Source organism: Neofelis nebulosa, chromosome 7 (genome assembly GCF_028018385.1).
Source record: "Neofelis nebulosa isolate mNeoNeb1 chromosome 7, mNeoNeb1.pri, whole genome shotgun sequence".
In the NCBI taxonomy this organism is placed as follows: Eukaryota; Metazoa; Chordata; class Mammalia; order Carnivora; family Felidae; genus Neofelis; species Neofelis nebulosa.
In genome coordinates, this window is record NC_080788.1 from 147,570,329 (window position 1) to 147,637,675 (window position 67,347).

Sequence of the window (67,347 nt, forward strand, 5' to 3'; positions counted from 1 at the left end):
TGCTCTACTGACTGAGCCAGCCAGGTACCCCTATACATATATTTTTTAAGTAACATCTTTCCTGTTTCTGTTTTTCCAGTGACTTAGGGGAACACTGCTTATTGTTTTTTATCAAAGCGACCCTGTTGAACTCAGAATAGTACTAGTAGTTAATCTGTTGGTTATTTTGGCATTTCAGTGTGAGTTATCATGTTATCTGAAAATACATGACATTGTAATTTGGTCTCCCTCCATCTAGTTCCTAAATTGCTGATTTCTTTTTCTTGTCTTATCACGTTGGACATCCAGAATAACACTGAACAGAAATTGTAAGAATAAACACGCTTATGTTATGTGTAATGTGTTTCTGTTACATTTGCCAGGTTTGGCTGTGACAACACTTGCACATTAGGGAAATTCCCTCTGGTTCTTATTTTCTAAGTTTCTTGTTGTTGTTGTTGTTGTTGTTGTTTTTAATAATGAGTATGCATTAAACTTTGTCAAATACTTTAATCTGCATCAATGTAAGAATGATCTGACTGTCCTTCTTTAACCTGGTGAATTGCTGTGTTAAATCTTCTAATTTGAACTACGCCTACATTCCTGATAATAAAGTTTGTGTGACCTTAACACACCGTTGGATTTTAGTTAGCTAATACTTTAAGGTTTTTTTTTGAGATTTTAAAAATGTTTACTTTGAGAGAGAGAGAGCACGCACGACTAGGGGAGGGACAAAGAGACGGAGACAGAGGATCCAAAGTGGGCTCTGCACTGACAGCAGAGAGTTCAATGCAAGGGTCCAACTCACAAATGGCAAGATCACGACTTGGGCCAAAGACAGACCCTTAACCGACTGAGCCACCCAGGTGCCCCAATACTTTAAGATTCTTTTTTTAATTTTTTTTTTAACGTTTATTTATTTTTGAGACAGAGAGAGACAGAGCATGAACAGGGGAGGGGCAGAGAGAGAGGGAGACACAGAATCTGAAACAGGCTCCAGGCTCTGAGCTGTCAGCACAGAGCCCGACGCGGGGCTCGAACTCACGGACCGTGAGATCATGACCTGAGCCAAAGTCGGGCGCTTAACCGACCAAGCCACCCAGGCGCCCCAAGATTTTTAAAACTGGTGTAGAATTCAGTGATCGAGTGCTTCCTAGACTATCTCTATACTAGCTTCATAACATGGGTTGGACCGCTTTTCTCTCTTTCTCTTTTTCTGGAACACTTATATGTCATATGGGTTACCTGTCCCCAAGGATTTGGTGGATTTCATCTGTGGTACCCGCAGGGTGGGGGCTTTGGGAGGCGTGTGCGTGCTGGTGGGGAGGTTTGGCTATTATTGTGATTGTTAAATGATTATTAGACTCTTGTGGCTTTCTATTTCTTCTGGTCCCAATTTCAGTATTTTAAATTTTCTATAACTCCGGGTTTTCAGATTTATTGGTGTGTACTCTTTACAAAATGTTTCTTACAGGGGTGCCTGGGGGACTGACTCCTGATTTTGGCATAGGTCATGACCTCACGGTTCATGGGATCGTGCCCACGTCGGGCTCTGTGCAGACAGCTCAGAGCCTGGAGCCTGCTTCACGTTCTGTGTCTCCCTCTCTCTCTGCCCTCATCCACTCACACCCTGTCTCTGTCTCTCAAAAAATAAATAAATGTTAAAAAAAATAAAAAACAATAACTCTCATACAGCTATAGTCAATTCTCCCTTTTGTCCTACATTTTGTTTTTTCTTTTGTTATTTGCCATCAGTCTTGAAGCCAGCTTTGACTTCCTCACTATTTCCTTTCTGTTTTTGTCTTTGTTCCATCGTAGTCTGTATCTTTATTATTTCCTTTCTTCTTTATTTCTAACAAAGCTATACAGTTGTTTCTAATACTATTTAAACGTGTCCCACAAATTTTACATTGAAGCTCCTTTATTCTTAAATTCTACGCATTTGGGGATTTACTTTATGAATTTCTCTCCAACCCAATCACTACCGAGCACTTTAAAAAAAAGTTTCTGAATGTGGCTTTTTAAAAATTTTTTTTTAAGGTTTATTAATTGTTCAGAGACAGAGACAGAGTGTGAGCAGGGGAGGGGCAGAGAGAGAGGGAGACGCAGAGACTAAAGCAGGCTCCAGGGTCTGAGCTGTCAGCACAGAGCCCGACGCGGGGCTCGAACCCACGGACCGCGAGATCGTGACCTGAGCCGAAGTCGGACACTTAACTGACGGAGCCACCCGGGCGCCCCTTGAATGTGGCATTTTTAAAGCCATGGTTTGGTTACTGGTGTCTTGTTTTGAAAATTATATTGTTCTTGGTTTCTTGCATAGGTAGTAAATACGCCCGGTGTTAGATCCGCGGGATAGAGTCGGCCCCCGCTGCCCTGCTCCAGACTTGTCCCCTCCCAGAGCCGACCAGCCCCACAACCTCTAATGCGTTCTTCTGAAGACACCCTCGGTACGACCAACACGGCAACACTTTCTCTGCCTTGTCTCCCTGCCCTTGTCTGTCACACAGTCCCCAGCCTTGGTTGGTGGCCATACCGCCCAGGCTTCCCTGCAGCCAGGAGCTGCTGCTGGGCCCGGGAGAGGACAGAGAAAACATTTGCTTTTCTGTAACGCGTGGGACAGGTGTGACTGAAACTGTCTTTCCCTTCTCCTTTCCCTCCTTGAGCACGGCCAGACTTGGGGAGAAGAGGCAGCCGTCTTGTAACAACGAGGCAACAAGGCCGAGGGGAAACGCCGGGCTCCAGGAGACCACTTCCTCTGGGCCTCTTGGGGGGAAATAAACTGCTATTTGTTGACATCACGCTAAGTTCGGTTTTCTTTTGCTTGAAGCCAAACCATTTATAAATTTCCAACACACACACACACCTCACAGATGATGGCATATCGTACCTTCAGCACACTGGTTTCCTCCACGTGTCCGTCAGTCTGGGAGACGGCCCTTTATCAGTCCCTAGAAGGCAGCCTTGTTCGCAGCGGCGACATCAGCCGCTGTACGTGCACCACGGTTCGCTGAGCCGGCCCGCTGGCCTTCGGAGACGTGTCCGGCCTTCTGCGATTGCAGACAAGCCTCCACTGAATGGATCGCACACGTGCTTCATTCCACACCTGTGAAGTCACATCCGTGAGATGCATTCCCGGGCATGGAGACTGTTATCTTTAGGACGCCCAGTCTCCTGACCCGGACCGTGCCACATCCCCGTGTGTGTCCCTCAGTGCGGTATGAGTCCTCTTACTTTGGGTCTTAGGAGTTTCTTGTTAACCTTATTCCTGGGCACTGTCACCAGGTAGCACTCTGGCCACCGGGATCTTCCTTCTCAGGACCCTTCCTGCAAACAAGCTGGTTTTGTCGAGACCAGGCCAATAATTACGTTGCTTTTGTCGCAGCCACAGCACCGAAATAGAGTTGGTAATAGAATCTAAGTCGAGGGGCGCCTGGGTGGCTCAGTCGGCTGGGCGTCCGACTTCGGCCTGGGTCATGATATCGCTGGTCCCGAGTTCTAGCCCCACGTCGGGCTCTGGGCTGACAGCTCGGGGCCCGGAGCCTGCTTTGGATTCTGTGTCTCCCTCTCTCTCTGCCTCTCCCGTGCTCATGCTCTGTCTCTCTCTCTCTCAAAAATAAATAAACACTAAAAAAAAAAAAAAAAAAAAAAAAGAATCTAAATCGATCCTCCTGGATTTTCCAGATATTTAATCGTATCGTCTGCAAAAACTAATATTGTATTTCCTTCTTGGCAGTTTTTAAAAAGATTTTATTTTTTATTTTTTTAAAGATCATTTTATTTATTTATTTATTTTAAAGTTTATTTATTTTTGACAGAAACAGAGTGTGAGCATGAGTGGGGGAGGGGCACAGAGAGAGAAGGAGACACAGAATCCGAAGCAGCTCCAGGCTCCGAGCTGTCGGCACAGAGCCCGTCGACGAGGGGCTCAGACCCACGAATTTCGAGATCACGACCTGAGCTGAAGTTGGACGCTTAACGCGCTGAGCCACCCGGGCACCCCTTCCCTGTTTTTTTGTCTTGAGTTCCTTCCGGGGTACAGAGGGTTGGAACCAAATCACAGGCCGGCAGCCTCACGGGCTGAGGAAGCGACATCAGAGTGCAGTGCTGCTGGAGGGGCAGCAGGCAGAGGACAGGAGGCAGCTTCGCGCCATAAGGGCATGTGGTGGGAGCCTGATGCCAGTTCCCTTGCGGGGAGGGGGGGGGGCCTTTTCCCCACACCCAGCGACGCCCCCCCCCCCCAGTAGCTGGATGTCCTGCACCCAGCTCAGTTCAGACCACCTGGAGAGGCCCCAAGGGTCGTCCCCTGGCCCTCACTTCCGATGCCCGTTCCATGTGCGGGTTGTCACCTGTGCTTCTGACCGACTGGCTGTAAATCAGAGGTTCTCGTGCCCCTTCCTTGGGCTCGGTTAACTTGCCAAGTGGCTCAGAGAACTCAGGAAACCAGTTTATTACAACAGGCATTGAAGCACATGGAGCAACAGCCAGACGAAGAGACGCGCAGGGACCCAGCAGCGTCCCGTGCGCGCGGCACCCGGGTCACGTGGCTGGCAGGGTTCACCCACCTGGAAGCTCTCGGAACCCCATCCTCTTAGGTTTCCTGGAGCTTTCCTTCCGTAGGCTGGCCTGATTAAATCGCCGGGTGACAGATTCAGCCGCTGTCCCCTCCCCAGAGGTCAGGGCGGGAGGAAGCCGACAGCCCCCAGGCAACCAGCCCCCACCCAAAGTGGTTTCCAGAGCCACCTCATTAACATCACAGAAGGCACCTCCCTGGTCCCCCTCACGGGGATTCTAGGGCTTCGGGAGCAGGTGCCAGGAATGCGGACAAAGCCAAATGCAGATTTCTCATTTTGTAAATCCCAACACACAGCGCCTGTGCGTGCGTGGGGGTTCTCCTCAGCCGCCTGCCTGGGGTCCAGGCTGTACCGTGCAGGGAAGCGGGGACACAGGGCTGTGGGCTGAGAGGCGGGGAGGGGGGGCGGCGCAGGGCTGTGGGCCGAGCCGGGGACACAGGGCTGGGCGACACTGTGTTCTTGCCCAGCTGGAGGGAAGCGTCCCCGCTGGGCACCTGGGGAGATCAGGTGAGACCCCAGCAAGGCCAGGGTTTAGGAATAAGAAACACACTCCACAATAAAGGCCACAACATATGACCAAGAACAAACGCGGAACAGCCCCACCCTTCAAAGCATCCAGCCAAGCCTGACGTGACCAGACAGTCCTCCGGGACTTTAACTGCCGTCCAGAGCAAAACAACATCTTTTAAAAGATGGTCCCATCATCGAGACACCTTTCGACATAACAACCACCGTGTCTGGAACATAGTAAACAACGACCAGATGGAGAAGAAGTGTGAGAAGGCGACCCATGATGGGGGTCCTCGTGGGAGCAGCATCGGGAGACCGGGGACCCCTTCCTCCCTTACTGTGGATTCCTGGCTCCCTCTGAGTCGTGCCCGGCCCCACCAGTCCCCTCGGCCTCAGCCAGCGGGTGCCCGTGGGCTCAGGTGTCCGTCAACCACCCTAGAAGGTGAGGGCACCCCCAGCTTCTGAGCTAAAACGTGGAATTCTAAATCCCTTGTAACCGCACGCATCTCGAAAGAAGCCATCGGGTCCACACGCTCACTGGCTTGGGACTTGCAGAAACCTCGGCCCTAGTCACCTGACCGTTAGGTGACAGATCTTGCAAATCTTTTGATGTGTAAGCCGCCGTCTTTTCCCCAGTTAGGTTTGTGCTTGTCCCCCGGGGCCTGCCGGGATCGGTTCGGATTGCAGACTAGGGAGCGGAGAGGGCGGCCTGCAGAGCAGCCCCCCCCCCCAGGTGGGGTGGACGCGGCCAGCACGGTGGGACCAGGCCCTTCGAGGGACCCGGGGCGCTGTTCCCGCTCAGCACGATTATCCTGCCGTCCTGGTGATCTGAATCTTCTTCCCTCCCAGTTCTGGGGTCCTGCTCTGTCCCGTCAGGGCTCCAGCCTTCACAGAGGGGCCTGGGGAGGGACGTCAATCCCGCGTGTGGGAACCGGCAGCCCCCAGCCCCGATGATGTTCGTCTCCCTTGGGAGTGCATCGACGCAGTGGCCACGAGAGACCAGAGACCCTTGCGGTGCCTCTGGACTCCTGTTCTCTGACCGGTCCTTGAGCTCAGAATCCAAAACCCCCGATCACATCACATTACGTCTTAGACTGCAGTGCAGGCCCGGGCCGCTCGCACCGCCGAAACACACGTTTCTGGGTACTTCGCTCCCGGTGAGCACGGGCGGCCACCCAAGGCCGAAGTCCCTTCCGCTGCCCGTGCTGTCGGGGCCAGGAGTCAGTCTCGGGGACAGAGCTCTCCTGGCATGGAGTGTGCAGACCGTGGAAGCTCGGAGGGACCTCGGCTGAGTCTCAGAAGTGGCTTTCAAGACCCACGGCCGGCTTGGCCCCGTGCTGGAGTTCACATGACCGCAGACACCGGAGGCCCCCCCTCAGCCGAGGCCTCGCTGTTCCTACAGAGACCAGCCTCGCGGCTCGCTTGACAGGAGAACGCGTCTGAGGGGACTGCCACTGTTGCTCCCATTATGGGGAGCTGCCCCCGGAGTGTAGGCCCTGGCTGGAGCCTGGGGAAGGACGGCCGTGCTCCAGCCCCGGGCCGGTCAGCCGCCAGGCCCGTGTGGGAGGCCGCCAGGAACGGGCCGGACCCCGGCGGGCCCCCAGTCCCCTCAGACGCCCTCGGGGACACGGACTGCAGAGGCAGGGGCGGCCTGGCCACAACTCGGGGAGAACCGCTCCCGGAGCCAGAAGCGTCGCCCGCAGAACGCGAACACGTGAACGGCTGTTTTAACCCACGGGTTCCAGGGGGGCCTATTACACACGCGGGGTGATTGGGGCCCAAGGAGGCTGCGGTTCCCGCTGCACTTGGGAATTTGGGGAACCTGAAGACGCGGCCCCACGTTCAGCTCCGGGACCCCGCCGAGCCAGGACCAAAGGCCGCTAGATGGAGGCCCCGTGACCTGGACTGTCGGGGTGAGACTCGGGCCTGTTCCCGCGGCCACAGAAGAGCGTCCCCGCTCGGGCTCGCGCGGGAAACGGTGGCAGCCGCGGGAGGGCCGCCCCACCTTGCTTCCCTTTCCAGCGAAGGTCGAGTTCCTGGGTGCCCACGGGGGCCAGGTACCAACCACACCCACCGTTCACCGGAGAGGGACCAGACGAGCACTGGACTGTCTGCCGACTTCACTCGAGGGCCTCGTTTGGTCCCGGCTGGGGCCGGGGGGGGCGGGGGGGGGAAGAACCATCATGAAGCGAATGGCCCCCGGAGCCACAGAGAGAGGCCACAGACCTGACCACTTCGGATCAGCCAAGAGCCACAGGCACCAGCCAGGAAACAGCGTGCAACACACAGCAAAGCGACAGGTCTGACCACGCGCGTGTAACACTTCCGTTCAGAGGAGGAAGCCGCAGTTGACCCTGAACTTGCGGAAATGTCTGCAACACACACGGTGGGAGAGTGGGCAGGTCTGAGCATGTGCACGTGAGAAACGCCTCACAGCAAAGCTTCCCGGACAGACGGAGCCGGTCAGTTCGCGGGCCGCAGTGAGCAAACAAGGTCACAAGCTTTGTCCTTCGTCGGAGCCCCGCCCACTCACGCGGCCGGGACCTCTCCTCCCCGCGGCCAGCTTGCCCCGGGGCACGGCCTCCGCCCGGCCCACGTCTCCAACGTGCCCACTCTTGCCCTGGTGCCCCCAGGGCGACACAGCCGCCCTCAGAAGCGGTTCAGCGGCAGCAGAGCTGGGGGACCGCGAGGGCACAGCCTGAGCCCGCGCCATCCTGCTCCGGGGGGGACTGGCCACACAGGGTGCACTCAGGCGAGAAGGGCTGGGGTTCTGTTTACAGCCCCAGCACACAGCAGTGATGAGTTTTCTTAATGTTGATTCATTTCTGAGAGAGAGCGAGCACTTGAGCTTAGGAAGGGCAGAGAGGCGGGGGGGAGAGGGAGAGAGAGAATTCCAAGCAGGCTCCACGCTGTCAGCACAGAGTCTGATGTGGGACTCGAACCCATGAACCGTGAGATTATGACCTGAGCCGAAACCAAGAGTCAGACGATTAAGCGACCCAGCCCCCCAGGCACCACCCCCCCACAAATATTTTAATTGCCTTTCTTTAGTTAGGAAAGAAAACTATTCCACATATATGCTTTTGATTAGCACTTAAATATATAAATTTAGTCTTATAATATGTTAATCTGTCATGTTTCATTTTTTTTAGTGTTTATTTGTTTTTGAGAGACAGAGAGACAGAGCACGAGTGGGGAGGGGCAGAGAGAGGGGGACCCAGAATCCGAAGCAGCTCCAGGCTCTGAGCTGTCAGCACAGGACACGATGTGGGGCTCGAACTCGCAAACCACGCGATTATGCCCGGAGCCGAAGTTGGACGCTCAACCAGCTGAGCCGCCCAGGTGCCCCGAAGTGCTGAAATTTTTGAATAAAATAGTAACAAAATGCATGGCTAGGAGGGATAACAGTGTGAACGGCCACCTGGAGCCCGTGGGGACAGGGCCATCGGCCCCACGTCCACCTGGGGCTGGAGCTGAGTTCCTGCCCAAAGCCCCCCCGTGAGGTTCTTCCCCTCAGGAAGGGGTCAAAGAGAGGTCACAGGTGCCAAGCGGGAAGAGGGGGGGTCCTTCCAAGCTGGCACAGCATCCCTGAGAACGCTGTGTGCTCCCGGCAGCTTGTGCACGCGTTGTCCGCGGCCGGCTCACGCAGCATTCAGAGACCAAACCCATGCTGAGGACAGAAGCGCCATCGGGGGGGTCGTCTTCCCGTGAGGCAGGCGGGAGGCCGGGGACGCCTGTCAGTGCTGCCCTGCCCGTGGGCCCTCGGCCACTTCCGTGACCTCTCTCTCCGCCTTGGTTTCTTACTGCGCGAAGGGAGCGGTCACTGTAGCCCCAGCGCAACCGTCGCGCGGGCGGGCCACGAGGACCCGAGTCACCCTGGGAAGGCTCGGACCAAGGCCCTGTTACCCCTTCTCGAGTGGCAGTCTCCGAGTCGGCCCTGCCTAGAGGAGGCCCTGAGGCCCTGAGGGGGCAGCCAGGGGGCAGGAGGGGTCCCCCAGCCCTCCTCTCCACCGGCGACCTCGGGTCCTCCCAGCTGCCGCCCACCTCTGTCAATGACCGCGACCTGACCCAGCCCGTGCCCCTACTTGGATGACCACCCTGGGCGTTCCAGGGGACTTGTGTCCCCCGGGCACGCCGGGTCTTAGTTCTGAGTCTAGATGACCGTGGGGGGCTGGGGGCCTCAGGAGAGGTCAGCACAGGGCCGCTGTGAGGGCAGAGGGCCAGCTCACTCTGACACCGGGGCCCCCGAGACCACGCTCGGGTGTGGGCCTCACTGCAGGCGCTGGCCGAACTCACCAGAGCCGATACACTCAGGAATGGGGCTCGTCCTGCAAACGGACTGGGCAGGAGGTGCAGGGCGGTCACACACACCACCCCCACCCCCGCTCCCTGGGTCCACATGCCAGGCCTCTGCCGTCCTGTCCCCCGCAGTCAGAACAGCACGACTTTCCCGACCGGGATGTGGGGGCACCTGCACACAGGACTGCCAGCCGGGGGCGCCCACCCAGCGCTGGCGTCCAGGGTGCCTGCTGGCGTTCCGTGGTCGACTGAGCCTCTGGAGGTCAAACTGGTACCGCCTGACCCAAGGCCCCCACCCTGATCCCGCTGTGGGACGAGCTGGTGTGGCCCAGACCCCCAGGTAAACAGAGACCATCTTATCAGGCAGGACATCCTAGAGACCAGGGACCGAGGACGAGGCCAGACCCCCCTTGGGCCACGCAGAGTCCTACACCACGCGCCTGTCAGGGGAAGGAAGGCGGGTCCACGCGGGCAGGGGTGGGGGCGGCACGGCCTGGCCAGGAGCCTGGAGGGGGCCGGGCTCAGGGTGGTCAGATTCATTCAAGCCCAGCCAATGCTCCCACCCAACCCCCGGCCCAGGCTGGCGTGCACGTGTGCAACCCGCCGAGGCTCTGACTGATGCTTCCGGAACTTCCGCGCCTGCAAGGGGGAAGGGCGAGGGGTGGGCAAGGACGTGGGAAACTGGGCTCCTTGCATGTTGCTAGAGGGATGTAAAATGGTGCAGTTTGGCTGTTTCTTAAAATATTAAACTCAAATTTACCATATGGCCCAGAAATTCCGCTCCCAGGAATCCACCCAAGAGAAAGGAAAACGTGTCCACACGGAACCTCGAGCGTGAGTGTTCACGGCAGCCTGATTCCCACGGCTGGAAACGACCCAAACACCTACCCACGGTGCCTGGACACACGAGACGTGACGTGTCCGGGCCACGGAATACAGCTTGGCGACAAGAAAGAGCAAGGTCCCGACACGCGGGAGACGAGACCAGACACAAAAGACCACAGGTGGTTCAGAGGAGGCGGGTCTGCCGTCGAGCGAGGTCATGGCCTCCGGGACTCGGCCGGGCCCTGCCCCGGCCGCCCTGCTCTTTCTGGGGAGATGGAGGCGTTCTAAAATGAGACTGGGGTGACCCCTGCAAACCTCTCAATCTATGAAAGATGATTGAACCGCACACTTCAAGCAAGTGGATTTTACAGCATAGAAAACATACCTCAACAAAGCTGTTAAACAGGAAGAACCAGAAAGAATTTCTGCTCTGTTCCGCCCACTCACCCCAGGTCGCCTGCTAGCTGGCCGCACAGGGGCCCAGTGGGCCCAACGCCTCAGCCGACGGGACGCCCCTCCCAGATGTGTGTGGGACCATCCCAGCCAGCCCCCCTCGGGGGACCTTCAGGTGCCCGCTGCCTTCGCGAGCAGTAACACACACTCGACGGTTGGGGCCACCGTGGGCAGCGCTCGGTTACACGCCGTCGCTGGCCGCACACCGCCGTGACCTCTGCTCGCGGCGCTTTCTCGCCGACAGCCGCAGGTGACGGGTCTGGTAACCGTGCTGCGGGCAGGCCTGTCACATCCCAGTTGCCCCTGGCACGAGTTCGTTCCTAGGGCGGCACCCAGGCGCCAGGCAGGCGGGAGAACCAATCCGGTTCACAGGAGTCGCTCGCTCCATCTTCGGTGTTTGGTGGCTTTCGGCCGCCCCCCTCCCCCCAAGCCCTGCATCTGAGCAAACCCCGCGTGCTCCATCCCTAGGCGCCAGCAACCACTTCCCACCGCGCGCTCCAGCCTGCGCACCCCCCTCCACCCCGGTCCCTGCCCCAACCCCGATAATCAGCAAAGCGGCCAACACCACTTTCGCTCAAGCCATCGGGACCCGCACTGCCTCCTCCCGTCCCCGCACCCCTCGGAGGGTGCGTGCATCCTCAGCCCCCACCGCTGAGCCAGCGCTGGGGGGTCCTCTCTTGGAAGGACTCCTGGTGCGTCCACTGTGAGCCCTCTGCTGTGCTCCGTGCGTTTCAGACAGGAAGGATTTCATACGGAAGATGTGCACACGACCAGGGGGGACCGCAGCGGCCACTGAGAGAGCCCAGCCAGGGCCTGCCTGCACGGTGGCCTCTAGTCCCTGTGCCACAGGGGACCGCAATAGGGGCCGGGGGCCCGCGTTCCCCCCCCCCCCCCCGAGACACCATCCCATCTATCCTCTGGCCATCCAGGCAGAAGAGCCCGCTCAGCACAGGAGAGAGGCAGCCCTCCAGATGTCTCCACAAGGAATCCCAATGTCTTCCACTTCCCTCTGCGAGCGCGTCCGGTACGAGAGCGCCCAGGGGCTCCTGTGTGAAAAACACACCGAAACACTTGGTTGGGAGGGGGCGGTGTGAGGGCGCCTGGGGGCTCCGTCGGTTAAGCCTCCGACTCCTGATTTCGGCTCAGCTCACGGTCTCACGGTTCGCGAGTTGTGTTTGGAGCCGGCTTGCGATTCTCTCCCTCTCTCTCAAAATAAATAAAGTAAAATGTAAACAAAATTTAAAAAGACAGCGAATAAATAAATAAACTGCACAACGGATGGATTTTTGGTACACATAGAGCTGAGCGGCCATCTCCACAACCAGCGTCAGTCACCTTCTTCACCCCGAAAAGAAATCCCGCGTCCGTCCGCAGTCACACCCCATTTCCCCCTCCCCCGGCCCCCGGAGGCCACCGCTCTGCGTCCTGTCTCTGGGGACCTGCCTCGTGTGGACGCGTCATGTGAAGAGAACCGTAGGACATGCTGCTTTCTGTCTGTACTTTCCTTCACTGGGCACCTCTCTGGGGCTCCCCCGTGTCCCGAGACCACATCATCAGCTGACGGATGTTTGGATGGTTTTCAGGGTCGGGCAATTACGCACAGTGCTGCCATAAGCGTTTATCGACAAGCTTTTGGTTTGCACTTATGTTTTTATCTCTCCTGCGTAGACGCCCAGGGTTGGAACCGCCAGGTCACATGGTATCTCCGTGTTCAGCCTTAGAGGCGCCGGACTGTTTTCCCAAGTGGCTGCTCCATTTCACGCTCCTTCCAGCGACAAACTAGAGTTCCACCTGTCTACTTCCTCATCGACACTTACTGTCTGTCTGTCTGTCCCAGGCGTCCTGACGCGTGTGAGCCCGGTCCCGTCGTGGTTGAGATTTGCATTTCCTGAGGGTGAGGGATGTGACGAGGAGCCTGTCACGTGCTTGCCGCCAGCTGTGCGTCTTCAGTGGGGAAACGTCTGCTCAGATGCCCGTTTTTCAGTCGTGCTTTGTCTTTTCATTATTGAATCGCAAGAGTTCTTTATATATTCTAGTCTAAGCCCCTCAGCAAACATACGGTTTGCAACTGTTTTATCCCATTCTCTGGTTTGTCTTTTCACCGTGTTGAGGGGGTCCTTTGAAACCCAAAAGTGTTTCATTTTGATGAAGCCCTATTTATCCGTCCTCTCCTCTACGGCTTGTGCTCTGCTGTCGTGTCTGAAGCCGCTGGGGCTGCCCCGGCGGCACCGGGACTTGAGGCAATGTCGGCTGCCTCCTTGTCACGCGGCTCTTGTGTGTACGTCTCTGGTCCACCGGGGGCTCATTCTTGTACACGGCGTGAGGTAGGGGTCCAGCCTCCCTCTTGCACGTGGACGTCCAGTCGGAAATGCGTGGAGAGACCACCCTCCCCCCTGTGTTGTCCCAGCACCTGTCTTGGAAATCAGCTGACCGTGAACTCTTGGCTCTACTGCACTGACCTGCCCGTCTGTCCTTGTGCCAAAACCAGACGGTCTTGATTATGGCCACTGGGTGATCAGTTCTGAGATGCGGAAGTAGGAGTCCTCCTACTTTGTTCTTTTTCGTCAGGGTTGTGTGGGCCATTTGGGGTCCTGTGCAACTCGATGTGAATTTTAGCATCCACGTGTCAATTTCTGAGGGGACGATTCCACCCGGGATTTCGGGAGAGATTGTGTTGAATCTGCAGACCCACTCGGGGAGCGCGGACATTTTCAGAACATTGAGTCTTCCGACCCAAGAACACAGAGCGTCCACCGCTTAGGTCATCTTCATAATCTTTCAAGGAACACCTGTTGTTCTTAAATTGTCAGTTTTCCCTCTTCAACCCCCCTCAAGCCTCATATTTTCTTCTGACTGTTCTTTGGCCCCCGGTTTTGTGCACTCACAGCCGCAGGCAATGCTTTATTGCTGCTTTGTCCTTGTCGTGTGCACTTTTTCTCCACCACGAAGGCATGAGTGTCCAAGGGTTAAACGTGTTTCAGCTGGTCTTTCTCCCCCTTCTCTGTCGGTCCTTCTCACTCCTTCCCTGACCCCAGCCCCACCTTTGTCACGTCGCCCACATGGACACTTGCGTGCCCTCTCTCTGTGTTCTCTCGGAGCCCACGAGTCCGCATTGCATGCATGTGATAATGTGGACGCGTGTGCATGGGTGACACAGTCGTGACTTCTTTTAAAAGAGCACAGATCATCTCAGCATTACTAGCCATTAGAGAAATGCAGATCAAAACCACTCACACTCAATACGATGGCTACTGCTGAAAAAACAAAAACTTAATCAGTGTTGGCGAGGATGTGGATAAGTCGGAACCCTTGTGCACCTTTGGCAGGAAGGTAAAATGGCGCGGTCGTCATGAAAATCGGTATGGAGTTTCCTCAAAAAACTCAAAAGTAGAATTACCCATTTCCAGCAATCCCACTCTGGGCATTTACCCAAAGGAATATCTGTGTATCTTGAAGAGATGTCCGTACCCCCGCGTTCACTGCACCATTGTTCACAACAGCCAAGAGCTGGGAGCAACCCAAGTGTCGATGCATAGATCGGGGGATAGACAAAATGACGGAATAGTACTGAGCCGTAAAAAGCAAGGGAGGTCTGACGCCTGCTGCCGTGGACGGACCTTGAGGACATCATCCCAGATGGAATAAACCAGTCGCGGAAAGATAAATGCTGTGTGATTCCACTCGTCTGAGGTACCTGTGGGAGTCACATTCATAGAAACAAAATGTAGACGGAGGGCTGGGGGTGGGATGGGGAGAATTTAATGGGGACAGAGTTTCAGATTTGAAGAGGAAACAGTTCTGTGTCACAACAACGTGAATATACTTGATACTATTGACCCATATCCTTAGAAATAGTTAAGATGGAGGGAGCCTGGGAGGTTCAGTCGGTTAGGTGTCCGACTTCGGCTCAGGTCATGATCTCACGGACCGTGAGTTCAAGCCCCGCATCAGGCTCTGTGCTGACAGCTCGGGGCCTGGAGCCTGCTTTGGATTCTGTGTCTCCCTCTCTCTCTCTGCCCCTCCCCCACTCACGCTCTGTCCTTCTCTCTCTCAAAAATAAACATTAAACATTTTCTAAAGACAAAATGAAACAAAATAAAATATGTTCCCACTTCCTCCTCCTCTCCCATCCCCCTTGAGTGTGGGTGCCCGCCGTGGGGTCGGCCATCAGAGCCCTGCAGCCTCTGTCCCCGTTCTGGGCTCCGTGGCTGTGGGAGATGCGCCAGCAGCTGGACCGGCCCGAGCCACCCGAGTCAGAGTGACCGCAATGTCACGGGAGACCCCGAGCCACATCCGCCCGGCCAGCCTCTCCCGGACCCCCAGCCCTGAGAAGTGGCCCGAGATGATAGGTGTTCATGATTCAAGGCCCTGCATGTGGGGTCACTTGTCACACAGCAGCAGGAACCAATACTGGCTCTAGTGACAAGTCTGAGGTCCCCGCGTGTCAGGTGCAATCATCTGGACGCGCACGGAGACAGCCGTGGGGTGGCCGGGCGCCCCGGGCCTCAGCGGGTGGTGGGTCCCTCTCACCACGTGCCCCCACGGCAGCCTCGGCGGGGCTTCTGCCCAGGGTGACACTGACCCCGCCACGCCCATGTCACCTCCCGGGGCCGCGCCTCGGAAGGAGATGCCAGAGAGCATCGGGAACGCCCAGCACACTGTCCCCTGTCCCCCGGCCCCCGGCCCCCCGCCCTTGTCCGTTTATCACTCCGGCGTGGCACCCTGGATCCTGGAAAAGCTTCCCCTTCCCCCAGAGCCGGAGAGCTTCCGCAGGGCTGCTGGGGAGCGAGCCTGTCCGTGGGCAGCGCGGGCCGTGGGCCCTTCTTCCCTCGGCAGGCGGGGTCTGTATTTAGCTCAGAGAGCTGTGCTCCCCGCCTCTGACTGCCCCTCTCCACCTACTCCCCGCTCGCCTTCAGGAGCTCCTGTTACCTACCCTGTGCTCTGTCTCCACCCCAAGGATTTTCCCTCTTCCCTTGTGATCCTCCAGGCACTAAATTTGGGCTCCATTGCTGTTCCTGTTGGTGTTCGTCCTGTCCACCGTCGAGTGGCTGGGAGATCGCGTTTTCACTGCAGAAAATCGTCTGGTGCCCCCGTGGACCTCCTCCGATGCTCTCTCTTTGAGAATCAGCCGTGTGGCTGTGTTCTCCTGAAGCCGTCTCGTGGAGAGGCGCTGGGGGTCCTGACCGCCTGCCGGCCGCCAAACCCGGGGCTGTCGTCAGCTCTCCTGGGCTCTGGGGCGCTGGTGTCGAAAGGCCTGTGGGTGTGGAAGGCACAGCGGCCCCCACGTAGTGCCAGTGGGAGGGCACAGCACGGGCCCCGGCCCTGGAGGGGATGTGGAAGGTGCAGGAAGCCTGAGGACGCGAGCCAGGCCTGTCCCACCTGAGGGGACACACCCCGCCCCTGTTTAGAACCTGTTTTCTGGCCCGGCCCGGACGCCAGAACCCCACACTGGCCTCGTTGCCGGCCTCAGACCCATCTGAATGTCCTCTGTGGATGGGGAAGGGGCAAGCCAGCTTGGGTCTTGGCACAGCTGGAGTCAGGCCACCTTGAGGCCACCGCCACCTACCTGTGGCCTGGCCCGCGGGGGTTAATGGCCCCAGGTGCAGGAGGGACACTTGTGGAATCAGCCCCACCACTCCCCAGGGCCGGTTTCTTCGGAGACTCGGCTGCCAGAGCTGTCGCCAGGCAGAGCCAGCCGGTGCGGTCCCCGGGGCCACACGCCAAAGACGCAGCAGGCGGCCCCGGGGCGGGGGGCAGGAGGCCCTGGTCCTGGCCTCCCGGCTGCTCATCGCCCGCGGTAGGCCGTCTGCCAGGGCACCGGGTCGGCCGGGGGGTTGGGACGTGCTGCTCGGTCCGGGCACTGCTCCCTGCTCTGACCAGGTGGCGGTGGGAAGGGGGAGAGGGCCATCTGACCCCAGCCCAGAGGAAGCGAGCATCTCCAGGAGAGCTGTGCGTGGACGCCAGCTCTGTCCATGCTGTGGAACCTGCGTCACGGCCAGTGTGGACGGTCGCCCTTCACCTAGTGGGCACGGCGGGGCTCTCTGGGTCCCCTGCCCTCAAAGAGAGGGCTGCCTGGGGCTGCCCCCGCCTCCACACCTCTCCCAGCCCCTAGTGCACATCCGAAGCCTAGTCCCCTCCAGATGGCCACTAAATCCCGTCACCGTCTTCTCTGAACCGCACAGCGTTTGGATGCTACACACAGATGAGGGGGGACGCAGACCCTGCTGGGCCCATGCAGCCTCCCTGGACCTGGGCTAGGAGCAAGTCCAAAGGTCCTGGCTGGGCTGCCGGCTCAGGGCTTCCTGACCCCAAAGCCCACTGTCCACCAGGTGTGGGAAGGCCCAGGCCTCTCTCTGTGACAGGCACCCCACAGATGGTGGAGAACTTCCCCAGCCCAGCGCTCGGGCCAGAGCCTCACCCTTTCCCGTCGGGCCCCCAGCGTCTCCTGTCCGGTCCCCCAGACCCACCAACCAGGAGGGAGGGGTGGGGGCAGCAGGAGAGACCCGCCACCAGGAGGAAGCTCGCACGGTCGTGCAGAGCACAGCTCACGGGAAGGTGGCTGCGCAGGGGACCCAGTGGCCAGGAGGGCCCCAAACTGGTCCCGGACTTTGTCTCCCATCTGGGCCACAGCAGGATCCGTGCAGTCGTGCAGGCTTCGGCGGGGGGGTTGCTGGCAGTGTCCACGGCCACTGCTTCTTGCCAGTGGAGCCCCCCTGAGCGGGGTCGGGCACCAACCTCGGGGTAACTGTGTCTGCCGCTGGGGCATCTGTGAGCCTGTGTTCCTCTCCGTGAACTTGCTGACAAAGCAGCTGCCCTCTGGGGGCTAATTACCTGCCCCCCCCTCCCCACCGCCCCCAGGAGAGAACAAGGTTCCAGCCGGGACAGGACAGAGTGGCCTGACCTTGCTATAGGGTCGTGGCCTCAGCATGGTGTGGCTAAGCACAGACCAGGGCAGACCGATGAGGGGCATCTGGGGTATGGAGGTGGCCCCGGGAGCAGAGAAGTGGGCGGTGGGCCAGCCACAGTGCGCCGGGCTACGTTCCTGGCCGCTCTTCACGGCCACACGAGAGCACAGAGTAGGGGCACTGCAGGCGAGGAGCCGCGGTCCAGGCGCCGTGCAGGCATGAGCCGTGGGAGCCCGCAGGGTGTCCTTGCAAGCCGGGCCCGGAAAGGCGTGTGGACAGCCCTGCCCCCTGCCCCCACCAGGCACCAGGCCACCCAGGCCACGCCCGGATGGGGAAGCAAGGCAAGGACCCGAGTGGCTTCGGGACAGCCCGCTGGGCCTCTTGCCAGTGCCTTCCACTGAGGTTCTCCCCGCCTCGGGTGTCTTCGCGTCTTCGGACTGCATCCTGGGACGGCTTCTCCCGACCTGTCTTCTAGCTCACTCATTCTTTCCACCGCAGGCTCTCAGGGCGGCCGCCGCGTTCTTAGATCCGGATGGCACTTGGAAGCTGTAGAAGTTGTGCTTGGTTCTGTTTCAAATCTCCTGGGTGGTTTACTTTTTCTTTTTCCTTTTTTTTTTTTTTTTTTTTTTTTTAATGTTGAGAGAGTATTTACCTACATGCCCAGAAATCTGGCCCAAAACTTGGACTTCCAGCACGGAGCCTTGGCCCTCCCGGCCGAGTGTGGGCGCAGGAACGGGAACGCCCTGGTCTAGAGCAGCACAGCCCAGGGACCGGGGGTGGGACGCCCACGGGCCGGTGGCTGCCAAAGGCAGCCAAAGACAAAGAGGTGACAGGAACCAGGCACTTACCCCAGTCCCGCACACCAAGAGGAGTGCAAAACGCTCTGGGCCCCACTGTGGGACCGAAGCGTGGCCGGGCTGGGGTACACGTGTGTGCGAGAAGTGGACGTCCGGTGCCGCACACGGGCAGAGCTGTAGGCTAGGTGCCTGCCCCGGTGCCGGGGCAGGAGAGCAGGGCTGGCAAATCTGCCTCTGAGGAACGTGGGCCTTGCCTTCCTGTGAGGGGACAGGGGACGAGGGGGGACGGGGGACGGGGATAGGATAGGGGACGAGAAGGGGGGAAAGCGGATGGGGAGGGGGGGGCCACCGGAAGTCCGAGTACCTACCGGGGGAGAGTCTGAGCCTTTTGCGCTGGTGTGTGCTCCCTGCCGCCAGCTCTTCCGAGGCCGACTTGGGAGGCGTCCCGCAGCCGCTGGCTGCGGGCACCGTGTGGGGGGTGTGAGGGGGGGCGGGTGGGGGCCAGGCTGGCATCAGGGGATAGGAGCTGAGTGCAGGAGTGTGACACGTTCCGGCCCGGCCGCTCACAGTCCTGGACCGGCCTGTCAGGCCCCCCAGAGGGCACGGCAGGGACGCGGCCGGCTGCCGCGCTGTCTCCTTGCGCCGCGTGGCTCGTGCGGAGGCGAGACTGACAGGGCACCACGGGCCGGGGGCTTGGGGGCGGACCCACGGTGTAGCGGGTGCATCAGGGCTGTGGATGCACGGCTCACGGCGGCCGTGGCTGCGCCGGCCGTAGATGCGGAGGTGCATCCCAGCTCCCACCAGGAGGCCCCACGTGCGTGGAGACCGCTGAGGCCACAGGGTAGCAGAGGGCAGTCCGTTCGCGGCCTGGCTGGCAGGGCCCGGGGCCGCACTTTGTTGCTTCCCAGCTCCTCCCAAGTGTAGATGTTTTCGAGGTCCCGCCTGTCCATCCACATCGCTGCCCGGTATTCTCTGAGCCCAGGGAGCAGGTGCGGTTTGTAGCCCATGTGAGCGCTGGGACGCACCTGACACCCGCAGGCTGTTTCTGACGGCTCTTGCTTGCAGGGCCAGGCCCCCTCCCACCCCATGTGCTGGGGTGTGGGCCGTGTGGTCTGCTGACCGACCCTGAAGACTGACGCACGAGGCACTTAGAGATCTAGGACAAAGACCGTTCGCATTTGTTTCCACTGGGCACCTGGGGGCCTGAGCTGCGTGTCTGCACAAGTCCGGCCTAAACCATGACTTCTCAGGAGCAGACCGCCCGCCCGATCTGCCTGGGCCGACCCCTTGGCGAAGAGCGGGATGGAGCGTGACCTTTGCCCCACAGCCATCTGGAGGACAGACGCCTCCAGGGTGCAGGTGACCATGAGCAGGGTGTCCTGCAGACCTGGCCTCTCACGGGGAAGGAGCTGACGGGGACGACGCAGGAGGGCCTCCAGGAGACAGTCTCTTACATGGCGCCTGGAGGGCCCGTGACAATAGAAACGGCTGGAGAACGTGCGTCCCGAACCACATGTCGCCAGCAAGCAGTGACTGTGGCCGCTCCCGGCCGGCTCCCCCAGACTGCATGCTTTCTCTTTTTTTCCTCCTAAATTCTGTTCTCGCCTTTGCTCCTCGACTTAGTGACCGCCCGCCCCTCAGGGGAGAGCGAACAGCAAGCCAGCCCCAAGGCCACTAAGCTGAGCTCCCGCCTGTCCCCCCAGCAAGAGGCAAGAGTGACTTTCAGCCATGGGTGTTCATTCTCTCAAGTTCTGATTCGTAATTTCTTAACACCTTGACAGCTTTTAATGAAGAAGCAACTTGAAACTTTTATAACGCTTTTTCAGCAAAGCACCCCGTCTCCCCACTTCCCGGAAAGTTTCCGCCGGGCCCACATGAGCCACACGGGATACCAACGTGCTCCCGGCCCCAGGCGCCCGTGGGGACCCCGCGGCCCCCAGGCCATCATCCCACCAGCAGCCACCGTGGCCGTATGGGCCTGCACCCCAGCCTCCCCGCGCCAGGCTCTCCCCTGCGGAGGCCCCACCCCACCCGACTCCCGGTAACAAAGAACAGCACCGAAAAGAACAAGGGAGGCCAAAACGTTTAAGTTATTAAATCAAATATACAGAGTGATTCATTTAATATGTACATATTTACAAAAATGCACTTTCACGAGGAGGGGGGCCGGGGCCGGCAGGTGGGCAGCAGCCTGGAGTCCACGGCAGACGCGGACCGTTGCGAGGGGAGAGTCTGTGTGAAGGCACTTGTCGTGAGCTTCGACGCTGCCCCCGTCCCAGGGACAACAGAGCAGTCGGGAAGGGCACTTCCGAAAACACAGTTGAGAGATCTCTACAGCGAGCGCTCCAGGCAGGAGTAGGCGAGGTCGGCGGGCAGGAGGGGCCGGCCAGGGAGCCAACCGGGGTCTGCCCCCGGGGCCCCGGCCCTGCCGAACGCAGGCCTCTGCTGACCTCAAGCCCCACTGACCGCCACAGGCGCCACCGACAGCCACGGGCCACGCCGCACATCACGGGTCCCACCGACAGCCTCAGGCCACACCGACAACCACGGGCTGCGCTGTCAGCCACAGGGGGTCCCACCGACAGCCACGGGTCCCACGGACAGCCTCAGGCCATATCAACAACTACGAGCCACGCCAAGAGCCACGGGTGGTCCCACCGACGGCCACGGGCCGTTGTGTCACCGCGGGTCCCACCAATGCCATGAGGCACGCCAACGGCCGTGGGTTGTCCCACCAACGCCATGGGCCACATCAACAGCCACAGGTCCCACTGGCTCTTTGGCCTGGAGCCACCGAGAACGCCAAATGAGGAATAATAAGGAAGATTCTGTAAACAGTGCACCACCTCTGCTAACGAACAGACAATTTGGTGAGGACACAGACACCCTTTGCTCTCTCCTGCCACACAGCGAGTGCGACACACAGAAACGTTACAAAAATAGCAACTATCCGAGAATACTCCATTGTTCTCTGCCTGACGGTCATCGAATAATTTATACAAGGTGAAAGAAACGTAGAAAATAAACATTTGTTTTTGGTTTTTGGTGTTTTTTTACACAAAATAAAGAAACTATGCACACGGCCTGGGCCTCCTTCCATCTGGCGGGTGGTGTGGCGCCCGGTGAAGGGTCCCGGTCGCGCCCCAAGGGCTGGCCTCCGCCCTACTCCGGGCCGGCGTGGCGCGAGTCACTGGCGCTCCTGACCGCGCGGTTGTCCACTTTGGGGCCCGAGGCCCAGCGGGCCGGCCTCCCGGGCGAGCAGCTGGGGTCTTTGGTGAATTTGTGGGAGAGGAACTTCTCGGCCTCCAGGCAGTCACCCTCGGCACGGCCGGGCTCCTCGTCGTCGTCGTCCTCCCCCCCGCCTGCCCTGCAGCCCGCCGGCCCGGGCAGCAGCTCGCCCACCCGGCGCGGCGGCGGCGTGAAGTTCTTGCACGGGTACAGCGCGTCTTTGTGGCCGCCGACGCCCGGCCGCTCGATGGGGTTGCGGATGGGGTTGAGAGGGGCCCACTGGTTGTTGGCGCTCTCCTCCCGCGGCAGCCGGCTCCTCTCCCGCTCTTTCCTGCGCTTCCGGGTCCACCACACGCAAACGACCACACACGCCAGACACAGCACGCTGAACACGCCGCACAGCACCGGCACTAGCAGACCTGGGAGGGGCGCGGCCGTGAGAGGGCCGGCTGGCTGCAGGGAGGCGGGGGGGCCCTCCTCCTCCAGCTCCGGCCTTGTGGGGACCCGGGGGCAGGGCTGGGAGGGCGGGTGGCAGGTGCAGCGGAGGGACCACCGGGAGGGGAGGGCAGGGGAGGGCAGGGGAGGGCAGGGGAGGGCCGCGGGAACTTGCGGCCCCTCACCCCCTGCCCGGCCCCGCCCCCGAGCCGCCCCGGGCTCCGCCCCACCCCGCCCCCCTCCGCCCGGCCCCACCCCTGAGCCACCCCCTCCCCCCGGCCCCCTGCTCACCCACGGAAGAGCCGCCCACGACCACCGTCTCCACTTTGACCTCGGTGATCGCCAACAGCAGCGAGCTGTTGCCCCGCTGGGTGATGGCGGCTACGATGGCGTGCGCCGTGCTCTGGATCAGGCCGCTGTCGGGCAGGTCCCTCGCGGGGCTGAAGGACTGCGGCAAAACACAGCGCGACAGACCCCACTCACCGCCAGGGCCGCGCGCCTGGGCTGTGCAGAGCCAGGGAGCGCCGAGGCTCCCGGACGGTCGCCAGGGTGCATGCAGTGGCCGCGGGCCGGGGACCGGGAGCCCCCAGGGCTTCCTGTGGGGAGACTCACTGGAGGAGAATCCCGCGGTCGGGCGACCGCAGCTGCCGGGCTCAGGGGAAGGTGGGCTGGGCCCCGACCCCCTCGCACCTGGAACAAGGATGGCCATCCCTCCCAGGAAGGCGTCCGGCCCCACTTGGCTCTGCCCCAGGTCTCAAGGGCTCCGCAAACACGTCACTGCCCGCTGCACCACCCCAAGGGCGCCGAGTAGCCAGCACCCCGGGAAACTACTGCGCCTTCTCTCCGTGTCTCCCCCTCCACTTCAGCCTCACGAGCCTCCCGGCTACCAGCCTACACCTGATCCCCACCCCGGGCCCAGAGCAAGGCCCCGAGGACACCTGCCTGGGTTCCGGACTGCACATCCCAGGGTGGCCTGAGCCAGGGGGCACCCTTTCTGCACAGACCCTGGGGGACACGACACAGGCAGAGCAGGGGACCGAGTGAAGCCTGAGCATCACCACCTTAGACCCTGCCCGGCTGGGCACCCAACCCACCTCTTGGACTCGGCCCCACGGCTGGGAGTCGGGGCTCCAGGGGAGGGCTCTTGGCCCACAGCTGCAGGGACCTCCTTGCTCCCTCACTCTCGCCCGGGAGAAACCCCGCTGCCCTACCCTACCGCTGCCCACCCCGGACGCTGGCCGCTGGCCTTCCCTCTCAGGACCGCCTCCGGGCCTCATCTGCTGTCACTCGGAGCCGCCCACAGCTCCAGAGACCCCTGCCCGGGGCCCGGGCCTCCGCGGCCTCAGACACCAGACCCGAGAAGTCCGTGAACCAAGTCCGACATCCCAGCCGCCCATCCACCCGCGCTGCCTCCAAAATCCCTGGGGCTGACAGCCGGTGCCTGGCAGGCTCCCGGGACCTGCTTCTGCAGCTGAGCCCGGCCTCCTAGGACCTCCACCTAGCTCTCCCTCGAGGCCCCAAGGGGGCAGCACCCCTCGCCCGCAGACCCTTCCTCCAGTTCCACAGATGGAACAGCTGACCCCACCCCGCACCCTTGCTCCCGTTCCCTGAGAAGCTGACCCCACTGACCCCCAACCTGGAGCTGCTTCTTGGCTCTTCCTGCCCCTTCAGGCCCCTCCCGCTGCCAGCCTGGCTGTGCACGCTACCCGTCAGCCCCCACGAGGGCGCATGAGGGGCCCGGCTCCCACAACACACAGCTGCGCCGGGACGGACTCCTGAGTGTGCGTGTCAGCCCCCGTCCCCTGCACCTGAGGGCAAGCCTGGCCTGGGCCCTCGGACCCAGCACCTCAAGACAACAGACAGGGCGGGACCCTGGGAAGGGGAAAGCAGGCAGGGGCGGCCACCCCATCTGCCCGGTGCTCACCACAGCCACCTCGACTGCGCTGGCCCCAGAAGACGGCCGGTCACAGAGCAGCACCAGCAGGCGGTCACGGGCCACCGCCCTTGTGGCGGGCAGGGCGCGGATCCCGGAGCAGATGGCGCCCACGGTGGTGCCCTGGGCAGAAAGACAAGCGGCACATGAGGGGGATCCCGGAGGCTGGGGACCGAGGCTGCCCCATGGGCACGTGGCAGGCAGGTCCCAGCTCACAGCCCCACAAGGAGGAGGGCGGGGATGCGGAGGGTCCCGGAGGGAGCTGGCTTCCCAGTCCCCTCCTGCACCCACCACCGGCAGTCGGGGCGGGGGTGGGGGGGGCCTGGAGGCGCCCAGTCCTCGCTCACCCACCTGCCAGCAGCAGCTCCAGATACAGCCCAGGGCGGGGAGGGGGCCTCACCCGTCCTGAGCCCCCTTCCCAGTCTCCTGGCTCAACCCCCGCCCCCCCCCCCCCCCCCCCCGTCGTCCGACCCCATGGGGCCAGGATCCCTGAGCGAGCGGTCGCTCAGGCCCTCTGAGCGGCCGCTCTGAGAAAGGACGGAGATGTCGGGGCTGTGCAGATGCCCGGGGCGCCCGCCTTCCGGGACCGGACCGCTCACCTGGGGCACTTGGTCGCGATTGAAGTGCAAAGTGAGGCGTGCACAGTTGTTGTCCAAGTGGCTGGAGCGCGGCAAGCACAGGGTAGTGGGCAGCAGGGGCTCGTTGGTGCCACACTCGCCCCACGCCGCGCAGGGTGGCTGCAGGCACTGGCCGGGGGCCTTCTCCTGGCACCGCTGCCCTGGCGGGCACTGGGCGCTGAGGGTGTCGGGCCGGCCGGCCAGCAGGCAAGGCTTCCGCCCGCACCACACCTGGGTCAGGCAGGCACACAGAAGGACAGACACAGGGGCACGCAGATGAGGACCCGCAAACAGACACGGGCACCGTGCAGGAAAGAAAGACGCGGTTGGGACCAGCAAGGCCCGGGGCTGTGCCCTGCCCCGCCACGGCCTCCCAGGATGAACGTAGAACCAGAAAGGACCCCCACCGGAACAGGGGGCCCAAAGAAGAACGAGGCTAGGCAAGGCCCATGCTGGGGGCTTCTGGAGCCTAAAAAGAGTCTCAGTTTCCCCAGTTGCACATCAAGAGGGAAGACCTTCCTCCCAGGAGGCCCAGCAGAGGTGGGGAGTACGGCTCTCCAGCCCCAGCACCAGCACCCTAGTCTCACGGGCAGAACGTCAGTGTTACAGAAAGGTGACAGTGTCCCCTGGGCCAGGGGTACTGGGACAGCAGGCCGGTCGGGGAAGCTCTGGGGGCACCCCCATACCTTGCTGCAGTCCCGGCGACCGTCCACGCAGCGGCAGCTGTTACAATCTTCCACCCAGGAGCCCCCGTGTGGGAAGGGTACACCCTGTGACCAGCAGGACCTCCCAAAGACAATCACTGAAGAGAGAAAAACTGGAGTCGTCGGCAGGCTGGCCCTGGGAGGCCAAGTCCATCCATGTCCCGACCTGGCATGACCCCCCCACCTACCCTCCTGGCACCGTGGGCCGGCCCGGCCTGGCGGGCAGCTGCATCGGTAGCCGTTGATCTCATCCACGCATGTGGCCCCGTAGGCACAAGGCGAGGACTGGCACTCGTCAATATCTGCAGGGAAAAGTGGCCAGGCTCAGGAGGCAGTGAGGGGGCCAGTGACCACACGCAGGGCCCAGGAGGACCCCCAGGCCAGGAGAGGAGCTTCCCCCCCCCCCCCCCCCCCACTGGCCAGCTCGGGCCTTGGTTCGCCCCGTGGGGCCTTTGTACTGGGCCTGGCCCCGGCACCATCACATCAGCCCGGCTCTGACGAGCACCGTCGTCCTCCATTCGCCTCTGGACTGAGGCGGACAGAAGCCTCTGGGGAACCAGCCCCTTACAGAGCAGCCCCCAGCTGCTGGCATGGGGGTGAGCAAAGGGGGGGCCCGCCAGCAAGACACATGAGACTGAGGCCCGGAACAAGGGCAGAGTGACCGGTCGTGCCGTCCTTCCGGTTCACAGATACTGTGGCCCCGGACTCCCGACGCCCGGGCCAGGCTGGGAGGAGCTCCCAGGGCTGGGGCCCCACAGCCCCCACCCGCCCAGGCGCCCCAGGGCCCTCACTGATGCGGCAGTCGGGACCCGCGAAGCCAGGGGCACACTCGCAGCGGAACCAGTTGACCCCGTCAACGCAGACACCACCGTTGTAGCTGCAGGGGAGAGGGCGGGCGTCAGGGGGGGCCCCCCCGGCAGGCCGAGCGCCCCTGGGCCAGCCAGCCTCCAGGGCCGCCACTCACCAAGGCAGGGGATTGCAGTCGTTGGTATCTGTGTTTGAGGAAAGAGAGGAAGGTCAGCACTGCATCCACCCCCCAGCACCCCCTGGGCCAGCCCACTGGACAAGGCCAGCAGGCTGAGGGCACTGGGGCCAGGGCAGCGGTCCAGGAAGAGGTGTCACAGAGGAGCCTATCCGGGAGAATGCCTCAGAGAGCGGCAGGCTGACCCCCACCAGGACACATGGGGATCGGGGGCAAGGCTAACGAGCTGGGGGTGGGGGGGCCCAAAGGGACACTGCAGGTCCTGGGGCGCACCAGGGCTTTGGGGCATAGGTGGGCTCCCACCCCACAGGCCTCCACCCACTCCCCGCGGCCCCCACCCACGAGCTCACTGTGCGTGCAGGTGCGGCCCTCCCAGCCGTCCCGGCAGATGCAGGAGAAGGAGTCCCCGCTGCCCACGCAGGTGCCCCCGTTCACGCAGGGGTTGGGCAGGCAGCTGCTGTTCTCGGCTGCGAAGAAGAAAAAGAAGAGAACCTTCTCATCTGATCTGGGCAGGCACGAGGCGTCCACTCACGTCCCTGACCGGGCCAGGCCAGGCGGAGCTGGAAGCGGAGCCAGGGGCGGGGCCAGGAGCAGGCCCAGGGGCGGGGCCAAGGCCCAGCGCGCCCCGGAGCCCTGCCTCCTCACCTATGTTGCAGGTGCTGCCCTTCCAGCCCGGGGGGCAGGCACAGCGGAAGGTGTCCCCGCTGTCATAGCACGTGCCACCGTTGCTACAGGTGTAGGCATCGCACTGGAACTCGCCTGTGGGCACACAGGCCGCTCAGTGGGAGTGCCCAGAGCGGCCGGCAGACCCCAGCGCGGCAGGGGCCCGGCGGGCACTCACGCGAGTGGCAGGTCTTGCCCTTCCAGCCGTCATCACAGGCGCAATAGAAGTCGTTGACCAGGTCGTAGCAGCGGCCGCGGCTGTGGCAGGGATCGGGAAGGCAGTCGTTGGGATCTGGGGGCGAGGACGCCGGTCAGCGGGGGTCGCCGGCGCTCAGGGAGGGTCAGGGAGAGCGTGGGGGTGTGCGGAGGTGACCCGGGAGAGAGGGAGGGGCAGGGGCGGGTCAGGAAGCACTCGCGGAGCCCCCCACCCGCCCCACACAGAGGCCCCTTTGGGCACCACTGAGTGAGCTGCCGAGCCCCTGGGAGGGGGGCGGGGGCAGGGGGCTTACTCACTAGTGTCACAGAGCTCGCCCTCCCAGCCGCTGGGGCAGAAGCAGCGGAATGCGTCCACCTCATCAATGCACGTGCCCCCATTGCGGCACGGCTGACCCAGGCAATCGTCGATGTCTGCGGGAGGCGGCAGTGAGCTGGGGGGGGGAGGGGGGGGCGGGGGGGGGGGTCCCTGCCGGCCCGTCCCACCCGACGCGGCCTGCGGCCACTCACTCTCATGGCAGTAGGCGCCCGTGAAGCCGCTGTCGCACACGCAGGAGAAGTTGCCCCCAGGCAGGCTGACGCAGTGTCCGTGGGGACCACATACACCAGAAGGGGCCCTGCCCGCCACGCTGGACTCCGACTCGAACCCGCACCCATCGATCACTGCAGCAGATGGGAGAAGGTCAGTGTGCCTGCCACCCCGCAAACCACAGGCCCCACCCCACCCCCACCTCCGCAGGCCCCGCCCCACCCACCCACCTCTGCAGGCCCCGCCCCACCTCTGCAGGCCCCGCCCGGGCACGACTCCCTGGGCACAGAACAGTTCTTGCCGCCCACGTCGTCAGGGCATGCGCAGTAATAGTCGCCCTCCAGGTTGTAGCAGCGAGCTCCGTTCTGGCAGGGGCTGGGCTGACAGAAGTCTATGTCTACCTGTGGGGAGGGCGGGGAGCATCTGTGGAGGCTGGGCCCTTACCTGGGAGACAGCCAGGCCTCGTATCCCTCCGAAGAATCCCGGAGGCCCAGGCCCTGCTCAGCCTGCACACCCAGGCGTCCGCTGCCGGAGCCCGCAGGACCGCCCATCCGACACTGTCCAGGCCAGTCAGCTGGACGGAAACACCTGCAGGCTACAGGCCCCTCCTACCGCCCTGGCCTCCAGGGGGGCCGGCTTCCTCTGCCTCGCCAGGCAGCATCCGGCTTCACCCCTCCTGCTGGCAGGAAGGCCGGCTCCTGACCCCCTCCAGAGCCACCACAGCCACGCCAAGCCCAGTCTGCGGGTCTTTCCCAAAAGCGTCATCACCAGGCTCCACCAGTACAGGCGGGACTTGTACCAGGGGCCCTAGGAGGCCCGCCAGTCAGGAGCCCTGCCGGTGGCGCGTCTGTAGCCCCAAAGGCCAGGGCAGGTCAGCGCAAGGCGAGGTCATGAGGCACCAGGGATGTCAGCCACCCCTGCTCAGACACATGTGACAGTGCGGGTCCTCACGCCCTGGGGCACCCCATCCCACCCAGGGCTCCTCTGTCACATGAAGATCATTCCAGTCACAGTGACAGGTAGACAGGTAGAGAACCCGGGCCCGCCCCATCAGGAGACACTTGTCAGTAGTACAGGTAGTGACCCTACGACCCCCCCCCCGCCCCCCGCCCCAGCCCCACCCCCACCCAAGGCTCCGAGGCTGGGTTTCCGTCCAGAGCTGCATGCAGCCCAACTGCGGCCTGTCCTGCACACTTGGGTGACCTGGGATGATGGCATGCCCCTGAAGCCCCCGGGGCTGCACCCCAGGCCTCACCTCGCAGAGCGGCCCCGAGGTACCCTTGGAGCAGCGGCAGCGGAAGCCGTCCCCCAGGTCCTCACAGAGGCCACCATGGCAGGGGTTGCTGGCACACGAGTTCAGCTGCAGCTCACAGTGCCGGCCGCCGAAGCCCCGTGGGCACACACACTGGTAGCCGGTCGCCAGGTCCTGGGGCAGGGGGAGCAAAGCAGGGGTCGGTGAGCCTCCAGAGGCCACCCCCCGGGGCAGCTCCTGCCCGCCCCCCTCCCCTCGGCCTCCGCCACGGGTGTGCGTCTTACTTTGCAGATGCCACCGTGCTGACACTGCCCACGACAGTCCTTGATGTCTGGGGACAAGGGGCGGGGTCACGAGCAGGGTCCGGGATCTCCGCAGCCCCGCCCACCTGGCACCACCCACCCGCCCATACTGACTGATGTGGCACTGATGCCCTTCCAGCCCGGGACGCAATCACAGTAATAGCCACCAATCAGGTTTTTGCAAGAAAAAGCATTAAGGCACGGCTTCCCCTCACACTCATGGGCGTCTGTGAAGGAGACAAGGGGGAGCGAAGGGGCTCAGCCCCACCGGCCCCACACCTGGCCCCCGCAGCCCCAGCAGCACCAGCAGCCACAGCCACATGCACGGAGCACAGTCCATGTACGCGAGGGCCCCGTGGGCCGCTTACCCAGCTGGCAGGTGGCCCCCACCCACTGCTCGGGGCAGATGCACTCGAAGCCGTCCACCTGGTCCACGCAGGTGCCCCCTGCCGCGCAGGGGTTGGAGGCACACTCGTCGATGTCTGCAGAGGGACGGAGGGAGTGTGTGGGGGTGTGGGCCACGTGGGGAGGTGGCGGGGCTCTGGGCCCCGGTGTTCCTGTCACTCCTCTCCTGACCACCAGGCCCACAACAGCATGTGCGGACTCAACCACCCCACCTCGCCCTGGAGTGCCAGCCCACCCCCACTCTCAGATGCCCCCAGGTGCCAGGCGGGAGCCCCACCGATCTGAGCGGGGGCACTCACCGAGAGCACAGGTGGGCCCGCTCCAGCCTGATGGGCAGTGGCATTCGAAGCCAGAGGGCACCTCGTGACAAGAGCCCCCATTGGCGCACGGGTCGGAGGCACAGGCGTGCTCGGCTGCACGGAGAACCGAAGGCGGGGGGTTGGGGGAGGCCGGCAGCCCAGGCCCCCCACCCTTCCACGAGTGTTCCTCCCCGAGGCCCCAAGGTGGGGGTCGGAGGATGCCTACTGCAGAGAGACCAGAGACACGGGGCCCGCGAGGCTCCCCGGGCACCCGCCCGAAGCCCGTAGCTGGCCCCTGACGCACCCCGCTCACAGTTCTTCCCCGAGTAGCCATCGGGACAGGCGCAGTGGTACTGGTCGGGCTCGGCGTTGATGCACGTGCCCCCGTTGGTGCAAGGGTGGTGGCTGCCGCAGTAGTTCAGGTCTGGAGGCGAGGGTAGGGTACTCAGAGGACGGCCCCCGCCTCGGCCCCCCGGCCTGCCCCGCCCAGCCTGCCCCCGCTCGCCCAGCTACCTTTGTTGCAGAGCAGACCGCCCCAGTTGGTCTCACAATTGCACTGCCAGGGATCCACACAGCTGCCGTGGACACAGCCAGGGTATGGGACGCACTCGTCGCAGAACCGCCCCTGCCAGCCGTAGCTGCACCTGCATTAGGCCGAGAGGCACGAGGCCCGGTGGGGGAGGGTGGACGCCAGGAGCCGTGGCCACTGCGGGGAGGCCCGGACGTGGGCGCAGTCACGTGGGCCACCCCCGGGGGGCCGGCGGCCTCGGCCTCTGAACCGAGGCAGGCCCCGCGCCGGGCGGGGGTTACAGCCCGCCAGCCAGCCCGCACCGTCACGGGCACTTCCCGGCCGCTGGCCTCGGATGGCCGGCCGCAGCTGCCCAGCCACTCCCCGCCCCGAGCTATTTTGGGACTCACCCCTGAGCAGGGCCCCGAGAGCAGGCGCTGAGAAAGGAAGGCCCCGCGGGGACCCCAGGAGCGACGCTGCCAGCCCAAGCGCTCCAGGAGCTGCCAAGGCTGGGAGGCACCCGGGGCCAGGCGGGCTGCTGGGACACCAGGGGAGAGCTCCAGGCTCAGCCCCCCTGCGAGACCCCGGGCACAGCGTGTGACCTCACCTGCAACTCAAGGGCAGCAACCACTCTGCCAATAAAACCCTGTCGAAGACCCATCTCACAGATGGGGGATGCAGAGGCCCACTCCCGGCCCTGAGCCAGCAGTGCAAGAGGCCACGCTCAGACTCAGAGCAGTTCCTGACCCAGGAGGACTCACCCGCTTCCTGGCAAACAGCCCAGAGAGGCCTCTTGGCTCCAAGGCCACGACCCCAGGCCTAGCCCCGCCTTCCGCTATGGGCCAGCGCTCTCTCTGGGAAGTCCTTCAGGAGAGGCAGGCGGCTGGGGCACAGAGGGCACCCAGGCCACCAGTGCAGTCCCATCCCAGGTATGGCCCCGCCAGAGCTGAGCCTGACTTGGGGGCACTGCAGTCAGGAGAAAGAGCCCATTGTCCCGCAGCGCACCCCGGGGATCAGCGGGCTACCCTCCAGGCTCTGGACAGTCCCCCCGGGGGCCCCCTTCCTAGAACAGGAAGGTCATGGCACGGTCATCGAGGCAACGTCCCCTCCGTGCTGGCACCTGCTATGTGAGTTTATTTTTGTAAAGGAAGGAGCGGTGGCCTTTTCCTGAGCTGCCCACAAGCCCCACCGCCAAGGGATGCCGACAGGCTCAGCAGGCAAGACACGGGGAAACCCAGGCTGGAAAGAGGGGCTCCACCGCCCAGCCCCCCACTTGCCAGGAGGGCCTGTGCATGCATGGGCTGCAGGTCCTCACCCAGAATCCTCCCTACCTACAGGTGATGTGAGGGGACCGGGGCTGGGGGCGGGGCACCCGCCAGGAAGGACCCCGCAGGTCCCGAGGATGTGCTCTCAGCCTTGGGTGGGGCAGCGCTCACCAGGCCCCACCCTCCCTGGCTTCCCTGGCCTGTGGCTCCAGAAGCCCAGGGAGGAGGCGGCAGGAAGGCAAAGCCATTCCCGCAGCATCCGGTGGGGGGGGGGGGGGAGGGGGGTGTCCTGCACTGAAACCTGAGCCCTGAGCCACCAGCAGCAGCTGCGCTCCACCCACAGGGGTGGGGGGGGGCTCACCTACTGCTCCCCACAGCCCACGGCAGCAGGAGGGGGGTGGGAAAAGATCCACTTCCCTCCCACCTTCCTCCCACCCTGGTCGCCCGGTCACTGGCCACCAAGGGCTGCTGGCGCGGCATCGAGGCGGTGCATGGCACCAGGGGGCAGCCCTGCTGCACCCCGGCCGCACCCCTCCCCATGGACTGGTCTGCCCACGGTCCCCACGCTCACACCCATCAGGCCCGAGGGCAGGGCTGCAGGGCATGGCCCTGCCCCAGGCGGACCCAGGATACGGCTCGGCGGGGTGGGGGGCCTGCACCCGCCCCTTGCCCTGGGACCCTCCGGGCTCTCCTCACACTGCCTCCCAGGCTGGAACCCCCACAGGACACACAGAGGGGTCCCCCCTTTTCCGTCTCCCGAGCCAGCCAGCTCTCAAACCGCACCCTCCCGTGCAGACTCAACACTGGGTGACCTGGGGAAGTGACTTCTCCATGCTCAACATCCTCGTCTACGAAACGCACGTGACAGCACACCCGCCCCCAGAGTGAGGCCCTGGGGTCAATGCACCCTGCAGCCAGGGCAGGGCCACCGTCACCCCGACCCACCTACTCGGCCCACAACTGGCAGCCCCTCCCAGGGGCTCCCTGAGTACGTCCACCTGGACAGCCGGCTCCCAGGCTGCCCGTGCACGTCTGCGCCCACCCTCGCTCACACGCCGTACCGGGGCCCTGCTCTACGTCCTACGCCCCCCTCCAAGTCACAGGCCCCGGGCCTTCCAGCCGCCCCGCCCCCCCCGCCCCTCTGCCTGCCTGCTGCCCCCTGACCCTGTCCCTGGCTTCCCCTGTCTGCAGGAGGCTGACAGGATCTCTCACTCTCCTGCGGCCCCCTCGATGCCCAGCCCATCCTGTGCCATGTCCTGGTGCCCCCACGACCCCCCAGCCCGTCCTGTGTCTTCTCCTGGTGCCCCCGCGACCCCCCAGCCCGTCCTGTGTCTTCTCCTGGTGCCCCCACGACCCCCCAGCCTGTCCTGTGTCTTCTCCTGGTGCCCCCACGACCCCCCAGCCCGTCTTGTGTCCCGTCCTGGTGCCCCCGTGACCCCCCAGCCCGTCCTGTGTCCCGTCCTGGTGCCCCCGCGACCCCCCAGCGCGTCCTGTGTTCCGTCCTGGTGCCCTAGACCCTCAAGCTTGTCCTGCGTGTGCTACGACGTGTGTCTCCCCACGTGTGTCTCAGGCTGGGTCTCTCCACATCCATCCCTCTGCTTTGGCGGTGTCTCCCAGAACAGGAGAGACACCGCCCCCAACACCACCTCCCTTTCTCTGCCCTGCCGGCTCTGCCCAAGGCCGGCGGCCTCCGTCACGGCAGCTCCCTTGCTCAGCAACTCTGGCTGGAAGACCTCCGCCCCCCCACCCCCAGCCCCCCACTCGTCTTCTCAGACCCCACTTCAAATCCACTCCGGGACACCTGCACAGCCACAAGCATGAGCCCCGGTGCCCTGTGTGCCTGCTGTGCTGAGGGCACCCGCCTTCGGGCCCTTGCCACAGGCCCCTTGCCACAGGATCCTGAAGGAGCACACACGCACCCGGGCTCAAGGACACGCGTGGCATCGGCTCTGTCCCTGACATCCTGCTGGACCGCCGTCGCCCCCAGGCACTTACCTGCATTCCCCGGGCACGGCACACCCCCCGTGGAGCAGATTACACCCCTGTTTACACACCGCTGTGAACAGAGAGCACGTGAGAGGTGCCAGCCGAGGCCAGCCCCACCGCCAGCCCGCACCCTGCAGCCCTCCGCCCCGACGGGCTGCCCCCTCGCCGCACCCCCGCCCCCCGCCCCCGCGTGCCCCTCGAGTGCTGCCCACCCGGCCGGCACTCACCCTCCTTGCACTCCTGGCCCATCCAGCCGTCCATGCAGGCTTTGTTGCCATACTGGTCGCAGGTGTAGTGGCCGAAGAAGTCGTCGCGCGGCCGGCAGAACTTGTTGCACGTGGCGCTGTAATAGTTCTCGTCGCAGCGCACGCGGATCTGCAGCTCCAGGTGCGCCACGTGGCCGCTGAAGTGCAGGCTCTTCCAGCGGTCCTCGGGGTTGATCATGCCCGCGTGCGACACCCGCTCGATCAGCAGCTCCTCTTGGGGGGGCGGCAGAGTCAGCCGGGGCCACGGGGACGCCGGCCGGGCCGCCGCAGGGGCTGGGGGGCCGAGCGGGGGGGACCACAGCTCTGCAGGGGCGGGGCCGGCTGGACTGCCCTCCCTGTCGAGGGTTCATCCCCCACCCCCACACTGTCTTAACACAAAGCTTCTCCCGCCCCCGAGACACACGTGGGTCCCGTGACCCCACAGCTGGGCCTCACTTCCAATTAAGCCACAAGGGGGTGAGGGGGCAGGCTGACAGCCGTGGGCACACAGAGGGGGGCAAGCCCCCCCCAACGCTTCTGTTCCGATTTGGGGTTTTCCGCAATGAAAGGCTCGGGAGCCACAGGCACCTCACTCTCCCTCCCGCCGCACCACTTAAGGGCCTGGGGAGCACTCCCGCTCTGGCCTCACAGCCCACAGCCCACTGAGCCCATCTGGCCAAGGTGCCCGGCCGACCCGTCCCCACACCTACCCGGTCCCCACCGACCACTGCCCTGAGCCCGGGGCCCTCCGGGCAGACGGGGGACCCGAGGGCCCTTGCGACATCACCCTCACAGCATCCATCCCAGTGATGGCCCTCCGTCCTGCCTGCTCCTCAGGCCATCCCGACCCCACCCTCTCTCATGACGTCTACCTTCGGAGTGGCCAGGACCCCACTCGCCCCACAGGCCGCCCCTGGGCCTGGCACCGAGCGGCCTCCTCCCGGGCCCCCAACCTGGCCAGACAGTCCACCCTACGTGCAGTGGCCTGCGCGATCCTGCCTCCAGGAAAAGGCCAGCATCCTCAGGGGGGCCCACGCAGCTTCTGTGACCTGACCTTGGCCTCGCTAACCTCGTCACCCCCCACCACGCAGGCCCACGCTGCTCACAAACACATCGGCTCACCCCTGCCACCTGCACGGCTCCTGCCCGCTGCCCTGTCACCGTAAGGCCCACAGACCCCACGCACAGGCTGGCCAGCCCGCCGGCAGGTGAGCCTCAGGGAAGGGCCAGCGAGCCCCCACGTTCCAGGACACAAAGGCAGAGGAGGGGCCGCAAATGCAGAGAGCCTCTCAGGGATGCCCACTCCGCCATGCGCCCGACATGGCCCTGGGGAAAACATCTCATCGGGAGAACAGAACGGAAGAAACCAGGACTGGGGTCAGGGTCCAGGCACAGCTCTGCACATCACAAATGTGGCAGAGCTTCTAGCAGCCAGGGCAAAGGGGGAGACAGCACACTAGACCCCTGGGGTACAGGCTCATGGGTCTTTGTCCCCAGCAGGCAGAGGACCGGGAATCTGGCCACACGCATCTGGCTAAAGAGGGTAGCCTCCCCGTGTCCTGAGGGAGGCCCTGCAGGCAACTGGCTGCCCCAGCCACCCGGCTCCCAGAGGACTCACCATCCGGGGTGGTGTCATTGTCCCAGTCCCAGGCCTCCACGATGAGGGTGAAGGAGCGCTGCAGACACAGGGGCAGGCAGTCAGGGACCAGGCGGGGCCCACCCTGGCCACCTCCCCATCCCAGTGCCCCAGCTCTGCCCCTGGGGTTGTCCCGGTTCTGCCTCCCCGGCGCCCTCCCCGCCTCACTTCTCTGCTCTGGGGAGTGGCTTAGTGCCACATCTCAACAGGCCGCAAAATGACCCAGGGGGCGGAGGCTGCCCCTCCAGGCCACGAAGGCTCTGGGGACTTGGGCTCCTGCAGCCCCAGTGGCCCACACCTAGCCAGCTACCCCAGCGGGGTCAGCAGGAGGGGCGGGGCAGTGGGCTGGGGGCTGGCACACAGACCAGGGTCCCACGGGCAGGAGCACCCCTGGGCACCTCACTGGGGCCCGCAAAACATGAGGTCCTTCTGCGAGCGGAGACTCGAGAGGGACAATGCCCTGTCACCGCCCCAGCTGCCCCTCTACCAGGGCCCGGAGCTGGCCCCAGGCCACAGCAGGTGCACAGTTCAACGGCACACATCCCACAAACCTGCCCCATCCAAAGAACAGAAGGGAGGGGCCCTGACTGCACAGATGGGGAAACTGAGGCTCAGGGACTGCCCATGGATGTCACTCCCCACTCGCTCCTCCCAGGAGCCTCTGGTCCTCGAGTACAATGTGATGGGTAATGTCACCGAGTGAACTCAGGACCCACCCTCTCCACCGGAGGCGGCAGAGACCCCAGCAGTGCTGCCCTTGTCCAGCGCAGGTGTGCTTTCCAGCCACAGGGGCCCAGCTCCTCCCGCCCAGGGCCTTCCGTGCTCCCGGATGCACACTGCTCAGCCCTCTTCAGACCAGCCACGAACATGCTGAACACCCCTCCATCCAGCCCTGGCTGCCCGGGGTTGGGGGCCCGTGGCACAGGGCCGCCTCTGTGGCCACAGGCTGGTGGCTTCCCCCCCAAGGTGGGGGGCCACGCGGGAGAGGCCAGACTCATCCCACCCTTGGCACCCCCCACCTTCTCGCCCCTGTGGTCTGGCCGTGCCGGGGAACTCACACACCTCACGGCCAAAGGCCACCGCGTGGGCTGTTCCCCCAGCCCAGCAGCCTCCCGCTGATGCCCCAACCCGTCAGCACACTCCGGCCAGAGACAGACCCCAGCCTCCCTGGACCCCGGCCCCACTCCGACTGCCTGCCACCCCCAGCCACCCCCACAGCCTCTGGGTTCCCGGGGCACAGCCCTCCTTCGGGGACCCTCTCCTCGTCCCCACTCTAGGCCTGGAACTGTCCCTCCAGAGAGACCGCACCACCCCCAACTGTTCCCAGCCTTACCTACACTGCTGACTCTGCCCTGAGCAGAGCCTCCTGGATGCCCCACGGGACCTCACACCCACCCAGGAGCCGTCCTCTACCCCTTTAGAACATTCTCCGCCCACATTGGGCTGTCACTAGGCTCTCGGTCCCACATCTTGGAGTCTCCCTTAAACCCACTCCCCATGCCCCCTACCAACCTCCATCAAGCCAGCTACCTGCAGCCACTGGGGCCTCCACACCCCCATCCATGGGAGCCCCGATGACCCCCAGGGCTGTGTGTCTTCCCCAATGCTCAGAGCCCTCCTGGGGCTCCCCGTGACTCCTGCCCTCTTCCCAACCACCCAGCCCCTGCCCTGCCTCCACCCCAGCCTGCCCACCCTGCCCCTGGACCTTTGTACACACAGCTCCCTCCCTCTGCCTAGAATGCCACCCTCAGGCCAGCCTTCCCCTGGCCGTTCCCACTCCTGCTGACAGTTAGAGTACCCAGCTCTTCCTAGACCTCACTCCACCCAACTCACTCATTCATTCATTCATTCATTCATTCATTCATTCATTCATCGAGCATGCACCAGGCATGGGCCTACTACTAATGGGTGAGTCAGAGACCCAGGGGCGAGGTGCCGTTCTAAACAGGGACCAGGGCAGGCTGTGGAAATGGAGATGTTGGGGTTGAGGCCGCAGACAATCAGGAAGCACCCTGAGCAGGAGGAAGCGCATGGTAGGCCCGCGGGGCCGGGAGAGCAGGGGTGTGAACACGGGCTATCAGGCTGTGCTTAGTCACAGACCCCGTACCAGCTCGGGCGCCGATGCCGAGAGAAACGAGTGGTTGCTGGAGGGGGCAGGGAGGCCACAGACCGCCCGGCAGGGCTGTAGTGACTGCTCTGGCCACTGTGCAGAGTGGTCTGTGAGGGTGGGTGCAGGCAGGGGCAGGGAGCCACAGGCTGGGCACGAGAGGACAGGCCGGTTTCCGGGGGGGGGGGCTGTGACCACCGCTGCAGGTCAAGTCCACCAGCAGGACGAGCACCTGGGCTCCAGGTGAGCAGGGGGCTCCTCCTGGCTCCCCAGAGCCCCCACGCCAGAAGCTCAGGTAGGATTACCACCACTATCGTCCGCCCAGGGCTCCAGTTACCTGCTCCCACAGGGATGCGTACCCGCCCGCCAGCTGGGCTCCCTGCGCATGGACAACAGGAAGTCATCCAGAGAGAACCTGAGCCAGCAGGCGGGACAGCACCCACACCTCCCCCGGTGCCGGGCCCCCAGCCTCCTCTCCTCTATGGGGCTGGCCTCCAAGACTCAGTTTCCCCAATGCCAACGGCAGCCTCTCGTCCCCGTGCTTCCTGACACACGCAGTGTGAGCCAGGACAGGGTTTTGTCGCCCAAGTCCCCAGAGAACCGGAGAGTCGATAGGTCCAAGCCAGAGGCTCATAAGGTCTCCCGTGGTTCCAGGGATGGGGCAGAGACGATGAGGGCTGGGCAGTGGTAGCTAGGACGGGAAGGGGGGCCCGAGCAAGCAGTCAGAGAGCCCCTGTCCCTCCGCCCAGGCCAGCCTCAGCTGGGCCACCTGCCTGCCTGGCCCCGAGAGGCCCATCCGGCTACCTGGCCGTAGTCCCCGAAGGCCCCACCACACCCCTTCCCAAAGGACTGCCCTGACCCACCTGCACCACACAGGTAGACCCCCGGCCCGGCCATCTGACTACCCCTCCCCAGCCCAGAACCCCAAGGCCAGGCCCAAAGCCTTCGTCTGACCCTCGGACGGGGCTGACAGGGCAGCAGCCCAAAGGCATGGGAACGGCACAGGGCAGACACGGGACCTATGGACCACACCCCATGGCCAAGAAAGGCCGGCACTGGTTTCTTCCCGCAGCATCCCGCATCAGCAACCCAGCCCCCCCATGGAGCCGGCGCCAGGAGCTCTAAGCACAGATACATTTCCTGAAACCTGAGCCTTGGAGAGGCCCAGGCCTCTGCCGCCATTGTCCCTAAGGAGAGGGGGAGGGGGCCACCTTCCCCCAAGGCGAGGCCGGAGAAATGGACCACAGGTCCACCCCACACAGCAACTCAGACATCCACACTCCACACCTCGCCTGGGTGCGCCCCACCTGCCCCACCCGCAGTCCCTCACCGTGAAGGTCGCCGGCAGCCCGGGGTCTCCCGGTGCCGTGTCACATGGACCTCGTGAGATCCCCGCAGCAAAGCCCATGACGTGCTGACACCAGTCAGGCCTTCCCCACCCGGGGTCTGGGGATGGGGACCCCAGCTCAGGCCTGGAGATTAGAGAGGCTTGTCTGCCAGCCTGACTCCGTCCCCTCACTGGGCCAGCCTGCACACCCCCCCAACCCCCGTCCGCACACCACAGAACAGCTGACAGAGCCCCCCACAAAGCCCCGCCACGGGCCCTCCAGCATCCCTGTTGCTCCCCAACCCAGCACCCCCTCAAAGCCTGAGGACAAAGCCCCTGTCCATTTCCGAGCCCTCCACTGGCTGGCGCGGCCCCTCCAGGCACTGAGAGCCCCGCCCTGCCGCCCCCACACCAAAGCCTCAAACGAGACCCCTGACACCAGCAGGTGACCAGGTGCAGAGCAGGGTGCGGCCTGCCGAGTGTCATCCAAGCAAGCCCCTGGTCCCCTCTGGGATGGCTCAAGAAAGCAGCCCCAGCGCGCTCCGGGGGTGGGCCCACGGCAGCCCTCGGGTCCTCGGGGCAGGGCACACAGGAGGGATGGAGGCTCCCCACCAAGGGCAGCCGCGGTACTCCCGGACACAGACCCTAGCCTGGCAATCCTGGGCCGGAAGCACGCAGACGACAGGTTCCCGCGGCAGTTGGGCGCAGCAGGGTCAGGCCCCGTATTCATATCCCACCAGGCCCTCCCTCAGCGGCCACAGTCCTTACACACGGCCCTGAGCACACCAGGGACCCTCTGGGACTCTGGCCTTCTTTCTGTGGGCTCCCGTGGAGAAGAGGAGACGAGGGAGGCCAGGGAGCAGCCCGGGGGCTTCCACGAGCCCGAGCCCACAGGGCAGCCCTGCCCCCCCCCCCCTTTGTGAGACCCCACCATCGCCCCACTTCACAGGCGGGAAGGCCCCGCACCGGGTCCTGCAGCGGCCCGAGAGCTCAGGTGGCCATACTGTGAGGGTCAGCCCCAGGCCCGTCTCCAGCGAGCCACACACAGTCGCCTCCCTGCACGCGCGACGTGTACGACAAGAGATGCCTACGGGTGGCGTTCTGGGGTGCCAAGTGCCAGGGCCTGGGCCAGGTAGGAAGGGGTGTGCTTCCTGCTGGCCCCTTGCTCAGGACGGGTCCCTCCAGCAGCCAGCTGCTCTGAGCTCACCACCCACAGGCCCCTCCAAACCCAGCACTGGCTCCCGGCCACACCCAGAGGTGGCACACGTGCACACACGCACACAGGCACGCGTGACCAAACGTGGCCTCCATCCTGACCGCCACGGGCTCAGCACGAGTGACAACAAGGAGTCACTGAACTCCTGGGGGGCCAGTGGGAGGTGTGCGTCGCGTGGGCCGCATCCTGGCAGGTCTACCCCCACCTCCCAAACCCTGGGCCCGCCTGTCCCCAAACACCGAGCCCGACGCCAACCCGCAAGCACGCGCTACAGACGGCTCGCCCCACGCGGCCGGCTCAGGGCCCACGAGGGCTCAGGACGGGCCCAGGGCAACTTGACGGGGCGGGGGGGGCGGGGGGGGGCGGTGCAGAGCCCAGACTAGCTCCCTGTCCTCCTGTCTCCGGGGGCGGGGGCGGCACTGGCAGCTGGCTCCCTCACCTCCCCACGCTCAACGCCCTCCTCACACCCCTACTCCAGGATGCCCGAGAGTCCAAGCTGGTCCTGGGCAGGGCCTCCCCCTGCCCCCGCCACAACCCTCCCAAAGGAAACCCAAATACGATTCCAAACGCGCCCCGGCTCACAGGACGGAACCGAACTTGCAGCAGAGCCAGGCAGCGTGGCCGCGGGGCTGCCGCCGGCAGAGCGGAAATACCAGGGCGCTGGCATCACCAAACCAGCTGCACACGGCGGCCAGGATGCACTGTCGGCGGGGAGCGGAGACGCGGAAGCCGGCCCCCGAGCATGCAGCGAGCCCACGGCCCCGGCCACCTCACAGCGCGTCCCCTCCTGAGCACCTGAGGGAGCCAGCTTGGAGCGGGAGGAAGTGGGGGGGAGACGGCACCAAAGACCCAGTGCCCAGGCTCCGGGGCTCCCTGCCCTGTCCCATCCCGCCCCTGGCCAGCCCGTGGGGCCAAGAGCCATGAGGGACACGCGCCGGCCCGCCACATTCCTCCAAGGCCTCCCTGCCCCCCACCCCCACTGCTGCCAACTCGAGCAGAAAACACATCCTCAGGTAGCGATTTGGAGCCACGCTGGCTCAGGCCCAAGTGCAGATGACAGGCTGCGGGCCCTGCTCAGACCTGCCTGCTGCACGGCTGTGGGGGTGAGGGGGCCGAGCAGATCCTAACCGCCTGGAGCCCTCCCATGCCTGCCCCTGCCTTTTCCAGCAGGGACACAGCTCCCACCCAAGGCCCCAAGGTCAAGGGAGACCCCAGAGGCCAGCCAGGGACGCTAGGACGGGGCCCTGGCTAGAGGGGACCCCCGCCATCCCTCCTATGCCAGCGGAGCTCAGAAAGCAGCAGAGACGGGGTAGCGGGGAAGGCTGCCTGGCCTAAGCTTAGGAAGAGGTATCAGCACAAGGCTCAGAGCAGGGTGAGGCAGGGGGCCCAGCCCCCCCACAGGCAGGTCCTACTGACCCAACATTGGCCGGCCTGGCCTTAACCCCAAATCTCTCCCAGGACCAGGGCATCAGCTGGACACCGGTGCGGCCAATGTTCTGGGGCCCTCAGTCACAGCCTGGCACCCTGCTCCACCCCTCCCCGCTCCCAGACCCTCTAGCAAGCCCACCTCAGCGGCCCCCACCAGCTCCTGCACACTGGGGTGCTCTCTGGGGCCTTCTCTCATTCCTGCCCCACCCAGACCTGCAGCAGAAACCTGAGTGTGGGGGAAGGGGGAAGGGGGCAGGCTCTGCTTCAGAAAGCGGACCAGTCACCTGGTGCATCAGGGGACCTCCGCTGGCTCACCCAACTACTCGGGCACATCCCCCTGCCTGCCAGCCCCAGAGCAGACCCCAGGTTTGGACCACATCCCTCTCAGCATTCCTGAGCCCACTTTTCAGCCAGCCTGCCCCCCACTGACCCCCTTAAAAACAAAATAAAACAAAACCAAAAGCCCACAGATAGACGGTGCCGGGAAGATCCCAACACCAGGGGTGTCCTTGGGCCAGCAGCAGGGGTGCGCCGACACTCGCACATTGGGTCCTCCAGGGCCAGCCAGGGCTGCCCCCCACCTCCACCCCCGGGCATCCAGGAAACAGCAGGCGGGCGCAGGCTGGCCACGGGCCCGGGGCGGCTCCGCCAGGGCCTGCCCCAGACCAGCCCCAGCACGCGCGGCGCACATGCCTCCGCGGCCTGCCCGGGCCCGGGCGCCGCGCCTCGCCTCGCCTCGCCTCCCCCCTCCCCAGACAGACACGCGCAAGGAGACGCAGGCACACGCCGAAGGCTGCCGCGCACGCGGGCCGCGGCCACCCCGCTCCCGCCCCGCCCCTGCCGCGACCCCCGCGCGTCCACGTGGCCAGGCGCGGACGGAGCCCCACGGAGCACGCGCCCAGGGTCGGCCCGCCGCGCGGCGCCCCCTGCCGGCCCCTCCCCGTCCGGGTGCGCGCAGTCGGCATGTAGGGCCCGGCCGCAGGTGCCGGAGGGGCGGCGGGCGCCGAAGGAGGGGAGGGCTGGGACCGGGAAGGGGTGGGGGGTGGGGGGGCACGTACCGGCCAGGCGAACTGGAAGGGGATGACGACGAGGCCGGGGTCCTTGTCGCCTCCGGCCCGGGCCCGTGCCCGCGCCCGATCCCCCGCGGCGCCCGCCGGCGGCAGGTAGAAGGAGTTGCCGCCCAGCACGGGCGTGGCGCCGTGGCCGTAGCTGCAGGGCCCCGTGGGCGTCACCTTGGCCTGGTATTCCTTGAGGCACACGCGCACGTACGTGTCGCACTCGTCGTGGCCGCAGCCCCCCGCGCGCGTCGTCCGGCCGTCGCCGTCACAGCAGGCGCCGCTCAGCAGCTCCCCGTTCACGTTCCGCAGCGCGCTCAGCTGCAGCTCGAAATAGCCCATGGGCCGTGCCGCCTAAAAATAAGGCAGAGGGAGAGCGCGTGGAGGCGCGGGCCGGGGTCGAGGAGCCCGGGCGCGGGGGGTGGGGGACCCGCCCGGAGCCCCCGCCGCGCCGCGCAGCCTCGAGGGCTGCTAACAGCGGGCGCCCGCAGCGGTGCCGCCCGGCCCCGAGGGGCGGCCCGGTGCGCCCTGTCCGCGCCCCCCCGGCCTCCGCTCACCTGCACGCAGAGCGCCAGCAGCAGCAGCAGCCGCCCCGGCAGTCGCCCCCGGGCCTGCGCCCGCATCGCCGTCCCGGATCCCCCCCGCGCCGCGCCCGCCGCCCCGGCCCGCGCCGGCCCCTCCCGAGCCCGCCTGCCCGCCCTCCGAGCGCCGGCAACAGCAGCGGCGGCGGCGGCGGCAGCGGCGGCGGCGGCGGCGGCGGCGGTGGCGGGCGGGGTCGGGGCGGCGATGCGGGCGCCGGCCTGGACGCGGGCCTGGGCGGCGGGCGTGCGGGGCGGCGGCGGCGGCTCCGGCTCGCAGGCAGCGGTTCTCCAGCCCGGCTCCCTTCCTCGCGGCGGCGGCGGCAGCGGCGGCGGCGGCGGCGGCGGCGGCGGCAGCGGCGGCGGCGGCGGCGGCGGGTCCCGGCCTCGGCTCTGCGCGCCCGCGCTCCCGGCGCCCGCAGCCAACAAGTTCGGGACGAGACTGACAGCTCGCTCGCCCATTCGTCACCCGCGTACCTGCATATGCATGAGGGGGCGGGGCCGCGCCGCGGGGTGGGGCTGGGGGGGGGGGGCGGCCGGGGGCGCCCGCTTTAAAGGCGGCGGAGGGCGCTCCTGCCCGCGCCCAGACCCGGCGCGCGCCTCGCCAGGCCCCCGGGCGTCGGGGGTTCCGTCACGCCTCCAATGAACCCGGCGTGCGGGGGCAGGCGCCGCCAAGCGGCCTCCCCTCGCCCGAGCCCCGCCGGGTGTCAGGAGCCGGGGGTGGGGCGCCCCTGAGGTCACCGCCGAGGTCCCCTCCCATCAGTGCGCCACCGCCGCGCTCCTCGCCGTCCCGGGGGAGAAGCCGCCTGCTGCACAAATCAGGGCTCTGCCCCCACGCGGGGCGGGCGCGGCCTGGGACCCTTCCTTGGGGAACGTCCCCCTCCGCGCAGCCCCTACCGCCTCCACGCCGGCCGCAGGGGGCGCTGCTCCTCTCCGACGCCCCTGCCCTCCCGCCGCACGGCTCGCGGGTCGGGCAGCCAGGCAACAGATGCTCCGCGGCGTAGGCTGGGTGCCCGGGTCCGCGCTGGCGCAGGGGTCGCCAGGCCTCACCCTTGCCGAACGCCTAGGCCGGACCCTGGGCTGGGGTGGGGACACAGGGGATGACCAAGGAATAAAAGACGGTAAAAGACGGTGGTGCACGCTCAAAGGGACCAGGGGAGAGCTGCCCCAAGAGGCTCTTCCTGCTGTCCTGGTCACCAGGTCCCCACGTCCCGCTTCTCCGTCATCACCGTGCTGCCCTCTGCCGGGGTAACCTCGCGCCGCCCCCCACCACCACCCATCCGGGGTCAATACCAAGGGCTCTTTGTCTGCAAACATCAGCCCCCCTCCAGCAAGCAGGGTCCCTTCCAGGGCTGGCGGTCATCTTGGCGGTTAGGGACCCGAAGTCCACAGGGGTCTTCTGACCCCACCCCCACAAAAACTGGGCTATCTTCTCAACTCTGGCTCCTGGAGCGAGTCTGTTGCGGGGCCCTTGGGCTGGAAGTACAGCCCCTGCCTGGAGCTTGTAATTGTTATGGGGTGGGGGGAGGCACAGAAGGCTTCCTGGGAGAAGAGGCTTTCAAGGGGGCCAGACTGATGCCGCTCAGCAGCCCCTCTAGGACGCAGGCGACAGGAGCAGCTGGAAGCCCCGAAGGGATGGGCCTGGCACCCATCCCTGCAGACCTGAGCCCCTGGCTGCTGGGATGGGGGGGGTGGGGGTGGGGGCAGGACACACACCAAATAAGGGAATGCAAACTGGGTTGGAGCCTTCCAGTTACTGCCTGCGGGGGAGGGGTCACGGGGAGGGGGACGCAGGGTGGGGGGCTCCTTCTCTTTGGCTCAGAAGCAGGCACCCACATACTCCTGGCCCCTAGACAAGTGAGGAGACCCAAACACAGCTCCAGGGACCCAGGGCTCCATCCCTGCCCATCCTAGTCTGTGCCCTCTGCCCCCACTATCCAGGAAATTTCTAGACACCTTTACCCAGCATTCAGCCAAGTGGTGAACCCTTGGGGGGGTCCCGGCCCAGGCACGAACAGAGCTAGACTGACAAACTTAAAGGGTGAGGCAGGCGGGGCAAACTGGGCAGGGGGTCTACTAAGACCCAAAGGCAGATGAGTCAGCCAGGAGCTGGGAAAAGCACGTGCAAAGGCCCTGGGGTGAGGGAGCCTGACCCAGGTGAAAGCCTGTGAGAAAGACACAATGGCAGACGCACAGGGGGTGAGGGGCATAGGTCAGGCTGCTGGTGGTAGTGACTGCCGGCTGTGCTGGGCCTCTGCACTAGTCTTCTGCTAAGACCAAGGGGAAGTCACAGAGAGAAGCTGAGCTGGGTCGGGCTGCACTGGAGAGACTTACATTTTCACAGAAATCCCCGGCTGCGGGGAGAGGGGCAGCAGGGGTAAAGCCAGAGCAGGGAGGCCCAGGACTGCCAACCGGGGCCTGGCAGCAGAGGGACGGGGGTGCTGGGCTGGGGGTGGGGGACGGAATCCCCAGATAAGTGGTGGGCGGAATGCAGAGAACAATCCCCCCACACGCCTCTCCGTCATCCACCTCTGAAGCTTCCTGCCCACAGCCGGCTGCAGGAGGGAAGGACGACCCGGAGACTCGCTGAGCCGCCAGTTCCAGAAGCTGCGGAGTTCCGGCGGGGGTTCTTTCCGTGCTCGGAGCGGTCTCAGCTGGGAGGTACCAGGGAGGGATGCTCACTGCATCTCAAGATTCAAGCTCAGCCTGTCGAGGGAGGTGGCCTCCCCGGGGCCCCTCCAGCTGGCCAGCCCTGTCTCGCGGGCAGAGAGAGCCCCCACCTGCCTTGCAAAGCTAGGGAGACAATGGCCTGGTGCCACCTGCCTCCCTCGGGGCCTTTCGGGAGCAGGGCAGCTGGGTGACCATCAGGGCGGTACCAGGGGTTCGGCAGACCCAGGGTGCCTGTCAGGGGCCAGCTCCTCGCCTCCCTGCCCAGCGTGCCCCACCCTGCAGGGCACAGAAGACTCCTGCCTCTCACTGCTCCCATTCTCCTTCTGCTTCCCAGGAGCCTCAGCCCAGACTTAATTCCCAGGAGAGGTTCAAGTCACGAAGGTGGCCACTTCAGGCAAGGGGTGGGCCTTGGAGGCTGCTGGGAGAGGGATAAGTCCTCCCCTCAGGGTGCTCCCCATAGGGGTTTCTGCAGCCTTGGGCTGGAGGGCTGGGGATCCTATGGGGCCCAGGGCGCCTGTATCACCCGTGCGTGCTGGGCCGGGCTGCCCCGCCTCTTCCAGAGAGACCCCATCCCTGTTCTGGGGCCCACTGGGCCGCGACACCCACCTCTAGCCTGGGGGCTCCCTCTCCGAGCTCCCCAGTACCAGGGGCTCTCGGGCATGCTCTGAGGTGGGCGCTTGACAAGGCGTGGGAGGGGCGGAGGCCCCCGACCTGGCAGGGGATCTTCAGGGCCAGGCCAGGGTGCAGGCTGCCCGGAGTCTGGATGGAGCCGGCTTGGCTCAGGAGCGAGCTGCGCTTCCGCCCGTGTTCTGTGGTGCTAAATATAGCGGCCAGGGAGGGGAGTTTCCGGTTACAGCCCCCCCCCCCCCACCCCCCAGTGCCGGGAAATCGATGCCAGCGCCGTCAGGCCCAGCGGCAGTGCCTGCTGACCTGCCCCATCAGGCTGCAGAGCAGAATGAGGGGGCTGGACCGCACCCAAGTCCGGGGGCTCTGCCCCTCGCCCCCCGCCTGCCGCTTCCCAGCCCCCAGCTGCTCCCCGGCACCAGCCTGCCAGGGCCCCTCTGAGGCAGCGGGCAGCACCTGCAGGTCAGCGAGGAGGGACAGTGGGGCCCTAGAGGGGGGCACCAGGCAGGCAAGAGGGAGGGAGGTGGGGTGGTTCTAGGCTGGGCAGGGTTCCCGCCCTGCGAGCCGTTCTCCGGATGCACCGAGGCCCAGCGCGGCCCGCTCCTCTGGACCCTGCCACAGCCGAGCCCTGCCAGCCCCCTTGGTCGCACAGCACACACCTGAGGGCCACTCCCAGCAGTGTGCCACTCAACTGGCTGGGCTCCCTGGAGGCCCCACCTGGGTCGCAGCCAGCATTTGCATACAGGTGGTGCCGCTCAGGTGGGCCCCTTGGGCACAGCCTCTTCAGGACGGCCTCGAATGCCAGGCCCAGGGGCTGTCTGCACTGTGCCTGTCGCCCCCGCCCCCTCCCCGGCTGAAGGGAGGGGCCTTCCACGTGTGCTGCCTGTGTGGGGTCAGCCTGGGGCAGGGCAGGGGGATTACTGGAGGGCAGGGTGACCTCAGCCAGAGGGAGTGGCCCCCACCTGGCAGTGGGGTCTCAGTGGGAGCCAAAGGCAGGCCCTTCCTCAGCACCCGCCCCATTCCAGCCTGAGGTCTGGTCGGAAGGGACACTAAAGTCAGGTTCGGAGCAGAGCTCCCGACCATGCCAGCTCCTACTGCCTGTGACAGCAACAGCCCGTGGGCACCTGGCCCTCCCCCAGCTGCCCACAACCCATCATCCGTGGCGCCACCCTCGGTGGACCAGAGGACTTGGAAGGCTCTGGGGGAGGGCCAGGACAGATCACCAGCTGCAAAGGGGGTCAGGCTGGCCCTCATCCCAGGAGCGTCCCCAGCGCTCAGGCTGGGCCCCCGTCCCCGACCGACCGACTGCCCAACCTGGACTGTGGTGACTGGCACACCCTCTCCACTTAGGACCCCCATCTACCCACTACGTATGGAGCATTTACTGGGAGCGTAGCTGAGCAGTCACCCAGCTCTCCTGTGAGCCCAAGTGTTTTAAGGGTCACAAAGGCAGCTCAGGCAGCCCCTGACCCTTAAGACAGGCCAGGGTGCAGGGCAGGGGTCCTCCCAGCTTTGTAGGCCACACCACACACGGGCCAGCAGGCAGAGGGAGTTCTTATCACCGACTCCAACTGCCCAGAGCACTGCCCGGGGCGTGGGGGGCGGGGGGGAGAGGGGGCGCTAGACCCAGAGCGGCCCTGGCTTCGGACTCCAGGAGAGGGTAGGGTGCTGGGAGCACGCGCCCTCAAGAATGAACAGCCTGCGGCTCTGTCCCCACCTCCTCCCCAGGGCTGGCTCTGCCACCGCTCCACGGCCACCCCATGGCCCACCACTCTGTCCTCCCTGAGCGCCTGGCCTGGCCGAGCTCCCACCTAAGGCCTGACCTTAGCCTTCTGCCGGCCACCAGCTGCCTTCAGCAGTCCCTGCCCTGCCTGCTGCCAGAGGCCTCTTGGTGGAAAGCCCACCCTCCCCCAGGCCCCCCAGGGAAAGACTCGCGGTCCCTCCACCTGCCCCAGCCCACCCGGGGCCACCGCTCGGAGCCAGAGGACACAGGCTGGAGTTCTACAAGCCTTTATTTGGTCTGCAGGAGGTGACCGTGGCCGACCTTGGTCTCGACCCCCCCCCCCCCCGGAGTCTCACCGGGGACCCAGCCCAGGGGCCACACAGCTGAGGAACCAGGAGATGCCGAAGATGACACCGAGGGTCTTGGGGACATCCGGGTCGTCCGCGAAGGCCTGGGCCCCATCCAGCGGCAGATGCACCACTTGGATGAGTTCGCCCTCCTCTGCCAGGCCCCCGCCCGGGCCGCTCCGCTGGGAATCGGTCACCTCTGCGTAGAACATGGTCTGGCTGGAGCCGGTCAGTCCCACGCCAGACCTGCGGGTTGAAACAGCCCCTACTGAACCGCCCACACGGGCCTCGCGGACACACCTGTCCTGCTCCCTCCAGCCCTCCTTCTAGCCTCCCCCCCCCCCCCCCCCCGCCCAGGCCAGGCAGGCCAGTCTGGGAGGCAGGACTCCGGGGTGCACCCCCCCGGACCCCCCACCCCCAGATTCCTGCGACCTTCGGGTGGAGCAGAAACCTGGCAGTATGCTGGGTGTCGCTTCTGTGAATCTTACGTCACGTGGCAGAGACGGAAGGGTTCTGCAGGTGTCACTAAGGGCCTTAATCAGATGACTTTGACTCAGCCACAGAGATTACGTTGGTGGGCCCAACCTAACTAGGTGAGCTCTTCAGTGCAGGTTTAGAGAGGGGAGGCGGAGGAAGTCAGAGAGACAAGCCCGTCCCGCAGGCCTTGCAGACAAAGCAAGCTGCCCTGTGAGGGGGCCACGTGGTCCAGGCCCGCAGGTGGCCTTAAGTTGCTGACTGTGGTCCCCGGCCACCAGCCAGCCAGGAAACGGGGCCCTAAGTCACACAGCCACAAGGAGCTGAATTCTGCCGCGACCGTGTGCGCTGGGAAGGGGGTCCCGAGCCCCAGACGAGCCCAGCCGACCCTGACTGCAGGACAGCAAAACCCTGAGCGCCGGGCCCCGTTCCCAAGAAGCAGACCGCTGACCCACAGCGACTTCGAGGTCCTAACTGTGGGCTGACGGAAGCCGCTAGGTCTCTGCCACATTCGGCAGTGCAGACGCCAGGCAGGCCGCTGCCTCTGCTCACGTGAGCCCCTCAGCCAGGGCCTCCCTTCCCACCCGAGGCTCCAGGCGGGCTGGAAGCAAGGGCCCTCCTGGCGACCCGTGTGACCTGCCCTGTGAGAGCCCCCAACCCCAGCATCTGCAGGACACCAGTTCCAGGCTGGGGACAGCCATGCTGAGGCAGCTGGGGCGTGGAGGGGTGTGGACAGGTGGCCAGAGCGGGCCGCTGGCCGCCAGGAGGGGGGCAGACACCCAGGGGAAGCGCAGTGGCCCAGACTGGCGAGAACGGGCAGCCACGGGAACTGCCGTCTGTGAGGGCAGGGCCATGGCGGGGCCCGCCCACGTCCCAGAACCGCAGGGGAAGGTCCCGCGTGAGTGGGCGGGGGGACCGGGGGCGTCAGGCCAGCCAGACACCCGCAGGGCGGAGGCTGCTCTTGCAGACCTGCCCGGGCGCGGAGGGCAGAGACGGCTGACAGAGCTTCCGTGCCCCACCCCCCAGGACGGCCAACCCCATCCCGACCGACCGGCCTCACCTAGCTGCTTCCCCCGCCCCAGACTCTTATCTGCCACAGTCCTCTCCCGATGGCCTGTTTACAACGGTGGCCATAGGCTGCGCCTTTGATGGAAGCGCCAGCGTGTGGGGTTTCCAGTCCCAGTTTCCGCCAGCTTGTGAAGGAGACAGGCACAGCCTTTGACCCAGAGCAAGAGGAATGTGCCTTCGGGCCTTGTCACCTGTGCCTGGCAGGTGAGTGGCCTGGTTCACCTCCACACGAAGAAGAGGCTCCAGATCTCTCTGCTGTCTGTCCAGCCCCCGGGTCCGCAGGGACAGCTGCCCTGATCTCTCCTCCAGCCCCTCAGTCCTGCCCCCCGGCCACAGCCACCCCTTGCCTCCAAAATGCAAGTCTTTACCATGCTGCTTGCTGCCTAGAGCCCTCCTGGGCTCCCCAGCACCCTCACGATCAAGCCATAGCCCTGCTTGTGGAAACGTTGCAGCCTGGGCCGCGCTTGGGCCGGCCTCTCTGCCACGACTCCGCCCAGGCTCACCTCATCTGGGGTCCCCCACCTTCCAGAGTGCCTCCTCCCGGCTCAACGCCAGCTCCAGATCAGGCCCCTCGGATCCTCTGGGACCCCAGCGCCGAGGAGGACGCCTGCAGGTCACCGAGGCCTGCCCCTCAGACCAAGACACTCAGCCGCTTGGCATCTTATGTTCGACGCGGGGCTCCCTCGTGTGCCGGAGGTCAGCTCCAGCCCCCAGCCCCTAGGCCAGGGAGACACGGCGACAAAGCCCCGGGCTGCTAAGGCAGAGGGGCCTGGGCCCCACACCGAGTGGTTCCTGCACTGGGCTGAGGAGCAGAGCTCCCCCCTCTGGGGACGGCTGCCAGCGGCCAATGCTCAGCGCTGGGGACAGGGTGTCACTGCCAGGACCGTCCTCCTGCTCCCAGACTTCACCAGGGTCAGGGACCCTGACAGCATTCCTGGGGCAGGGGGGGGAAGGGCCTCACCCCAACATCCCATCCTGGGAGGACAGCCCCAGCTGCGGGCCTCGTGCGGAGCATGGTGGGGTCACCCGGGCTCCGGGCCACACGGCTTCCGCTCCCCAGCAAGGCCGGACCCCTGCCCCCCACCCCCACCCCAGCCTCATTCCTGAGGCGCCGCCGTCTGCCAGCAGATCTGTGACTCACCCCCACCCCCAGCGCCCGGTGCTTAATCCCACAGGAAGTAGAGGTATCTGTCGGCAGCAGCTGCTAGGGCCGCAGGGTGGGGGCGCCGCGTGCTCCAGAACTGCCCCCCAGAGCCCCGGGTTCCGGCCTGGATCACGATCTGAGGTGTGTGCTGCCCCACCTCCCCCCAACTCCATGCCGGAAAACAAACAGGAGCCGCACACCCGTGAGGACGGGGCGCTCGCTGCCCCCCAGCGCGTCGCACCCCCCCCGGGGGCGGTGCTGACCACAAGATGCCCCCCCCCCCGGCCCGGCAGGCCCGCGGGCCCAACCCCACTCACTTGTAGGTGGCGACCCGGCGCAGGTCGGAGGGAGCCAGCCGGTAGCCGCACTCCTCCCAAGCCTCCGCACAGGCCACGTCCTCCAGCGAGAGCCCGGGCTGGTCTACGAGGCCAGCGCACAGCTCGTAGGTCACCCCCGCCGAGCCAGGCAGCTCCACTCGCAGCGCCCGGGGTCCGTCCTGGTCCACGGCCGCCAGGGACCCGGGGAAGAGGCGCTCCACCTCGCCCACATACACAGCTGGGGGCCGGGGGGCGTTGACCACGGTCACAGCCGTGCTGTCGAGGCCTCCACGCGCCCCGCTCCAGGCCAGACCCCCTCACGGGGCGTTAGTTTCCCCTGGAGCCCCCCCCCCCCCGCCCCGCCCCATGTCTGCGTTCGGACCCGATGGCCCCCAGGGGCCTGAACGTGCCCCCCGCAGCCCTCCCCTCCCCCCGCGGCCCGCTCTGCCCGGCCTCACCTGGCCGGAACTGCTTCACCAACACCAGGCTCTGCTGGGAAGAGTTGAACATGAGAATGGCCACACTGCGGGGGGTGGACAGAGCTCAGGACGGAAGCAACCCCCTCACCTCACCTCGTCTCCCTGGGGCCCCTGGCCCCCATGCCCCGTTCCCAGCATGCCGGGCCCACCTCCTCTCCCCAGCAGCCTGGGAAAACTGGTCCCTTACCGGGATGGGGAGACTGAGGCCCAGGCAGGGCCAGGGCTGGCCAGGCCCACTGCGTTCCCACTGGCCGAATGGGGGCAAGAGGGTGGGGTTAGGGTTAGCTAGGGGTGGCAGCAGCCGAGGCCGGGTGACTGACGGGACACGCGGCCCCCGCTGGCCAGCCGCCCACCAGCCACGCTCCTCGCGCCACACTGCCATCCAGCCCACAGCCCTGACGCCCGGGGCGGGCGAGGGCACCCAGATGGCCTCCTCCAGGTCCACCGGGGCCTGAGCCGGGAGCCAGAGGCAGGGGTGGGGCTCCAGGCCCCCAGGGCCCAGCGTCCCAGCGGGCAGCAGTCTGGGGCTTCCCAGGCAACCAGGCCAGGCTGGGGTCTCACCTGTCATGTGTCTTCATGAAGTCCCACGACTTCTGAGTGCCATTCTGAAAGAGACGGCACAGGGGTGAGGGTGGGCCGCGGGGCTGCCAGCGAGGCTCCAAGCGCTCAGGGTGGCTGAGAAGGCCAGACGACCCGCGCACCGCACCGGCCCGGAGACCCACTCGAGGCCCACCGGGGGAGCCTCAGCAGGTGGGGGAGGAGCAGGAGCGGGCCGGCCGGGGAGGTCAGCGACAGTCTGGTGCTCCAGTGGGGGGGTGGGGCGAGGCAGAAAACCAGAGCAAATGGTGGAAAGGCACAGGCTGACCTCAAGTAGCTGCAAAGAGACGTATCCTGTCAGCAAGTGGAGGGTGGACCGTGGGGGCTGTGGGGGAGAGACAGGCAAAGGTGTCCTTACAGTCAGGACAGGGAGGGTCCCCAGGGGACAGAGATCAGGTGTTCACTGCTGAAGCTCCCTCGGGCCAGGGGACAGGGTGACAGGAAGGCAGGAGGGGCTGGCCGGCCTCCCGAGAGGCAGGCGGGAGGCGGCCCTGCAGGATGGAGTGATGTAATGACAATGACGGTGACCAGCCGGGTGATAGCCCCTCCCCCAGCCCGGTGTCTGTCTCAGGCTGTCTCTCGCACATCCTGTGGTCCTGCTGTTTTGTCACTGGCCTCCACTGTCCTGCCCCCCAGGCCTGGGCAGCACACCCCCAAAGGGCTCCCGGGGCTCCAGGCAGCCATCAGTGAACGAAGGAGGTGGTGCAGGGCCTGCTGGGGGATGGTCAGGGGGCGCGAGGGGCCCAGACTCCTGCCAGCTGGACACTGCTAGACAAGGTGGGCTCCCATCCCAGGGGCCAGAGCCAACAACAGCATTCCACTTGGCCCTGCCTGCTCCCCAAGGGGCCTCTGCCCATGGGGCTGGCCCTAGGGCCCTGGGGCCCCGCCCCGAGGCGGCCTGTCACCAGCGGGCTTAGCCTAGCCACCCTCGGTCACTGGGTCGGCCCTAAGGCCCTGGAGAGCTGCAGGCCCCACTTTTGGGGCTCTATCCAGGCCCTGAACACACCAGAGACACAGAATGTGCCGCTAGGACTACCGGAGAGGGAGGACTTCCTGGAAGAGGTGACAGTGCACCAGGCCCCACTGAAGTGAGCAAAGGGTGTTCCAGGCAGAGGCCCCCACGCTGGTGCGAGAGGAGCGGGGAACATTGGTTTCAGCTCGGCTGGAGGCAGAGGAGTCCCAGAGGAGTGGTGGGGCCTTTGTTTCCAAGGCGGCGGGAGGGTGGACACCCTGTGGTGTACAGGTCGGGCTGCCTGGGAGGCCGTTGAGAGGCACCACCCCCAGGAGGCAAGCCTGGGCCTGCCTGCCATCTGGCCACCCTGGGGCCAGCCACCCACCCGGGACGGGCTCCAGAGGAGGCCTGCCGTGCCTCCGGCCTCCCTCAGGATACGGGCCATCTTGTGCGAGTCTTGGGCACTCTCTCAGCTCAAGATCAAAATGTCTGTCAGACCCTCAGGTCCAGCCAAGGCAGGGTGCCAGGGGCAGTCCAGGAGAGCCGGAGAGGCCCAGCCAGCCCCTCCACAGGACCCCCGGACCAGCCGGTTGGGTCCTAGGCCTGGTTAATCTTCCAGGGGCCTTGGGAGGGAGAGACAGGACTTCAGAGCCACAGACATGACCTGCCTCTGGCCTGTCTGGCCAGCACGTCTCCCCTGACCAGGGGTAGCTAATGACAGAGGGCTGCAGATGTCCCTCAGTGGCACGCACAGCCCAGCCCGATGTCCCCTGGAGGCGTGCTGCATTGGTTCCCAGGCCTGTGCTCATCACGGCCTCCTCTGCTCTGGTCACCAGCGCCCATTAGTGGGAACACACGGACAGGCTACCACACTTCACAGGCACTGGGAGAGGGGCGCCTGGCTGGCTCAGTCTGCAGAGTGTGCGACCCTTGATTTTGGGGTTGTGAGTTCGAGCCCCATGCTGGGTGTAGAGATTACTTAAGAATAAAATCTTAAGAGTCCCTGGGTAGCTCAGTCGGTTAAGCCTCTGACTCTTGACCTCAGCTCAGGTCAGGATCTCAGGGGTGTGGGTTCCAGCCCCGCGCTGGGCTCTGCACTTAAAATAAAAACAAAAACAAAACTGGGAGACAACTGCAGCCATAGGCCCTAGAGCAGTTATGCGCCTGGCCCACCCTGTGCCTACCCACTGCCTCCCGGAGCCTCAGCCCCTAGGGGGCTGCGCAGCCACAGTCAGGCATCCCCAGCCAAAGTCAGTGCCAAGGAGAAGGGCAGCCATCTCCAGGCCCCTGCCTGTCACCTGACCCCCTGCGTCTGTCCCAGGCCAGCACTGCCAACTTGGGCCCATCCTAAGAATGGAGCCAAAGGACTACATGGGCAGGGCAAGCGAGGGGCGCGGGGGCCTCCCTCAGGCTGGAGGCTGCTGAGCGAAGGGCCGCGGAGAGGACAGGTAGCCGCAAGCCCAGAGGCAGCCGGGGAGAGGAGCATGGAACATCCGGCCCAGCTGTCCCGACTGGGAGGCGGGCGGGCGCCGGTGGACCCGAACCACAGAGCTGGTTCTCATTCGCCCCACAAATACTTCTCCCGAACCTGCTATGTGCGTGGCGCCCAGGAAGTCGGCTGGTCCCGCTCTTCCTGTGACAGGTGGGAGGGCGGGGCGGGGGAAGGATGCCCGAGGGGCAGCCCGCCTGCCGGCTGAGCGGGTGGAGACTCTGAGGTGCCCTCGGAAGCAAGCCCACGTGCAGAGCGCTGGGGCCCTGCCAAGCCTCCTTGGAGGGATGAGTGGTCCCCCAGCGGCGTCCCGACCCGGGCGCTCACCCCGGCTGGGAACCCGGCTCGAACCGGAGCCGCACTCAGAGCCGGGGAGCTCGGCCAGGCGCGAGGGGCGGGGCGCCGGTGGGGGCGGGACCTATAGTAGGGGCGGGACCCAGCGGGGGCGGGGCTTCGGCGGGGCCGGGGGTGGGGGTCCACGGTGAGCGGGGCCGCGGGAGGCGCACGCGCGGGCGGGCTCACCTGGCGGTAGTGCAGCGTGAGAGGCCGCAGGTAGGGCGAGGCTGCGCAGCGGCCCACGGCCGCGCCCTCGATGCGCTCCATGGCAGCGCGCCGGGCAGCCGGGTCCGGGCGGCCACGGGCAGAGTGCGCACGGGCCTCGGGCGCGCGGCGCGTGACCCGGCTTTGAGCATGCCCAGTGCGCGCGGGGCGGGGCGGACGGGCGCCGAGCGGGGGCGGGACGGGGCGGACCGCGGGCGGCACCTGCCAGGGGGTGGGGGGTGAGGGGCCGCGCAGGTGAGGCGCTCCCACTTCCGCGCGCTGCGGGAGCCGAGCGGGGAGGGCCAGCCCGGTGGACCCCGGCTGCGGCGCAGGGCTGGCGGGCGGGGCTGGAGGGGACCCGCCGGACCCGGGACTTCGCAACTTGAGCTGCGGCGGGATGAGCCGAGCGGCTGTCCCAGCCCACATGGGTTGACCAAGGCCCGGAGATTAGGTGGGGGTCAGGCCCCAGCCGGGGAGAGGCTGGGCCCTGAAGAGAACGGTCAGGGGTCGGGGCTGCCTGGTGGCGCCTGCGAGAGGAGAAAGGAAGGGGTCGGTCGGCGGCTGCGCGCGGGGTCACTGCGCGGGCGACGGTGGGGGACAGTGTAGTCACCTCCAGGGTGCCTGTTGGCCGGGAAGACAGAAGCTCTGGAAGGAGGGCGAGGCAAAAGAGCCCGGGGAAGGGGGCGGGACCAGGGCCGTCGCAGAGCTCAGCCCTCCCCTGGGGGGCAGGGAGCTGACCTGGGAGGCACTGCCCACCTGCCGGACTTGGGAGGAGCTGACACTCCCTGTCTGTGGAGCTGTCCGGGCCTCACCTCTGGAGCCTGCTGCTACCCCTACCTTCTTGGCAAGTCCCACCGTGCTGACACCCCTCTAGCTGTGGAAAGGCCCCAACAGCTGGACTCCTGCCTTGGGTGTGGATCTGCGGACCCTTTCCAAATTCACCCACTGCCTCCCCGGGACCACTAAGGTCCGTGGGGTAGGGGAGCCGAGTCCTGCTCTCTGAACTACGGCCCCAGGGCTAATAGCCCAGGCAGGTCTGGCCATGTGGCCCCGAAGCTGACTCCCATGTCTCTTTATCCATTGCTGCGTAGGTGCAACAAGGCACCCCAGCGTTTCGTGGCTCAAAGCAAGCACCCATTTTTTGTTGCTAGCTCAGTCCATGGATGGCCCCCGCCCAGATGGGCAGTTCTCCCCTCGGGTTTCTCTGCGGTTGTGGTCAGGAGCAGCAGGGCTCCGTGGGCTTACGTGACCCGGATGGCCTCTTTGCCGTGTGTCTGGCCCCTCCCATGGGCTGGCTGGCCTTCTCCCGGTGTGTGACCTTTCCGTGTGGCATGGCAGTCTCGGAGCAGTGGGGTTCTCCCACGACAGCAGCTCCCCCAGCACATGGTCACGAAGCCGTGTTTCCCATGACCCACCTCAGATGTCTTGCAGCACCATTTCCACTGCGTCCTGTGTCACAGAGAAAGTCCTGGGCTGCCCGGGTTCCAGGGAAGGGACCTCACAGGGCTCTGGAGCACCGGGCCCCCAATAACCCTGTAGGGGTTTGCCCCTCCCAGCCTTCGCCACCGACTAGTGTCCGGGGGGGGGGGGGGGGGGAGCGGGCAGAGAGACTACACACCAGGGCCCGTCCCGGAAGCTGGCCCCACCCCACCCAGCAGCCAGGTGCACCTGTCCTGCACACACTCCGGGCCCAGGGACGCTCCCTTCCCAGAGCACAGGACAAATCACAGAGTTGAGCTGGCAAGAGCCCCGGCCTGGGCAGAGGAGGGGCCACAGGGAGCTGTAGGAGCATCTGGGAAGACGCAGCATCTCACAGAGCATTGTTTCCTTCACATTGAGGCGGAAAGCACTGTTTTCATCACAGAAGCGGCTCGTAGCCTGGACTGCGGAACCTAGGTCCCTTCAGAGTACCAGCGAGGTGCTGCTCCTCTGGGAACTAGTGGCAGTTCCGTAGAGTTGCCGTCTGACCTGCTGAGTACACGCCCGGCTGTACAGCCAGATGGCTCGGGAGACCCTCTCTCCGCCAGCCCTACTGGCAGCCGGAGGCAACGTGCACCTCCCTCCGCGGGCCAGCAGGTGAGCGGTGTGCTCTCGCCCTAAGGGAGAGTGTCTGTTGGGTCATAAAAAGGAGGGAAAGTCAGATACACGGGTGAACTCGGTGTCATGCTGAGTGAGGGAAGCCAGACCCAAGAGGCCACGTCGTATATGATCCCATGGACGTGAGGCAAAACAGGCAAATCCAGAGACAGACAGCAGTTTAGGGATCGCCAGGGGCTGGGGTGGGGGGGCTGCTCCTGGGGATGAGGTTCCCTCTAGGGGCGGAGCCCAAGTTCTAGAGCCAGGCAGTGGGTGGGGAAGACCACTGGAGTGTATACAGGGTGAGAAGGTTAACGTCATGTGGATTTCAGTTTCTTTAAAGGGGGAAAAACTGTAAAACAGCTCAAGGCGTCTCCCCCAGCCCCATCCCCCACATGCCCTAGGGCCCTTCCCCTTAGTCCTGGACGTGGATGTGCACCCTAAATGTGGACCTGGGGTCGAGAGGCCACGGGTGGCGGTGAGTCTCTCTGGTAAGGTGTGAATCCAGCCATTGTTCTGAAGTGCCTACCACATCCAGGCGGCCTGGAACCGGGGGTCCCTGGTAACAGGCACTGGGCCGAGTACCCCCCTCATGTAGGGGGGGCAGGCTGGGGGGCAGTCTAGCCAAGGAGGCGCCGCTCCCAGAGACCTGGAGGAAGAGGAAGGGTCACGACAGAAGGAGCCCTCGGCCCTCAGCAACTGGGGCCCATCCCAAAGCTGCCTCCAGAGGCCCTGCTGAGCCCCATCCGGAGGCTGAGCTGGTACAGAGCCCCCGTGTCCGTGCCCCAGCGCCATGGAGGCCAAACTGGTGGCTTAAGGCAGCACAGATTTTTTATCCTGCAGCTCTGAGGGCAGGGGTCCAACACAGGCCTCACTGGGCTCAGCCGTCACCGGGGCCACTTTCCTTCTGGAGGCTCCAGGAGAGCACCTGTCCTGGCCTTTTCTGCTTCTAGAGGCGCCCATGCCCCTTGGCCCTCTCCCTGACTCTGCTCCCATCATTACGTCTCCTCCTCCTCCCCCCCTCCTCCTTATAAGGACGTTGTGATTACCTGGCCCACCCCGATAATCCAGGCTTATCTCCCCATCTCAGTGAAGGACTTAATCATTCCGTGCCACATACGGTTCCGTTGCCCCAGTGCTGGGGACCAGGGTGTGGACACGGGGAGCAGGGCAGTCCTGTGTCAGGAGGCCCTGGGGTAGTGGGATGCCGCCGGGGCTCCCGAAGGCCCTGCTCCTCGGTGCCGGGCGGGCGCTGGCGGGGCGGCCGGAGGCTGCCGCTGGCTGCTGCCTCCCACTCTCTGCAGGAGCAGGGGCGGGCTCACCGGCTGCACAGTGGTCCCCACGGGGAAGGGGACTGCGAGCCCTGATGGCCTGGCCAGCAGGGCTTTCCGGTGGCACCAGGCTGCAGGGTGCTCTCAGGCAGTAGCCAGCAGCCTGGGCAGATAGACAGGCAGACACTGGCTTCCTCCAAGGTTCAGCCTTTTCGTAGTGAGGGTGATGGGTAAGCCATGGTCCAGAGAGGTCGGGATGCTGGTCGGGGGCTCCTGATGGGAGAGACTCGGGTGGGGGGCAGCACCAGGAGTGAGGGCCAGAGGGGTGGGCCGGCAGGAACAGTGCAGCCGGGCCTGGGCGTGTAAAGCAGGTGCACAGCTAATGTGTGGAGGGGCTGAGCCAGAGGACAGTCAGGGAGGGGCAAGTTCAGGGGCACAGGCACGGAAGCCCACCGGCTCTCAGGCGTGAGGACGAGGGGTGGGTGGGGCCCCGAGGGTGACGGTGTGGAGCCGTAGGGGTGCGTCTGGGCACCGCACACAGGTGAGCAGGGATACCTGAAGGCAGGGAGCAGCTGAGTTGAGGAGCACGCGCCTTTGTGCCCCACGTCACTCAGTGGTCGCTGGTGGCCTGCCCGTGCGCGTGGGTGTCCTGACCTCTGTGTCTCTGCAGCAAGCTGTGGGCAGAGGGCCTCCAGGCTTGGTGTGGGTGGGTCTTCTCCGCTAAGCAAAGGGGCCGAGCAAGGTGGGCACCTGTGCAGAGGACCCAGGGGCAGCAAGGCTCCTGCTGGGGCTGAAGCCTCACCTTTCTGGGGGACTCGGCTCCCCAACCTCCGTGAGCCTGGGGGAGCACCAGGGGCGGCAATGGGGAGAAGGTACCAAACCCCTGATCCTTCCGGGTGCCCGGAGAAGCCTCTTTCTTCTTTTCACGTCAGTTAGGAAGGGACTTCGGGTGATGGCTGTGTGTTTTGTCTTGGGGTTTTTGCTTATCTTTTATTTTATTATTATTAGAGAGAGAGAGAGGAAGTGTGCAAGCAGGGGTGGGGCAGAAGGAGAGAGAATCTCAAGCAGGCTCCACACTCAGTGCAAGCCCAACACGGGTCTCAATCCCGTTACCCTGGGACCGCGACCTGAACCAAAATCCAGAGTCAGACGCTGAACCGACGGAGCCACCCAGGCGCCTGGCTGTTTGTGCAGTTGTGGGTTGAAGGTATTTTTTCCCCGACTACACGGTATGTGTAACGCATTGGTTACGACAGGCTCAGCCGCAGACAAACAGGGGAGCCGCCCGCAGGAGTTCAGACGGCACGGGGCCGACCATCTCTCGTGAGAAGTCTGCAAGGAGGAGGCCCCAAAGCTGTCCGAGCTCCGCCACGCACGGCACGCCAGCCCCGCTGAACCTCACGGCCACAGGGTGGCTGCCGTGGTCCCAGCCTTGCCTGCAGACCCCGTGACATCAGTACACGGGAGGGGTTTTGCAATCGAGAGGAAACCCTTGCCCAGGAGGCCCCGCTCTGAGGACCAGTGACCATTCTCCTCCGAGGTCTGGCCGGGGGACTTTGCCTTCCCTGAGCACAGACCACAAGGGTGAGGAGGAGGTCAGGTGGCCGTGGAGCGGACGGAGGGGAGCGTCCACTGCCTCAGCCCCACGGCCGGGGGACTTCAGCTCCTCCGTGCGTGCGTGTGTACACGTGCCCGTTTCCCCTCCCGGGGTGTTCAGCTTGGGACCCCCTGCTAACTTGGCGCTGGACGTTTGTCTCCTTCGAGGGAGTGTGCACTTTGTAGCACATTCAGAAGAGCGTCCTGTTTGTACTTCCTTCCACGCCTAATCTTCTCATGTAATCTTCCCTTCTCTTTCCTTCTCCTGCGATGGCTCGTCTTACGCGTCAGCGTGGCTGTGCCGCAGGGGCCCGGGGATTTGGTGGAACGTTACGCCCAGCATTTCTGGGTGAGACGGACATCTGACTCGGCGAACTGAGGGAAGCGGAGGCCGCCTGATGTGGGTGGGCCTCGTCCGATCAGTTGGGGCCTGAAGACAAGGCGGAGGGGGAAAACCCGCCCCCTCTCTCCATCTTCCAGCTGGGACACGGGTCTCCTCCCGCCTTTGGGCTCAGAGCGAGACCCACGGCCGGCTCTCCTGGGCCCGGTCGTGGGGCCTTGTGGCCAGCACGAGCACGGGGGGACCCGTCCCTAGAGTGACAGCACAAACGGGGGGGACCCGTCCCTGAGAGTGACAGCACGAGCACGGGGGGACCCGTCCCTAGAGTGACAGTACGAGCACGGGGGGACCCGTCCCTAGAGTGACAGCACAAACGGGGGGGACCCGTCCCTGAGAGTGACGGCACGAGCACGGGGGGACCCGTCCCTAGAGTGACAGTACGAGCACGGGGGGACCCGTCCCTAGAGCGACAGCACAAACGGGGGGGACCCGTCCCTGAGAGTGGCGGCACGAGCACGGGGGACCCGTCCCTGAGAATGACTTTTATACACACAGACATTTATATATTCGTCTGTTTCTCTGGAGAACCCAGGTCAACGCCCCTGGTCATCCTGCGATGAGTCTTGTGTGGCGGCCGCCCTGGACTGGTGCCCCTTCTCCAGGACCCAGGGGTCCCTCGTCTCCCTGATGACTTCCAGCCTAGCGTCACTGACCCGTGCCTTCCTCCTCCCTGGTCTGCTTCCTCATTTTTTTTTTTTTTTTTTCAACGTTTTTTATTTATTTTTGGGACAGAGAGAGACAGAGCATGAACGGGGGAGGGGCAGAGAGAGAGGGAGACACAGAATCGGAAACAGGCTCCAGGCTCCGAGCCATCGGCCCAGAGCCTGACGCGGGGCTCGAACTCACGGACCGCGAGATCGTGACCTGGCTGAAGTCGGACGCTTAACCGACTGCGCCACCCAGGCGCCCCATCTGCTTCCTCATTTTGCCGGCCACACCTTCCTCGTGTGAGAGGTGTCTCCCGAAAGCCAAGTATTTGGTGTCCTCAGCAGCCGAGATCTGGGCGGGTGTCCTAGCTTGAAGACGCGGCTGCCCAGGGCTTCTGGCATCACAGGAACGGCTGAGCCGGTCCCTGACCCTATGGGGGCGGGGGGGGGCCTGTGCCCCTCTGGCTGCGTTTGGATCCTGAAGTCCCATTATGTCCTGTCTGGGATGGGCTTCTGGATCCTCAGCCAGCGACCCATCTGTTTGCAAACGTGTGCCCTGCAGTTTGTGAAACCTTCTGGCATTTTCTCCCTTCCGTTTGCTCACCGCTCCAGAACCCCGTTGGCTGGATGTCAGATCACACCTCTGTGGTCTGTTGTTTGTATGTCTGCCCTTCCGTTCTGCTGAATGGGAGCGTTTCTCAATTTTAACTTTCAACCCATCTTCCAAACTGCTGCCGTCGTGTCTCTGACCCCGGGGAGCCCGTGCCTCCTCTCCCGCCTCCGCCTTCTCGGCGGCGCTGCCCCTGTTTCCCGACGCGATGTTTCAGCCTCTGTCGGGGCGTTACAGGCGGTCCCTCGTGCACACTCACCGTCCTGTTTCCTGTAACCGTGGCCCCGTCTGTGTCTGGGCAGGTGTGTCACGGATGGGGGGGTCTGGTGTCACCGTCCAGCCCCGGGGGGCCCAGGTTTTCGTATCGGGGTCTTTTCTCTGGCCTGAGCCTTGTGGACGGAGCGCACGCTGACCCCGCCCGCCGCCTCTGAGCCCTGGTCCCCCAGAGAGGCCGGACCGCATGGCCGGGCCGCTCGGGCTTTCTTCCTGCCACTCTGCCGATGCCCGTGCCAGTGCCACCCGATGTCACTGCTGACTTCGCGTCTGACTCCACAGTTCCACCTCTTTGCTTTGCCTGTTTCTCTTCAGAATTAGCTTATTTATCATTAACCTTCACTTTTCCTTACAAGCGCTGGAACAAATGGGATAGAACCAACAGGAGGGGTTTGAACCGGAATGGCCGCTGGGTCTGTGATGACCTGGGAGAACATGCGTACAGGCTCCCCGCGCCCAGACGGAGCCCCCTCGTGCACCCAGATCTGCCTGGATCTCTCTGGGGTGCCTCTTTGTGGACTCGAATCCCCTGCGGTTGGGGACACCCCCCCCCGCTGTTGTGGATGCCCCCCTGCTGTCGGGGACCTGCGCCCCCCCACTGCTGCCAATGCCTCCCCAGCAGTGTTGTGCTGCGTGTGCCTGGGGAAGCGGCACCGCTGGTTTTCAGACGGTAAAGTGTGAAGTGTTGTGCATGGAGGAGAATATAAAAAAACAGTTTAAAAAAATAGCGAAATAGACATGCAGGAGCCCGATATGAAATAGCACATTTTTGGTTCCCTGGAAGCCGCTGGGGGGACTGTCCCAGCAAAGTAACTTCCTGCAGACGTCGTGTCCTGTCCCCTGGCTTTTAACACTTGGTGTATGTCCCCGGCCTACGTTCTCCCTGTTTTGACAAGCGGCTCGGCTGAAGGCCCCCCAGGAGGAGAGACACTGCAGAGCCTCAGCCTCCCAGTCGGCGGGCAGGGACGCAGATGATCTATGGACGCCCAGGCGCCCACGGCCCGGGCAGGGCAAAAGGCAGGGCTAGGAGGATGGGCTGCCCCGCGTGTCTGCTTCTGACCCACCAGGGTCCTCTGCGCACTCTCTGGCGTAGGTCAGGCACGTGTCAGAGCCGCTGCTCCTGGGGGAAGCTGTGTCCTCAGCTGCCCAGTCCGGATGGCCGACCCTTACAAGGCACAGCTGTCCCGCAGACCTCTCCCCCCACAGCCCTGGGGCTCCCTTCCTGGGGCTCCTGTGTGAGACACTGGGGTCTGCATGCTGGGCTTCTCTCTTTCTTGGTTTGCACGCTTGTTTTCCTGGAGCAGGTCTTTGAGAGAGCACACGTGGCAGATAGCGTGACACCTCGCATGTCTCAGAATGTTTTTTATTCCATCTCCTACTCCGATGATGGCTTGGCTGGGTATGGAATTCTAGGTTGGAACCACTTTCTGCAGCACTAGAGGCAGTGGGCAGGCAGTTCGTCGCCTCCTTGTCTGCCTGCCTCCCGTGTGGCTGCTTCTACTTCCGAAGGTGTCCTGAGGCCTCTTTTGGGACCCAAAACGTGTTGCTTTGGAGAGTGTCCCATTTGTACTAGAAAAGAGTGTGCCTCAGTTTATTGCATTATCCAAATTGTTCACATCTTTGCTTGTGGCTGCTCGAGCTGTGTGCAGAGAGGAGTTGGAGCAGGTCGCTTGTCATCTGCGGCTTTTTGTTTTCTGAAGCTATGTTTTTAGTTGCGTATGTGTTCTGTTCTCTGATCTGAGAGTCATGTCACACTTATTGATATTCCTCTTTGTCCTTTGTGATGCTTGTATTTTAGAATGGTTATAACAGTCCATTTTATGCTTGGTATGTTTTACTGCAATAAAAAAGTATATTGGGGCGCCTGGGTGGCGCAGTCGGTTGAGCGTCCGACTTCAGCCAGGTCACGATCTCGCGGTCCGTGAGTTCGAGCCCCGCGTCAGGCTCTGGGCTGATGGCTCGGAGCCTGGAGCCTGTTTCCGATTCTGTGTCTCCCTCTCTCTCTGCCCCTCCCCCGTTCATGCTCTGTCTCTCTCTGTCCCAAAAATAAATAAAAAAAAAAAAAAAAAAAAAAACGTTGAAATGTTTAAAAAAAAAAAAAATAAAATAAAAAAAAAAAAAAAAAAAAAAAAGTATATTAAATAAAACAATCAGAAACCACGCACTTCCAAACAAGAGAACACCGCTGATGAGCGACGTCCCGCGCCTACCATGGCCACACTCAACAGTTGGTCCACGGCAGATATGTGGTCGGGGCCCAAATGCTAGACAACTGCAAGGGAGGACCTGAGGACACTGAGATCCGAGAGACACATGAAGGAGTTACAACATGCGGGCCATGCGCGGGCCCTCACCAGACCGACTGTCCAGGAGACTGGAACCAGACTGGGCACCAGTGTGCTGAGGGCACTGTAGTCCCTTTCTGGGAAGTAGTCTCTTAGCGATACAAACTGAAATATGAAGCCATACCTACGATTCGCTTCAGAACAACCAAGTGGGAGGAGGCGTGTCAGGGGGTGAGGACGAAAGGTGGAGGCTGGAGGCAGGAAGGATGGAGGAGGGTCTGTGTGAGCCGGGTGATAAGAGGCCAAACTCCACCCCCACGGCCCCCATGCCCCCTGAAAGTCCTCTCTACCTGAGTCCTGCGTCTGTAATTTAGGCAAATCTTCTCTGAAGAGTCCCTTCTCTGTTTTGTTCTCGGAGGGAACTCGATCGTGCCGTCCCTCCTCCCACCGCTGTCTCTGCCCTGGTGCGGCTGCCGGCTCTGCACCCTGCCCTGTTCCAGGAGAGGCCTTGCCATGACCTTCCCTGGTTCCTTCTCTGGGGACACCTCCTGAGCCCCGTGTTTCAGTGGCATCATGACCTGTGTCTCCACTGGCTCTCTCTGAGACTTGGGCTCCTGCCTCTGGTTTCCTGTGCCCCCCCCCCCCCCCCCCGCTCCAGTCTGTCAGTCTGTCCTGCCCGGGACACCCGCGACACATTACTCCCTTCTTCCCTCAGGCTGGGCTCTTCCTTGGCCTGGCCTTGCCAACTGCACCATGGAGCCTGCCGGGCTGGGACTCAAGTGCGTGGACCGGGGGTCGGGGCGTCCTCCTGCTCACATCGAGGCCGCGCCTCACCGCCTCCTCCTTGCCACCACCCTTCCTAAGGCCCCGACGCCCACCCCGGGCCTGCCCTCCTGGCTGCGTGGCTTCCCACCCCTCTGGCCTGAGCCCTGCCCCTCTCCCGCCGCTCCTACCTCTAACTGGGGGCTCAGTGTTGGGTGGCCCTGGGTCTGTGGTACCTGCACCCCGAGACTCCCGGGCTCCTCACTGGGATCCTCCAGGATGTGAGAAGTGGGGCGTCAGCTGTCCACAGCCCTTCCCGGGGCTCCTCGGGGGCTCGCGGGAGCCCCTCAGTGCACCTGCCATTTCCCGTGTACGACCGAGCTGAGCTGTAAGCAACGCCCCGGCCCCTTCACCCCATGGGTCGCGTGTGCCCCGTGTGCCCCACGTGGGACTTGACGTCAGCCCCGAGGGCAGCAACGGGACCGAGCGGCCGGGGTGGCGTCACGTGGGGGCTGCCTGCCCCTCTGCTGCCCGACTGTGTCAGGGCCTCCCCAAGACAGAGTGGCTCGTGCAGCCCAGAGCCAAGGGGCGGTAGGGCCGCAGCCCCTGGCCAGGTCTCAAAGGCTGCAGGGGGCGCAGGGTGGGTTTGGGGCGGCCCTCCCGGAGAGGGGGAGGCAAGGTTGAGCTGGAGCCTGGACGGGACCCTGAGGCCCACAGACGGGCAGAGAGCATGTGGGTGTCAGGCGGAACCCTGGCCCTGACCTCACTCAGGCCCCGACATTGTGCAGACCCAGGCTCCCGGGACCCGCACCGCCTTGCGGGTGGGTCCGTGTCCCCCTGAAGCCGGTGGCTGCGCCGTGGCCCCGTATTCCCAACCTCTAGGCGCCCCCGGGTCTCGAAGGGAAACAGTTCGGCCAGGAGCCCCCAGAACGCGCAAGCCCCATCGCGGACCGTGCCCACCCGGAAAGCACGAGCAGGGGAACAATGCCCTTCGTGTGACAGACTTTCCCCTCTGTGGGAGAAAATAGAGTCTCATAGAATGGCGATTTCCTGCATTTGTGCCTGGGCCTGAGGGGTGATTCACGCAGAGACCTCCCACAAAGAGGAGCCTCTAGCCAAGTCCGCCAGGGCTGGGTGCCGCTGGGGCCCTGCACGCCCCCCACCCCGCAGACCCCCAGGGCCAGGCAAGGTCCACCAGCCATCCGTCCTCTGAGCTGCGGCCCGACCCCAGCAGCTTCAACGTGTGCAGAGCGGCTAGAGCTAGACAGGCAGCAACAGGGCTGGGAGATGCCACGGGGGGCTTTCTGGAGGAGGGGGACCCGAGCGAAAGGCTAACAGCTATGCAGGAGCCAGCCATGGGGAGCTTGAGGAGAGCGTCTTGGGGGACAGTGGGTCCCCGCTCCAGAGAAGTGAGGGACAGGGTGCCTGTGGGCTTGAGTACCGAGGGGCCATAGTGAGAGCAGGCCATGGGCACTGGGGGGGGGGGGGGGGGGCAGGTTTGAGGCAGGCATGGCCGTGGCACCGCCTGGGCCGCTTCCACAGTGTAGGGCAGAGGGTAGAGTGTGGGGGGCACCCTCAGATATAGGGAGGCTGGGGAGTGATGGCCAGTGAGGACCACCATGCCGGGGCTGAGGCTGAAGGTGACAAACGGTCCCGAATGGCTCAGGCAGGCCCAGACCCTAGGGGATGTCAGACCTGCCCATCCGGTGGGGACAGTCCCTTGTGGTAGCAGGAGGAGCCCGAGGGCGCCC

General features: G+C 64.4%; 2 protein-coding genes and 1 long non-coding RNA gene across 9 annotated transcripts in view; all 3 read right to left on the reverse strand.

Moving 5' to 3' along the window:
• Positions 1–20,423: 20,423 nt before the first annotated feature.
• On the reverse strand, positions 20,424–46,714 carry JAG2 (jagged canonical Notch ligand 2). 3 transcript variants are annotated; one of them, XM_058740483.1, is made up of 27 exons: positions 46,529–46,714; positions 45,782–45,906; positions 43,232–44,332; positions 42,678–43,028; positions 35,524–35,581; positions 33,888–34,139; positions 33,670–33,730; positions 30,415–30,545; positions 30,206–30,325; positions 29,902–30,015; positions 29,566–29,679; positions 29,180–29,226; positions 28,899–29,069; positions 27,894–28,044; positions 27,625–27,777; positions 27,415–27,528; positions 27,080–27,193; positions 26,884–26,997; positions 26,589–26,705; positions 26,221–26,248; positions 26,048–26,133; positions 25,445–25,558; positions 25,239–25,354; positions 24,535–24,783; positions 23,927–24,058; positions 22,294–22,450; positions 20,424–21,986 (listed from the first exon to the last, which is right to left on the reverse strand). In XM_058740483.1, exons 3-27 carry the CDS (start codon positions 43,712–43,714, stop codon positions 21,502–21,504), a joined length of 4,032 nt encoding a protein of 1,343 aa, XP_058596466.1. In that variant the 5' UTR covers positions 43,715–44,332; positions 45,782–45,906; positions 46,529–46,714; the 3' UTR covers positions 20,424–21,501. The 3 variants fall into 3 exon arrangements, with proteins under 3 accessions (XP_058596466.1, XP_058596468.1, XP_058596467.1); XM_058740485.1 differs by lacking the exons at positions 45,782–45,906; positions 46,529–46,714 and adding an exon at positions 29,308–29,424 and having other exon boundaries at positions 43,232–44,464; XM_058740484.1 differs by lacking the exons at positions 45,782–45,906; positions 46,529–46,714 and having other exon boundaries at positions 23,936–24,058; positions 43,232–44,463.
• Positions 46,715–48,540: 1,826 nt separating this feature from the next.
• NUDT14 (nudix hydrolase 14) lies at positions 48,541–56,400 on the reverse strand. Of its 5 annotated transcripts, XM_058740492.1 has the most exons (6): positions 55,659–55,839; positions 52,964–53,020; positions 52,660–52,703; positions 52,078–52,142; positions 51,620–51,857; positions 48,541–48,862 (listed from the first exon to the last, which is right to left on the reverse strand). In XM_058740492.1, the coding sequence occupies exons 1-6, from the start codon at positions 55,737–55,739 to the stop codon at positions 48,622–48,624; spliced, it is 726 nt and encodes a 241-aa protein (XP_058596475.1). In that variant the 5' UTR covers positions 55,740–55,839; the 3' UTR covers positions 48,541–48,621. The 5 variants fall into 5 exon arrangements, with proteins under 5 accessions (XP_058596475.1, XP_058596476.1, XP_058596477.1 ...); XM_058740493.1 differs by lacking the exon at positions 52,964–53,020 and having other exon boundaries at positions 55,659–55,837; XM_058740494.1 differs by lacking the exon at positions 51,620–51,857 and having other exon boundaries at positions 48,719–48,862; positions 55,659–56,394.
• A 6,901-nt stretch (positions 56,401–63,301) lies between these two features.
• LOC131517843 (uncharacterized) overlaps positions 63,302–67,347 on the reverse strand; it is a 7,721-nt gene continuing 3,675 nt past the window's right edge. The window contains exon 2 of the long non-coding RNA XR_009264866.1: positions 63,302–64,386. This is a non-coding gene — a long non-coding RNA (uncharacterized LOC131517843). The remainder of the gene's footprint in view (positions 64,387–67,347) is intronic.

Excerpts from the sequence above, each read along its gene's own strand:
- JAG2 (XM_058740485.1), bottom strand. The coding sequence starts at position 43,714 with ATGGGCGAGCGAGCTGTCAGTCTCGTCCCGAACTTGTTGGCTGCGGGC. Across the intron at positions 29,070-29,179 it reads AGCACGGTGGCATCTGCAAA|GACCTGGCGACCGGCTACCA; the intron begins GTAAGACGCACA and ends CCCCTGCCCCAG. Across the intron at positions 28,045-28,898 it reads CCTCGGGGCCGCTCTGCGAG|GTAGACATAGACTTCTGTCA; the intron begins GTGAGGCCTGGG and ends CCCTCCCCACAG.
- NUDT14 (XM_058740492.1), bottom strand. The coding sequence starts at position 55,739 with ATGGAGCGCATCGAGGGCGCGGCCGTGGGCCGCTGCGCAGCCTCGCCC. Across the intron at positions 52,143-52,659 it reads TTCATGAAGACACATGACAG|TGTGGCCATTCTCATGTTCA; the intron begins GTGAGACCCCAG and ends CACCCCCCGCAG. Across the intron at positions 48,863-51,619 it reads CGCCGGGTCGCCACCTACAA|GTCTGGCGTGGGACTGACCG; the intron begins GTGAGTGGGGTT and ends TTCAACCCGCAG.